The sequence below is a fragment of the Macaca thibetana genome, chromosome 5 (assembly GCF_024542745.1).
Source record: "Macaca thibetana thibetana isolate TM-01 chromosome 5, ASM2454274v1, whole genome shotgun sequence".
NCBI lineage: Eukaryota > Metazoa > Chordata > Mammalia > Primates > Cercopithecidae > Macaca > Macaca thibetana.
This window is the reverse complement of record NC_065582.1, coordinates 161,514,590-161,580,397: the sequence shown is the minus strand read 5'-3', so window position 1 is coordinate 161,580,397 and position 65,808 is coordinate 161,514,590. Positions and strand designations below refer to the sequence as shown.

Genomic DNA, 65,808 nt, shown 5'->3' with positions numbered 1-65,808 from the left:
TGCATAATGACTTTTCTCTTGTTTCCAAACAACTGCTATAAAGCAGATTTGAAGGCATCTTTGTTTGGGGTTAGCCAGAACCCTGTAAGGAAGGGTAGAGGAACTGCACTCTACCTGGTATTTAAATTCCAGGTAAGTTAGGACTGATGCCTGGTGTAGAATACTCAAGTGTGGCCCAGATCCGTGTGGCAGTGGTATACCTCAGTTGACATCAAAAGATGAGTTATACCCCTGGACTTCATAAGCATCAGAAAGCTCTTCTCCCCTTTGTTACATGGAGTGCTATGATAGGAGGGGCACATTTGGAGGTGACTGGGTGAGATATGAACTTTGTAAAACCATTGTGAGAGTTCCCCTCTCTGATTCAAGCAAGGATAGGGACATTGCCTGACTTTATGGTGTTCACCATTCCATGATAAAATCTATTGAAATCTCTGAAACTAAGACACCTGAGGGACTGTGACTACTGAAAAATTGAGTTCTGAAGGCCAAAGTTATTCTCATCACTATATTTCCTTAATTTTAAGATACCATCAGTTGTAAAATACACCATTGATTTTATCATAGCTTTTCGGGGGAGAAGAGAAATAATACTTCATTAATTAATTTTTAGATTATCTGATTTCAGAAATACTGAAATGCAAATAAAAAAGACACATCTTAGAATTGAGGAAATAGTTATAATCAGGAATAATGTACTTACTTATTTATTTTGAGACAGAGTCTTGCTCTGTCAGACAGGCTGGAATGCAATGGTGGGATCTTGGCTCACTGCAACCTCTGCCTCACGGGTTCAAGCGATTTTCGTGCCTCAGCCTCCTGAGTAGCTGGGATTACAGGTGCCCACCACCACACCTGGCTAATTTTTGTATTATTGTAGAGACTGGGTTTCTCCATGTTGGTCAGGCGAGTCTCGAACTCCTCATCTCAGGTGATCTGCCCGTCTTGGCCTCCCAAAGTCCTGAGATTACAGACGTGAGCCACTGCACTCAGCCAGGAATAGTGTACTTTAAAACTTTATTACTGTCTTAGAAAGTTAAAAATAGGAAATCTGGTGATTTTACACTTACATTCAGTTAATACTAATTTTAAGGACTTAATCTCTATTCCTTTTTCAGAGAATAAACTAATTAGTAGGCTGTAAAAATGTGTCTCTGGGAGGTAGAATGTGAAGCGGGATGAGGTCATTTATTCTTAATAGAGATCTGAACATCTGAACATTAAGATACCTTCTCAAAATAGCAATAGAAGAAAATCCCTGACATTTGACAGATAACATTTTCTAAGCTTTTTAAAAGGACACTTTTAATAAATAATTACAGCTAAATTTCATTCTTCTTCTTGTATTATGAAATTTAATCAGATACAAAGTCTTTTTGTAGGCCCGATTTCATATTTTTTTCCTACATTAGTCCAGTACCTAGACTAGTTTATTACTCCATATGCCCCATTCTTTTCATCTGATACTGTTCTTTCTGCTTGGAATATGTCCCTCCATGTGACCAGTCCGTTCTCATTTGGGAATCTTCCACGAGTCCCTGATACTGAAACCTTCTTTGGCACCTTGGCGTTCTATACTACATTTAAAGCCTTTCACATATTATTCTGTGATTATTTTTACAGATTTTATTTCCCTCAAAGATTTAGGTCTCTTAATGTCAGCATCCATTTCATCTGCTCTTGTGCATCTTGTGCCTTGTTGGTGCTCAATAAAAATTTGATGGGCCGGGCGCGGTGGCTCAAGCCTGTAATCCCAGCACTTTGGGAGGCCGAGGCGGGCGGATCACGAGGTCAGGAGATCGAGACCATCCTGGCTAACACAGTGAAACCCCGTCTCTACTAAAAATACAAAAAGAAATTAGCCGGGCGTGGTGGCGGGCGCCTGTAGTCCCAGCTACTCCGGAGGCTGAGGCAGGAGAATGGCGTGAACCCGGGAGGCGGAGCTTGCAGTGAGCCGAGATCGCGCCACTGCACTCCAGTCTGGGCGACAGAGCGAGACTCCGTCTCAAAAAAAAAAAAAAAAAAAAATTTGATGTAAGAATGGAATTTTCTAGAGTCTTTGAAGTGGTAGGCATGCCTGAAATACGGACTGGACCCACTCTAATATGCTTCTTCTAGGTACTGAAAAAGAAAACAGATTTATATAGGAGGGACTTAGAGTCAATATGAGGACCACCCTAACACTGAAGTTTTAAACGTGGGGATATGCTGTGCGAAGATGAGTAGCCTTATCTGCAAGGCCCCTTCAAAGTAAACTTCAAAATACTAGGCATCTGGGAGAAGTTTGACTAATCTTGAAATATAAAATCACAACCTACAAAGGGTCCTGGTCTGCTCCCACTGCCTTCACAGTGTCCCTGTTGGTCTCTCCACTGGAGTAGTACATCTGTTGCCAGAGAAATAAAAATGTGTATGCTTGTGTGTTGTTTTTATGCTTCTTTTATGGTACTTAAATCATGCCCTGTATAAGAATGACTTTACATACTTGTTTAGCCCTGTACAGATTAGAAGCTCATTGATGGCAGTGCCTGTGGACATCATTGTGTTTGCTTACTAGGCACGAGAACTGTGCCTCTTCTACAGTGATAGAGATTACCAGCCGCATCACCTGTGACCTCAGTTAATGGGAAGCAGGCAGCCAAGCTAACACATATCTTCCCCCTCTAGGTAGTAGGTGCTCATAAATACAACTGAGTGAATGGAAATGCCATTTAATATCCTGCTTTATGCCTCGCACCCTAACTATGCTATGTAAGAAGCAGGTACACTTCGAGCTGTCTAGGTAGGACAGCTTCCAGAAAATCTAAAGGAAAATCCAGTTTTACTTATTTGATGTGATTTTAATTGGACCATGAGGACCTGGGTTGAAATTACTTGAGGGTCAGCTAAGAAGGTCATTGCAATAAAGTAAAGATAAGATCTCTGCTATTTGATTTCAGGCAATAGTATAAATGTTAACTCAGCAAGATGAGGCAAATAGCACCAACACTGAGCAACAAGATCTCAGATCTCTGAGAGGCTGAGTTTTATCTCAATTGTCTTTGGCGGGACAGTTAGTTACAAGATCCCTGGTTTAGCTGCTTGATACCACTGGATACTAGAAGAGGTGAAACCTGGTGACCTCTAAGATGGTAGGCCTGAATAGATGGGCCACTTTCTTCATCTGCAAGTGTGGAGAGGAGGAGTGGGAGAACACTAGAGGAAGTCACCCCAAACATTCCACATGCTTAAAGAAGACAGGCCAGGTGCGGTGGCTCACGCCTGTAATCCCAGCACTTTGGGAGGCTAAGGGGGGTCCGGGGGAGTGGATCACCTGAGGTCAGTAGTTCGAGACCAGCCTGGCCAACATGGTGAAACCCGCGTCTCTACTATAAATACAAAAAAATTAGCTGGGCATGGTGGCGGGTGCCTGTAATCCCAGCCACTCGGGGCAGGAGAATCGCTTGAACCTGGGAGGCAGAGGTTGCAGTGAGCCGAGATCACGCCATTGCACTCCAGCCTGGGCGACAAGAGCAAGAGTCCGTCTCAAACAAACAAACAAAAATAGGAAAACAAAGGTTGCTGCCTGTTAACTTTACAGTTAATACATGAGCCAGGTAAATCAAGGAAAAATAGAAGCATCTCTAATCCTACCACCCAGAGGTAACCCCTCTTATAACTTCCCTGTCTACTCTTCCAAAGATAGGTTCTTGCATAAGTAGGTTTACAGACACATGCACAAATTTCCCTCAAGAAAATGGAATTTTAATTACATACTGTTTTATGTCCCATGCTTTTTCATAAGTATATTGTGAACATCGATTTATGTCTGCATAGTATTCTTCGGGATAGATACATTTTTCAAAAATCTATGATGGGACATCTAGGTGGTTTGCATTTTTTCACTTTCGTAAATAACCTCATAATGAACATACTTAAGCAAATATTTATTTCTCCTGCCCTTGCCTCCTTAAAAAGCACTGATGCCTGATCCCTGAGCCTTCTTCCCTTTTTCTCTTTATTCTGTGTCACCAATGCACAAATGAGCCAGTTTGACAAAGCAGTATTTTCCTAAGGATGGGGGAGGCAAAAAAAACAGAGGAGGTAAAGCTAAAATCTTTATGGGGCAGTGGGAAGAAGAAAAGGCTGGAAACACGATGTGTTAATATTTCTTGCCTTACGGCTACTTTGGATCATTTCCAAGAACAATTCCTGCCCCCTACTGCCTACCAACACACCTGAGGGTCTATAGCAAACTTGTCTAACTCGCAGCCTGCGGCACAGGAGGGCTTTGAATGCAGCCCAACACAAATTCATAAACTTTCCTAAAACGAGTTTTTTTGTGTTTTTTTTTTTTTAGCTCATCAGCTGTCATTAGTGTTAATGTATTTTATGTGTGGCCCAAGACAATTCTTCTAATGTGGGAAGACAAAAGATTGGACACCCCTGGTCTATAGCAGCATCAAACTCTGCTGTTTCCTGCCCACACCTGGAACTCCACAGCTATGCTGTTTCCTTAGCTGTAAGGCTTAGGAAATTCATATTCCGTGAAGACTTAATGTGCAGGTGGTTATACTCAGTCCTTTGCAGTACGGTGTTTATGCCTCTGGGAACAGTCATTTTCACGTGCTGTGTGGGTGTTTGTATTCAGGTAAATTCCAGGAAAATGGACACTCAATTTCCATTAGAATATCAAGTGCATAGATACTGGACCCCCACCAGGTGATCTATTATAACCGCCCCAAAACATTAACACCTGAAAATGCGTTTTGTGAAAAACAAAGGCAGATGCATTTTTACCTTAGAAATGTTGATTCTGGAAGAGTTGGGGGCACATGCTAAGTTGTCTGCGGCAAAGGCAAGGGTTGCAAAGCCCCTGAAAGGAAACAGGGTAGGTATAAAGTCAAAGGCTAAGAACAGTACTTGGCACAAAATAGTTACTTGATGCTGAATGAATTAGTCTCCCTTCGTCATCTACTTCCCAGGGGCTAGATCCAGACAAAGGTCTAGAAGATGGGGCCTGTTCAAAGTTAAAGGTCCTGCGGTCTCTTTCTTCTTTGAACAAGTCAAAGGTAGTGAAAAGTAGACTTTCTACCACAGGGTTTAAGAACCCTAGGATGACACTGTCACATTCTCTTAGGGAGGTCATAGCTGTGGGAACTGTGAACATGTTGACTCATTTAAATGTGTCCTACATAAAGCAACATCAGATGAATTCTGATGTACAAGTCTGCCAGGCTGACCCGTGAGCCTCTGGGCAGAGTTCCTGTCCCATGCATTCGTGTAGCCTCAGTTCCCCCACATAGTAAATGCCAAGAAGAAATCGTGTATGAGCCTACACTCTATTCGTTATGATGGGTCTGCAACTATCAATGTTTTGAGGGTTAAATGGGATGAGGTGTCACAGTATTATTTTCCTGTTAGGGAGGTTTTAGGCAGGCGCCTCTTCTCTCTTCAAACTGGAATCACCCGAAGAGTTTTAGTAAATACTGGGCCCATCCAGGGTTAATTTTCTTCTAATTGGTTTGGGGTGCTGCTTGGAGAGGGGGACTTTTAAAATTCTATACTGACCCACCAGGAATGACATGAGAACTACTTGCTTAGTAACTGTCAGAGGAGGCTCCAGCTGATCAGGACCTAAAGTTCATATTCTTTATCATCTCCCCGTTGTTGCTGAAGCCTACCCCATAAACCCCTAACGTCCCGTCGTGCACAGCAGCGAATTTCCGGGAAAACGGGAAACCTATGCAAGCATGCCCACACACGTGCACAAACGCGTTCCCAAAAGCCCCGCGTGCGGCCGCAGGGGCCCGCCCCGCCCTTCTCGGGCCCTTCTGGGTCCCCGCGCCCAGCGATCCCACCCGCACCTGGGTCTGGGGCTCCGCTCCCTCCCTCTCCGCGGCACTCGGGCTTCCCTGCCCCGCCCACGTGCCCCACCCTCCCTCGCTCCGCCCCTCGCTGCTCCCTGCCCCGCCCACGGGCCCCATCCTATCCCCACCTCGCTCCGCCCCTCGCTGCTCCCTGCCTCGCCCACAGCGCCCGGTCCCCGTCCGCCGGGTCTGGCTCTCAGCCCCGCCAAGCCCGGTGCGCGCCCCGCCCCGCCTCCTCCTCTCGCGAGGCAGTCTCGACGCCGGAAGTGCCTGGAGCGCGCGACAGCGGCGAGGCGGGGCGGTCTGGAAGCTGTGGCGCGCGGCCGGCAGAGGGAGGGGTGAGGTCGCTGGGGCTGTGTTAGTCACCGGTGGGGACTCTTGCAGGTACAGCCGCGGTCGGGGCTCCTCGTGGAGGGCCGGGAGCTTCTGCCGGCCTCTTACTGGGGTGTCGTTGCAGGGCCGTCCCCATGTTGCGTTTTCCGACCTGTTTCCCGTCCTTCCGGGTGGTGGGAGAGAAGCAGCTCCCGCAGGAGATTATTTTCCTGGTCTGGTCGCCCAAGCGGGATCTCATTGCTTTGGCCAACACAGCGGGCGAGGTGAGTGAGCCGGCGGGAGCCCGCGTGTGCTGGGTCTGCTCCCGGGGTCCCAAGAACACCGAGCCCGAGCCTGTTCTTTCGGGCCATAGGCGGCCGTAGTCTCAGTTTCCCCTTCTGCAGACATGGTGGGCCACCTGCTACCCTTGCCTCCCAGGACGGCAGCAAACTTTAAGTATGTATGCGAAAGGTGATGTCTGTGCTATTTTCGGTACTTTCATGGCTAAAGTAACATTTTTCACACAGCTTAACACCGTCACGGAATCCTGCTTCCCCAAGTCGTCTTCAGTCATTGGTTTATTAATTAAATGAACTTTTAAAAAAGCGCACGATGTGCCACTCATGAGCTAGACATAGTGGTAGATCCAGGGACCCTGCCCTAAGTTTGCTTACAGTTTTAATGGCAGAAGGAAGAGTTATTATCAAACTTCAGCTGCAGAAGTGCATGCATGTAGCTGCCACAGAGGATATATTTAAGAATCTGGCTTCTCTTGTCCACGTTTTATACTACGGGTTGGATAACCACCACTAAAAATACCTTTAAATTGGACAAGGAAGGGATGCATTGGATTCCAGAGAGAACGTGCATGAATGTTATCACCATGTCTTGTTCACATTAAATTTCATCGAGTATAAGCCAGTTGTACCCAACTTTCTGCTGAGAGTTACTACCTGCCAGCCATTTTGTAAGGAAACCTTCACCTGTGCATCTTTCCGCCTCTGGCTTGAGAGTTATCTGGCCAGGTGAGAGTTGTATAGAGTCAAATTTGGAAACTAGGTGATAAGGAAATCGTAGCACCCTGCAGACTACAGCACCATGTTATCTGCCATGATCCAGTCGCCGGGGTATTGATGTCTCATTTTTCAGGGCCCTCCATGAAATCTCGTCTCCCTCCACTGCCGGGATGCTTTGAAACTCTGTTGTGGCTCTAGAGAGCGGCAGGTGATACAGCCACAGAAGTAGGAGGGAAGGTAGACAGGAGGCACATCCGTGCAATCAGATGGGTAGGTGTGATAGAGGGCACTATTATATCCATTTTCTCAGTGAAGGAAGAAGCAAGGGTATTGTCTATGGGTGAAGATGGAGAAGAATATATTGGAAGTTTGAGAAAGAAGAGGTATGAAAAAGCTAACAAGGCAGGTGGACTTAGGAAGCCTATTAGGATTGCCTGTCAGTGTTACGAGCCACACAAGATCGGTGTTGTTATTTGAGAGACACTGGTTGAATGAGGTTGTATGTGTCTCTCTCCGTTCTGTTTGGCTGTGTGGGTGCAGGCATCGTTGGGTTTAACCAGGATTGTTGTTTTGCAAGTATGACAAAGCAAGAGAAAGATGAAAGAGAGTTGAAGTTATGTGCAAGGGGAGTGATTGTGTTTCTGAACTTTGGGTTCTAACTTGATGAAGGAGGGAAGCGAAGGCAGGGGAGAGGGACAGTAAATAGGTGGTAGAATCAATAGACTGTATCCTGGTGAGGTCAAAGAATTGGAGTTGAGTATTGTAGAGATGAGCTGTAAAGAGGGGCGGTGGATGGAAAGTGGGAAGTGTGAAATGGAGATTTTGGTGGCCCTGCAGTTGCTGGTAATGACCAGGCCAGGGGTATGACCCTGAGAGTGGCTGAGTGCAGTAGAAGATGTGATAACTGGAGGAGAGGCAATTGAGAGCTAGGGCATCATAGCTCTTGAAATCACCAAAAATGAGGATGAGTGTGTTGCTAGAAAGCATAAGGGAGCCAGGTATCCAGATTTTCGAGGAATGAGGGGAATGGCCTAGGGGTCTGTAGAGGACTGCAATTAGAGGGATAGCGGTCGTATGGTGTGATTACATGTGATTCAAAGTTAGGAGATTTTCAAGAAGAGAAGAAATGGCATCAGGCATCAAGGAAGACACCTACTTCATCTCCTGCCCAAGAGTAGCAGTACAAGGGCTGTGGGATACAAAATGGCCACCACCTAGCAAGGCTGCAGGGAAGCATTGTCCTCAGGTGAGAGGCACATTTCAGAGAAAAGTATGAAGATATTAATTTCATGATGACACCTGACCGTGAGCTATAGAAAGCACAGAGGAAGGGTTTCAGAAGTAAGGAATGGCAGGAATGGTTTCAGAAAAGAGAGGGTCAAGTCCAGGAGATGATGTAACCCGGAGTGAAGGGTGCTGTGATCTGTGAGATAAGGCAGGGTCATGGTGGTGAAGCTGAGTGTGGAGATGGGGAGGGGTCTTGGAGGAGCATGTGCATTTTGTGAAGCCTTTTCTTCCTTACTGTCAGTGGTTGTATAGAAGCTGCTACAGGGGCAGTCGTAGAGCTCTTGGGCAACATTTTGATCTTCCAAGGTGGGAATTTACTGGTGTGGAAATGGAGATTTAGAATGGTTAAGTGATTTGTCTAAGATCCATGGCTAGTGAGTGACACAGCTGAAATTAGGTGCCACGTGGACTAATTCCAAGCTTCGTATAATTTGACTATATTACAGCTAGCTACCTTTTTAGTGGTGTTTGTGTTCTTTTATTTCTGTTTTGGTTGTCACCTTGGACAGCCTTCTTTATAAAAGGTAAGTCTCCCGTTGACATAAAAGATTAGGTACAGGGCCAGGCACAGTGGCTAACATCTGTAATCCCAGCACTTTGGGAGGCCGAGGCAGGTGGATCACCTGAGGTCAGGAGTTCAAGACTAGCCTGGCCAACATAGAGAAACCCCATCTCTACTAAAAATAAAATATTAGCCGGGTGTGGTGGCATATGCATGTAATCCTAGCTACTCGGGAGGATGAGGTAGGAGAATTGCTTGAACCCAGGAGGCGGAGGTTGCGGTGAGCTCACATTACGCCACTGCACTCCAGCCTGGGCAACAGGAGCGAAACTCTGTCTCAAAAAAAAAAAAAAAAAAAAAAAAAAAAAAAAAGATTAGGTACAGGATTAAATTAGACCTTGTTTCACCCATTTGTTTTAAAAGACCTTGTGTTCATTCAGACACTGTTGTCTTTTTCTATTCTTCTGATAGCTAAGTGAGAGATGGTCATTTAAAAAAATTTTTAGTAAGGCTCTAAGTTTATTTTATTTTTGGAAATGGATTTTTAATTTCCTGCCATTCTATCTGCTTTGTCTTAGGTTTTACTTCATCGGCTGGCCAGTTTTCATCGAGTTTGGAGTTTTCCGCCAAATGAAAATACAGGAAAGGAGGTGACGTGTCTGGCATGGAGACCAGATGGCAAACGTAATGATAAATTTACAAAAAATATGTTTTTATTTTCACAAAGAGTATTCTGTAAAGCCCATTTTCAGAAAGGATTTATTGTTCTTTGTATACGTTAGAGTTATAAAGATCAGTTTGAGAATTTAAAAAAAAAATGCCTTAAAATATTTTTATAGAACTCAGAGTAATTCTGCTATCTTGTTTCTTAGCAAAGATATTTCTTAAATAAAATCTAGCTTCTCGGCAGAGAAAACTCCAAAGTGAAATCTGATGGAATATACAAAATGTTTTGGTTTTGTTCTTTCCACTGTCATCTTGTCCTGTATTATTTGGCCCAAGCACCACTTGCCACTCGCCAGTGAGTTAGTTCAAAGCCATCATGGCCTTTTTCTTTCACAATATATTTTCGCACGAAATGGGTGGCACATATTCCCTTGGTGCATGTGTGTTTGCCTCACCTGAGGCACTATCAGCTTTGGCCCCATACCTTCCATTTCTGTGTGTGATCTTTCTTCTGGCACCCTCTTATGTTATCGCCTGTTAGGGCTCTGGTGACTGAACTCTCCTTCTCCATGTAACGTTTTTACAGTGACAGTCCGTATTGGAACTGTTGTACACATACGATCAGTGCAGTAAAATGCTGTAAACTACAATTTAAAGTTCATTTATATCATTGGTACTTTAAGAGAAAAGCGAATTGTTTTTGTAAAATATGTGTTGTTCTTTGCTTAATTTTTCTGTAGATAAATATAAACTATTTAAAAATTTTATTGGTGCTTTAAGAAAAAAGTGAATTGTTTTTGTAACATGTGTGCTCCTCATTGCTTTTTTTTTTTTTTTTTTTTTTTTCCCTCCCCAGACGGTGTCTTACTCTGTCGCCCAGGCTAGAGTGCAGTGCAGTGGTGCGATCTCGGCTCACTGCAACCTTGGGCTTACTGAAATCTCCACCTCCTGGGTTCGAGCAATTCTCCTCCCTCAGCCTCCTGAGTAACTGAGACTACAGGTGTGCACTATCATCCCTGGCTAATTTTTGTGTTTTTTCGTAGAGACAAGGTTTCACTGTGTTGGCCAGGCTGGTCTTGTACTCTTGGCCTCAAGTGATTTGCCCACCTTGGCCTACCAGAGTTTGGGGATTACAGGCGTGAACCACTGCACCTGGCTCTCATTGCTTAATTTTGTCCCTAGATAAATATAAATAAGTACTTAAAAATTCCCTAGGCTGAGCGCGGTGGCTCATGCCTATAATCCCAGCACTTTGGGAGGCTGAGGCAGGTGGATTACGAAGTCAGTAGTTCAAGACCAGCCTGGCCAGTATGGTGAAACCCCATCTCTATTAATAATACAAAAATTAGCCAGGCGTGGTGGCAGGCACCTGTAATCCCAGCTTCTCAGGAGGCTGAGGCAGAGAATTGCTTGAACCCAGGAGGTGGAGTTTGCAGTGAGCCGAGATCACACCACTGCACTCCAGCGTGGGCTACAAGAGTAAGACTCCGTTTCAAAAAAAAAAAAAAAAAAAAAAAAAAATCCCTGAAAGCAGATCACTTAGAGATGACAATTGTTCTGTTTTGGTGAACATCTTTTCCAATATTTCCCGATAAAATACATACATATAGAGATCTAGATGTAGTTTTATCAAAAGACGGTTATTTGGTGCATGCCATTTTGTTGTATAGCTTTTTCTTTTTCTTTTTCCCACTCACTTTTTCCCATCAGTGTGGATAGATTTACCACATTAATGTTAATTGCATGCTAACCCACTATATTTATCTACTAAATTACTAAATTTAGTAAATTTAGTAATTTACTAAACCTGTTCCCCCTTGGTGGGTATTTAGATGGTTTTCAATTTTTGGCTTTGATAAGCAATGCTGTGTAAACATTCTGAACACTGGGAAGAACTTTGCCAGTAGCTCCTTAGATTAAGTCCCAAAATGGAATTTCCAAGAATGTCTTAAACATTCTGTGTGCATTCTGTAGTCATGTTGCTTGGAGTATAGGTAGAATATGTGTACAATTAGAGGACTTTTATAAGTAAAGTTATGAGATCTTGCTCTAAATCATTCAAAAACATGGAATGTCAAAGATAAATCATAAAAGTGTGTGTTAAAATGTATTTAAGTAGTTGTGTTATTCATTTTTTTTTAAATCTCATGTTTTTGGACAGTAAAATATGTTTTTTGTTAGATAATGATCAAGTTTGTTTTAAATTGTTTTTAAGAAAGAAGGCTGGGATTGGTTCACATCCGGCAAAGTTGCATGTGATGGTGATATGCAGTGAAACTCACTGCCCTCTTTTTGGAAATTCTTAAATTCTTAAATTGTGCATTAGGAAGAAATAATGACTTGCGTACAGAAACCATACTAGAAAATTCAGCCGCACTCAAAGAAAGATTTATGTGTGTTTAATGGCCTCGTTTCCCACCATGGTTTAGAAACATAAAAGAAGAATAAAAAGCATTCCAAGAACAAAGCAGATGGAATCACCGCTTACCTTTTAGACATGTGATAAGATATAATTGTTTATTTGTGGAAGCCTCTTTTGTATTTTCTGCTTGACAAGAGGGTTTTCAGTTTGGAGACTTTGATGTGTAAGACGTTAAGTGTGATACATGAGAAAGTAGTAGATATCCTATAAAGTTTGAGCACTTGAAAATAAGCTTAGATAGTAATGTAACTACAGCATATGCAAGTATTTCTTTTTTAGTTTTTAAAATATTGAAGGATGTTTAGGTCAAAAATTGCCATGATTAAGATGCACTCAAAAGAGTAAAACTGGGCAATAAGTGAAACATCCATTTATTTTTCTCAAATGTTACACTAATTTATTCTGATTGTTTTTTCTTATTTTAGTTTTGGCCTTTGCTCTTGCTGATACCAAGAAAATTGTTTTGTGTGATGTAGAAAAACCTGAGAGCTTACACTCTTTTTCCGTGGAGGCTCCAGTTTCCTGTATGCATTGGATGGAAGTGACAGTAGAAAGCAGGTAATTAGAAGAACGTATGTAGTCATTGGATATTCATGAGATTTTAATTTTTTTAAATGGAAACTTAGGAGTATTTGAGTATTAAGTGTATGTGTGTTGCATTTAAATTTTGGTTTCAGTTTATCAAGATGAAATTTTTTAATGCTTTCTTAGATTTTTTTTCCTTCTGATAAACATCTATAGGCATACCTCAGAGAGATTGTGGGCTTGGTTCCAGACCACTGCAATAAAGTGAACACTGCGATAAAAGCAAGTCATTTGAGTTTCTTGGTTTCTCAGTGCATATAAAAGTTATGTTTATACTATGCTATGATACATTTAAGTGTGCAATGACATCATATCTAAAAAAATTAAGTATGTACCTTAGTTAAAATATACTTTATTGCTAGAAAATGCTAACGATCATCTGAGCTTTTAGTGAGTGGTGATCTCACTGGAAGTGGAGGGTTTTGCCTTGGTGCTGACGGCTGCTGACTGATCAGGGTGGTGGCAGCCGAAGGTTAAGGTGGCTGTGGCAATTTCTTAACATCGACAACGGTGGAATTTGTCACATCAGTTGACTCTTTCAGGAAAGATTTCTGTGTAGCATGAGATGCTGTTTGATAGCATTTTACCCAAGGTAGAACTTCTTTCAAAATTAGAGTCAGCTCTCTCCAACTCTACTGCTGCTTTATCAACTAAGTTTATGGAATATTCTAAATCCTTTGTCATTTCAACATTGCTCATAGCATGTTTACCAGGACTAAATTCCATCTCAACAAAGCACTTTGTTTGCTCATCCATAAGAAGCAACTCCTTATCCGTTCAAGTTTTGTCATGAGATTGCAGCAATTCAGTCCCATCTTCAGGCTCCACTTCTAATTCTGGTTCTCTTGCTCTTTCCACCAGATCTGCAGTTACTTCCTCCAGTGAAGTCTTGAACCCCTCAAAGTCATCTATGAGTGTTGGAATCAACTTCTTCCAAACTCATGTTAATGTTGATATTTTGACTTCTTCCCATGAATTGTGAATGTTCTTAATGGCATCCAGAATGGTGAATCTTTTCTAGAAGGTTTTCAATTTGCTTTGCCCAGGTCCATCAGAGTGATCACTATCTATGTCAGCTCTAGCTTTATGAAGTGTTTTTCTGAAATAATAAGACTTGAAAGGTGACCAGGCATGGCAGCTCATGCCTGTATCCCAGCACTTTGGGAGGCCAAGATGGGCAGATCTGTTGAGCTCAGGAGTTCAAGACCAGCCTGGGCAACATGGTGAAACCCTCTTAAAAATTAGCCAGGCATGGTAGCTATGGTCCCAGCTGCTCAGGAAGCTAGGAGGGAGGATCACCTGACCCTGAGGAGGTTGAGGCTGCAGTGAGCCGTAAGTGGACCACTGCACTCCAACCTGGGTGACAGAGTGACCTGTCTCAGAAAAAAACAAAAAACAAGACTTGACAGTCTGCTTAACCCATGTGATGCAGAATGGATTTTTGTGTTAACAGGCATGAAAACAACGTTAATCTTATATCTGTCAGAGCTCTTGGGTGACCAGTCATGAATGAGCAGTAATATTTTGAAAGGAACCTTTTTTCAGAGCAGTAGGCCTCAACAGTGGATTAAAACATTTAGTGAACCATGCTGTAAACAGATACGCTGTCGTCTGGGCTTTGTTGTTCCATTTATAAAACACAGATGGGATAGATTTAGCATAATTGTTAAGCGCTGTAGGATTTTCAGAACAGTAAATGAGTTTTGGATTCAACTGAAAGTTACCAGTTGTGTTAACGCCTAGCAAAAGAATCAGCTTATACCTTTGAAGCTTTGAAGCCAGTCATTGACTCCTCTCTAGCTATGAAAGTCCCAGATGGTGCTATATTTCACTGGCTTTAAAATACGTATATATATATGCACACACACACACACAGATACACATATATGCATATACATCATATATATACATACATATATCATACATATATGATATATATATATATTTTAATAAATAAATAGAAAATCCTTGATGGCATCTTCCAATAAAAGGCTGTTCTTCACCATTGAAAATCTGTTGTTGAATGTAACCACCACCTTCAGTAATTTAGCTGGATGTTCTGGATAACTTGTTGCAGCTTCCTCTCAGCACTTTCATAGAATTGAAGAGAGTCGGGGCCTTACTCTAGATTAGGTTTTGGCTTAACAGAATGTTGTGGCTGGTTGGATCATCTGTCCAGATCACTAAAACTTTCTCCATATCAGCATTAAGGCTATTTCACGTTCTTATTTTTTTTTGGATTTACTGGAGTAGCACTTTTAATTTCCTTTAAGAACTTTTCCTTTGAATTCACAACTTGGCGGACTGGCAAAAGAGGCCTAGCTTTTGGCCTAATCTTGGCTTTCGACATGCCTTCCTCTCTAAGCCTAATCATTTCTAGCTTTTGATTTAAAGTGAGACAGTTGAACACTTAGAGATCATTGTAGGGATATTAACTGGTCTGGTATCAATATTGTGTCTCAAGGAATAGGGAGTCCTGTGCAAAGGAAGGGAGAGAGGGAACGGCCAGTCAGTAGAGCAGTCAGAACACTCACATTTCTCCATTTTAAAAAATTTATTTTTATATATTATTTATTTTTGAGACGGAGTTTCGCTCTCACTGCCCACGCTGGAGTGCAGTGGCGCCATCTCGGCTCACCATAACCTCCGCCTCCAAGGTTCAAGTGATTTTTCTGCCTCAGCCTTGCGAATATCTGGGTTTACAGGCATGTGCTAGCATGCCCAGCTAATGTTGTATTTTTAGTAGAGATGGGGTTTCTCCTTGTTGGTCAGGCTAGTCTTGAACTCCCAACCTCAGGTAATCCTCCTGCTTCGGCCTCCTAAAGTGCTGGGATTACAGGCATGAGCCTCAGCGCCTGGCCTTATTTATTTATTTTTCGAGACACAGTTATCATTCTGTCACCCAGGCCAGAGTGCAGTGGTACAATCTTGGTTCACTGCAGCCTCTGCCTGCAGGGTTCAAGTGATTCTCCTGCCTCAGCCTCCTGAGTAATTGGAATTAGAGGTATGCGCGACCACACCCAACTAATTTTTATATTTTTAGTAGAGACAGGGTTTTACCATGTTGGCCAGGCTGGTCTCGAACTCCTCTCAAGTGATTTGCCCTCCTCGGCCTTCCAAAGCTCTGGGATTACAGGTGTGAGCCACCACACCTGGCCGAAGCTCACCACTTTATATGGCCATGGTTTGTGGTACCCACCCCCAAAACAATTGCAATAGTAACATCAAAGATTACTGACCTCACATCACCGTGACAAATACTATAATAATGAAAAAAATTGCAATATTGCAAATATTTCAAAATGTGACACAGAAGCACATGTGAGCACATGACTGCTGGAGAAAGGACTCCAGTAGACTTGCTTGGCTGATAGACTTGCTTGGCTGATAGACTTGTTTGACACAGGGTTGCCACAAACTTTTAATTTGTGAAAAATGCAGTATCTGGGAAGCAGGATGAAGGGAAGCACAGTTGAAGGAGATAGGCCTGTATTTTCTTATTGGAGCAGTAAACCTGAATAGCTAAGAGTTTTCTCCTCTTTCTAGTCATTTCCTACTCCAAAAATAGTTACTGAGACAAAAAACAAAGCTCCATAAAATGGTGAAATGGAAAACAACCTCAGTTTGCCAATCAGTAATTTTAAAGTTATGTTAATTAATACATATATTAATTTCCATTTCATGATTTATATCATCTGAACTTTTTTTTTGTCTCGGTAAACTTTTTTTTTGTCTCCATATTCTTAGAATATGGAAAGTGCTAAGTTGAGCCTTCTGTTCTAATGCTGGACAGGTTTTTTTCTTTGTCCATGGTCCTGATAGTTTCCTTGTTTCATAAAAATAATTCTGCCTTAGTCTGTGTAGTCAAGTAATACACCAGGGTTACAGTGAAGAAGGCCGGAGGAATTAGTGCTTTTGGCTAATGCTGAAAACAAAAATTGTTTTTCTTGTTTGGGGCAATATGGTAATTTTCTTTGTATTAACTTTTCCTTTCTAATTAAGTTATACTAAGTTAGTATCAAATGAATTTGTAAATCCTGAATATTAATTGCCAGCTTTCCTAAGGGAAGCCTGAAAGAATTGGATAACAAGGGTTTGACCTGGGGTTTGAAATTCACTGCGGATAAACCAGAGTGACAAATCCATCATCAGATCATGAAGGATTACAAATGGTTATGTGACTCTGTAGAAGGTTAGAGGGTCAGAGCATACCATGGAAGTCCTATTCCAGCCCAGTTATCTGCTATGTGTATTCCCAACATACTTCCTACTGACAGTTTAGAAAAGTTATATGGAGATTCCAGGGTCTCTCAAGACAGCTCCTTTTTGTTAAAGTAGGAAAAAATACTTGCTAAATCACCACTTTTTTTACTTGCTCACTCATTTATTTCCAACCTTATTTGGAGTTAGAATTGGGAAGGAAAAGGGGGAAAATGAGACTATTTCAAAAGGCATGGTGTAATCTCATACACCTGTTGGAGTCTTAAATCCACAAGTGTATATAAGTCATAGATTCAATAATTAAATCATACGGTAGGCCATGCACAGTGGTTCATGCCTGTAATCCTAGCACTTTGAGAGGCTGAGGCAGGAGGATTGCCTGAGACCAGGAGTTTTAGACCAGTCTGGGCAACATAGTTAGACCCCCCATGTCTACAAAAAAATAAAAAATATTAGCTGGGTGTGGTGGTTTGCACCTGTAGTCCCAGCTACTCAGGAGGCTGGGGCAGGACGATGGCTTTAGCTCAGGAGGTGGAGGCTGCAGTGAACCATGATCACATCACTGCAGTCCAGCCTGGGTGAGACCCTGTCTCATAAATAAAAGATAGGGTAATTGCAGTGTTCTTTAAAATTACTCTTAGTAGTCATATGTTTAGTGTGAGTTCTTAAATGAGAGTTAAGAAATCATAAATTCTCAGTATCTGAGTATGTATGAATGCATTTGATATGCTAAGAAAAATGTTTATTATCATTTCTCTAAAGTGTGCAGGCTGATGTTTTTTATTCCCCTAAAATAACAAAGAAATTCCTACTTTTCAATTTCTCGTTTGGGACTGTTAAACTGACTATAACTGTATAGTATTTGTGGCATCTGTTTACTTGATAATGTTGTAAAACTGGGTATCTTTTTTAAAAATTAGCATTTTTAATGGTAAGAGAAGTAAAATCTATGGTGTTTTTATAATACTTTCATTTTTTCCTTTTTAGTGTTCTCACATCATTTTATAACGCTGAGGATGAATCAAATCTCCTCTTACCTAAACTACCTACACTGCCAAAAAAGTATGTATCACTGGTTTCTTTGAAATTAATCTTGCAGATTTCTCTTTCTTCTGCTTTTAACACCGACAATTTTCTCATGCATTTTAAAATACGTATTTTTGCTGAGAGTATTTTTTACCTTAATCTCTGTTTCCTTCTAGCTATAGCAACACCTCAAAAATATTTAGGTAAGATATGCCTTTTCTTGTTTTCAAGTAAGATAATCTGTTGTTATTTGAAAGATAGAATTGAAAGATGACCCAATTTATTTGTATATTTTAGTGAAGAAAATTCTGATGAAATTATTAAGCTCTTGGGAGACGTCAGGTAAGTCTTATGGATAAATAAGTCTAATTTCTTAAAGTTATTTCATATTTGAGGCAGTTTTCAGAAGCTTTAAGAGCAAATCCTTTATTTGCCATTTTATTTCATTGTTTTTTTGTTTTTGTTTTTGTTTGAGATGGAGTCTCTGTCACCCAGGCTGGAGTGCAGTGGCGCGATCTCGGCTTACTGCAACCTCCGCCTTCCTGGTTCAAGTGATTCTTCTGCTTCACCCTCCCGAGTAGCTGGGACTACAGGCGCCCGCCCCCAGGCCTTTCTAATTTTTATATTTTTAGTAGGGACAGGGTTTCACCATGTTGGCCAGGATGGTCTTGATCTCTCGAACTTGTGATCCACCTGTCTTGGCCTCCAAAAGTGCTGGGATTATAGGCGTGAGCCACTGTGCCCGGCCTAATTTTTGTATTGTTAGTAGAGGCGGGGTTTCACCATGTTGGCCAGGCTGGTCTCAGACTCCTGACCTCAGAAGATCCACCCACCTTGGCCTCCCAAAGCATTGGGATTACAGGCATGAGCCACAACACCTGGCCTCATTGTTGACATTAATACCTTCAAACGACATATAGACTTTAATATCTATTATTGTTTTTATTGTGTGGCCTTTCGTTTTATCAAGTTTTAATAATAATATGCACATATGTTAAATAAAAGGATATAAGTACTAGAGTTTCTAAAATTTAAGTATTCATGTTTTTTAAGCCCGTTTAATATATTTAGCATCATAACCATGATAAAACTGATGGCACTTCGTATTAGTTGGTAAAAGGATTGTTTTGTTATTGATGGTGCATAAATATAGTTGTTATTAAAATAACGTATTCTTATTTTACCGTAAGCTGATTTTTTTTAGGCTAGAGGAAATTTATGTTCTTTGAAAAAAGGAATAAACCTGATACGATTGAATATTGAGTGTTAGTGGATTTGATATTTCACTTCCCTCTGCAGGGGAGCTTTAGCATGTAGATTATATGAAAGCAGTAATAATTTATATCTTGGTTTAAGAATGTAATCATCTGTGTTGTTGATTCGTTCTCAGCTTGTTGCATTATTTTTAATTAGGCTTAATATTCTTGTCCTTGGAGGAAGCTCTGGATTTATTGAGCTTTATGCTTATGGAATGTTTAAAATTGCTCGAGTCACGGGGGTAAGATTTCTTTAAAATTTTCTCTTTCTAAATTGTTTCTCTTAGAATATACTAAGTACTTATGGAAAAAGAATAAAACACCAGGTTTTTTTTTCAGTCTCGGTTTTTAGAATTAAATGTTCAGAGAATGATTTTCTTACTAAGATAAAATAATTGTGATATGTCTATAAAGATTGGGAGCTATTTGTGGAATTAGTCAAGTTTGTTTGTTTGTTTGTTTCTTTAACAGAAAGATTAGTATGATACACTTGATTATGATTTAATGTTTTTCTAGTGTGAGATGTAAAAGAGCTTCAATTTGTGATTGGAATGTAAATCTTCAGAAGCATTCTTAAGTCCAGTACTGAATCTACTGTAGTTGCTACGTCTCAGTCTTCTCCATAGCTTTTTCATCTGACTCTTACCACTCCCAAAAGGGGTAGAAAATATGGTAGGCTCTGTGGAATATGTTGTTTCTCCAGCACCTGATTTGAGACTCCGGTAGGGGTGAGGGAACCAGGTTGGTTTTGTGGCCTTGTAACTAGAAAGGCCCATGCAGGCAGACACCTACCTTCATCTGCTCCATGTGTGTGGCTGGAGCTCGGAGTATATGTTTCTGCTTTTTAAAGCTCTGAATTTTTGCTTTCTGCATGATAATCAGATTCAACCTAGCAATGATAATATACTAAGGGGTTTGACTCTTTTACAGATTGCTGGAACTTGTCTTGCATTATGTTTATCAAGTGATTTGAAATCATTATCAGTGGTCACAGAAGTCTCTACCAGTGGTGCTTCAGAAGTTTCATACTTTCAGGTGAGTATTGGAACTTGATAACAGTAGAGAGTAAATATGTATTTAACAGGTTTTATATAGGTTTTTATCCACATCTCACTGTATTGTAATGATCCTTAAAATAATACAAAAAAATCGACTTGGAATTTCTACATCCTAATATATTGAGTGTTATTATAGTGAATACCGTATTATTCTCCCCATGCTCCAATACAGTTTTCATAAAAAGTGTTTTGATGGTCTATTAATGACCATATTAATTTGTTGCTATTCCAGTTTGACTTCGTACCAAGTGTTTGCTTAGGACTACTATCCCTGAAAATAATAAAGGCTTATATTGATTGATTGTTTAATATGTGCCATATACTGAATGCTTCAGAACAATTAATTTGAATCTTCACAGCATCGTAATAGGCAGATACTGTTGTTATCCCCATTTTATAAGTAAGTACTTGGACACACAAATACTTCAGAACTTGCTTGATGTCACAGGATGGGAAAGTGATGCTAGGCAGTCTGGCTGCATAGTCTGTACTCTTAACTAGCACATTGCATCTTGTGTAAAACGATCACTTAATATTGGGAAAACACTTTATTGTGTGCTGTCTGCATTGTAGATTGACGAAACTAATTGGGCTCCCATAGAGTATCATAGCCTTGCCAAGAAATCGTCTCAAAGTTTTCATCTTAAATATCCTAGCCACTTAAGTATGTGTGAACTCTCAAACAAAAGTAGAACAAAAAAGATGCAAGATGCAATGTGTGTGATGCCTTCCAACATTCTCTTTGTGTTCAGAGCATCAGAGAACTCTTCATTTACTATTCACTATAGTAATGGTTATTCATACTTGCTCATCATCTTAAGGTTATGTGAAACTATGACCACCAGGATTGCATTTGGGTTATAATAAAATGAGTCACTACTACTGTGAAGTTGGTAACAGATAATTTTTGATGACAAATTTATTGAGATACAATTCATATACCATTGATAGACATTTTCCCAATATTTATCAGTAGCCTTTAATTCCTTATACTTCCTTTAAGTTTTTACATATATTTGTGATTAAAAAATTTCTTTGTAATACTGTTGCAAAATAGGTTATATTACATTTATTCTATCTACACGGAAGGAGTTGATGACCCAGAGAGAGTGATTTGTGTGTGGTTGTGTGTAGGTTAGGAAATCATAAGGCTATGTGCTGTTAGTTTCCAAACCGTTCTGCTCGAAGAGGGCACAATTCTGACATAGTCTTTCTGATACATAGTTTGACCTACATTCTGTAAATTATATACTTGGCAGCAAGTGCATCTGATGATGACTCACTTTACTCTCTTGATTTTACAGCTTGAAACCAATCTGTTATACTCTTTCTTACCTGAAGTAACTCGGATGGCCAGAAAGTTTACTCATATTTCAGCTCTGTTACAGGTATTTATTTAGAGCTTGTTTTGTGTGAATGTGTATTATTGGCTTCTAAAGTTCTGTAAATAAAACACTTCAAAATTTTGTTTTGTAAAGCTGTCTGAAGTAGGGGTGTCTAGTCTGATAGGTAATCTTATAAGGTCTATTAAAGCAGGAAAGGGACATTTAATTGAGAACCTACTTCCACCCCACCCTATTTTCCACCTCCAAAAGAGTTTAAATCTTTTAAAATACTCCCATAAATAAAATACCATTTACATTATAAAGTATTGTGGGAAAAACAGTCTTCACATGAGTTTACACTTGTTCATGATAACCGCACCCCAAATTACCTCCCAATTCTGTAGGTTGGTGATTTAGGCTGAGCTCAGCCAAGATGTTTGGGTGACCTGGGGAGGGTTCAGCTGATCTTGACTAGACTTGGTCATGCCAGCTGATATGTGTCCCTTGGCTGTGATGTCTTGTCTCTACTCCACATCCTTCATACTCCAGCAAGCCAGCACAGGCTTTTCCACATGGTGGTGGTTAATGGGGCATCGAGGGTGCAAGTGGAAGCCTACAAAAGCGTTTCAGGCTCTGGAGTCAACAGCGTTATTTCTGCTGCATTCTGTTAGTCAAAGCAAGACTCAAGGGCTGAAGAAATTGACTCTACTACATCTGACTGGAGGAGCTACAAAAAATTGTGGCCATGTTTTTCATTCTACCACAGTCATTAATTTATTTGATATCAAAGGTTTCTAGAGATCCTGTTTTTTAAGGATCCTGTTTGAAAATTGAATAGTTGGCCAAACCAGTATTTTGACAGTGTAGATAAGACATATCTTATCTAAAAAGCTTTGGAGATACTTGTTTTAACAGATAAAAATTTAAGAATGTTTTATGATGAAATCCTAAGAATCAGTGGAATGTTTCTTTGTTAAGTGATGACCAAGCTATAGTCTTTTTCTTCATCTTAACTGAGTTAAAAGAGTGATTGAGGCTGGGCACAGTGGCACACACCTATAATCCCAGCACTTTGGGAGGCTGAGGCAGGCGGATCACTTGAGGCCAGGAGTTCAAGACCAGACTGGCGAACATAGGGAAGCCCCGTCTCTACTAAAAATACAAAAATTAGCTGGGCATGGTGACGCGCACATGTAATACCAGCTACTTGGGAGGCTGAGGCAGGAGAATCACTTGAACCTGGGAGGTAGAGGTTGCAGTGAGCCAAGATGGCGTCACTGCACTCCAGCCTGAACAACAGAGCAAGACTGTCTCAATAAATAAATAAATAAAAAATAAAACAGTGATTGAAAGTAAATTCTAGATTTCTTTGAAACACTTGAGCATAAGTACATATTATTTAGATAGCAAGTTGGTTTAAATATTTTTTACCATTTCAATTTTTTTTCTTTTTTGCTAATAGTATATAAATTTGTCACTAACATGTATGTGTGAAGCATGGGAAGAAATACTAATGCAGATGGATTCTCGTCTCACCAAGTTTGTGCAGGTAAAGCCGCTGAAGTTTCCCATGGAGAGAGTTAATGCATTATGTATGTATTTACTTTGAGGTACATGAGAAAAATCAGTTTGATTCATAAAAGGTTAAGATCATGATTTCTTTCAAATGGCTTCGTCTAACTTCAAACTGCTTTCTTAGATTTGAAAAAAGAGCTCTTTTCCCATTGGTACAACTTAAGTGGAGACAGAATTATGAAGTGGAGCTGGCGGGGCTTTGGCAATAAGGGCAGGTGTTAGAACAGCTGATTGGCTGTCTTCTAGTCACTGATGTTCAGATGATCACTTTATGGATTTGATGCAAGTTTAAGGCAAGGAAAGGGAGTCATGCTCCTATAATTTTGAATAAATATGCTTATAATTTAAGAAATACATATACACAATTTTTTTTTTCACTTTTTTCTAGGAAAAGAACACAACCACATCAGTGCAAGATGAGTTCATGCACTTGCTATTATGGGGGAAAGCAAGGTAGTAAACTCAGATTAGGTGCTCCTGCTTCTGCTTTTTTTTTAACAGTAACTATTTATTTGAAAAGTAGTTGATAGTCATAGCATGTGATTTTTCTATTGATACATACATAATATTTTATTTGATATATAATGTTTTACATATTTATGGGGTATATGTGATGTCACATGCATAGAAATTTTTGTTGAGCTATTTCTTTATTTTGTTTCTTGTTTGTGTTTTGACATTTAAAAGTTGTAAGTGATGCATTCAGATTTCCAGTAGAGAAGTGACTAAAAATACTTTGTTTTTCATTGTAGTGCTGAACTTCAGACTCTCTTGATGAATCAGTTAACAGTAAAGGTGCAGTTAATGTATCTATGTATTTAAATGGCTATGAACACATTCTTAATTTTTTTTTCGAGTGGCATATAATATCCTGATTTTATGCTAAATATGTTTTCTTCTTTTAATTAGGGCTTAAAAAAGCTTGGCCAGTCTATAGAGTCATCATACTCCAGTATACAAAAATTGGTCATAAGTCACTTACAGAGGTATGAAGGTGACGTAGAATTTTTTGATATTGTATCCACACGTACCTGGCATTGGCCTTCTTCTGCCGCCTTCTCTTCATCTGGCATTCTCCTTTTAAGCATCTTCTAGCTAAAATTGTTGCATGGCATTTGAGAAGAATCTTCCTGTACCCAAGATTGAAAGAGTCAATAATAATTCTGCTTTTCGAAGTAATTTTCCAACATCTTTTCACCAGGCTAGACCCTATCTGGGTTTTTTTCTTAATCAACTGAGCATGAAGTATATTTTGAAATAAGGCATGTATCCCTTTTTTGAACAGTGAGATTAACATTTTATAGTTTATCAAGAATATTGTATATTTATGTATTTAATATCTTGGCAAGGTGTTGGTGATTTTACACAAGAGGAAACAGAAGTTTAGAATCGGTTATATGGCTGGCCCAAAGTTACTAAGTGTCGGAGCCGAGACTTCATCCTAGATTTTCAAATCTCATGCTTTTTCTATCCATAGCGACTTCGTTGAAGCCGTTTACAAGTGGATGCTGAGTGTTTGATTTATTTTGTTTGATTTTTGGTTTTTTGTTTTTTCAAGATGGAGTCTTGCCCAGGCTGGAGTGCAGTGGTGTGATCACACCTCACTACAACCTCCGCTTCCTGAGTTCAAGCGATTCTCCTGCCTCAGCTTCTCAAGTAGCTGGGATTACAGGCGCGAACCACTATGCCTGGCTAATTTTTGTACTTTTAGTAGAGATGGGGTTTCACCATGTTGGCCAGACTGGTCTCGAGCTCCTGACCTCAAGTGATTCACCTGCCTCGGCCTCCCAAAGTGCTGGGATTACAGGCGTGAGCCAGCACACCAGGTGGTGGTTGGTTTAAATTTTGATAAATTCATTTATGCTGAGTGCTTGGCCATAACTACATCACCCCTCCCTTGGACCACTGTAGTACCCTCTGGACTAGTTGGGCTCTTTCAGTACACATTGCCCTTTGAATGTTTTCCCCAGTGGAGCTAAACATATTTCTCTCTTGCTTAAAAACTTCTAATGCTTTCCCCTAGAATGGAGACCTTTGCGTGGCCTTTAGCATACCTGCCTCTCTGCCTCACCAACACTGGTGGCCTTTTAGTTTCTCCAGCTTGACGTTTTGTCTCCCACCTAGGGCTTTTGTATATTCCTCTTGTCCCACCTTGTTCTTCACATGCATTCTTCAGCTCTCAGCTCCAATTCATTCCTTCAGAAAAGCCTTTCTGAATCCCAGATTATCTCAGGTTCTTCTGTTATGCCTGCACCCTGTGTGTTTCCTTCAAGGCGTTTATGGTAGTTGGAATGGTACACTGTATGACTGTGTGGTCATGACTGTCTTCCCTGTTATACTGTCAGTGCCATGAGACCCTTGATTGTGCTCACCGTTATGTCCCCAGTATCTAGCACGGTACCTGACCTAAAATGGGAACTTAAGAAATATTTATTGCATTGACTGTGTAGTAGTTGGGTGAACAAGATGGCCATACGACTATCTTAAAAGGGTCAGGACTAACTGTGGAACACAATTTGATCATCTTACAAGATTCGATCTTGTCATTTGTTTATCTCTGTAGTCACATTAACCAGATGGTTCTGCTGCACTTTTTAGGAACAGTTTTGAGAAATAATTATTTCTCATGGAAAGAAAATGAAAGTTACTTTTCAGTTTTTATTTCTGAAAATTTAGAAGTATTCAGGCAAGGTAGTCACTTGATGATCATCATGATACTAATTTATTTCTGCTGTGTTTGGATAGTGGCTCGGAGTCTTTATTATACCATTTAAGTGAATTGAAAGGAATGGCTTCATGGAAGCAAAAATATGAACCTCTTGGACTAGATGCTGCAGGAATCGAAGGTAGTGATTTAATCTCTCAGTGGAATACATTAAACACAGTTTACTTAATTTGACAAATGACGTTTATTTATTTTTTCCCTTTAGATGCTATAACTGCTGTGGGTTCTTTTATACTCAAGGCAAATGAACTTCTTCAGTAAGTATTGGCAGTACCTGGAATCATTGACCTAAGAATACGTCACTTTTGACCTAAATAAGAACCTAGTAAGCTATTACGAGTCTCTTAAAATCAGTTTTTAAATTTTTATCACAATTATGTCTTTATATGATTCCGACAAGCCAGCAGCACAGAGATTTTATAAAGTAAAGCTGTATTTTCCTGTCCTGGTCATCCTCACCTCAGGTCTTCTCCCCAGAGGGAATCATTTTAACTCTTCTATTTTTAGTTCTTCTATGGGTTACCTCCATATTTCTAAATTGTATGACTGTGTCACATTCCTTTTGTCAGTTTTTAGAAATTAACTCTGTTTGTTTTGTTTTTCTTAGACTGTTTGGCTTGCTTGTTTTCTTGCATTGTCCGTCTTTTCTGCATCCTTCCATCCTTTCCCTTCTGAAGGGTGGTATAGTACCTCTGGAATCCCCTGTTCCAGATGCCTTCTTTAGCCTCCCACCCCTCTGCCTCAGCCCACAGTTGTGCTCCAGTTCTCCTGCACGGCTACCACCTAGGCATTTTCTTTGTTATTCTCCTGGGTTAGACCCAGAACTGCTAGGATTGCCTTTGTTTCTTGGCTTATTTAATCATTTTGCTGGAAAACATCCTCTAGTAACTTTCTCAAAAAGCAGACATAGAAGGTAAACTTTATCTCCTTTTGTGTTTTTTCTCCTACCCTCACACTTAATTGACAGCTGGGTTTAGGATTCCCTGAGGGTTATTTTCACATAGAACTTCAAAAGCAGAGTTCCATAGGATTCTGTGCTTTTTGTTGCTGATGGAAGGTCTGGTGCTTCTGATTCTTAGCCCTTTATAGTTGTTTTTTTTCCTTTTGAAAAAGCTGTAAAGCATTACTGTTTATTCTTGATATGTTGAAATGTAATAACTGTTTTTAGGTGTGGGCCTTTTAATTCATTGTGCCATAAAAAGCCATTTTAACCTGAATTCTCTTGTATTATTCTTTTAATAATTTCCTCCTCCCTCTTTTATTTACTTTATTGTTATTTATTTATTTTTGTGGCAGGGTCTCTCTGTGTCGCCCGGGCTAGACTTGAGCTCCTGGGCTCGAGTGATCCTCTTGCCTCAGCCTCCCGAGTAATTGGGACTACAGGAGTATGCCATTACGCCAAGCTTTCTCTTTGTTTTGAACTAGATTTGTGTTCTAGAAATCCGTTTGGTCAGATATTAGAATTTGTGGTGGATTGATTTCTGTGTCTCTTCTTTTTCTCTTATATTTTTCATATCTTTGTCTTTTTTATTTTCTGAGTGTTTTTTGAATATTGTCAAATGTCAGTAAATATTTGTTGAGCACTTAACTATGTTCTAAATACAGTGATAAGTAATGTTGAGAAAAACCAAGCAAGAAATAAGGACCTAGAGCATGATAAGGTGTAGGGGATTCAACTTCATATAGGTGGTCAGGGAGGCCTCACTGAGAGAGAAGGAGACAGGAGGAAGCAAGCACTGTTGATGTTTGGGGGTGGAAGGGGCAGAAAGTGTGAAGGCCCTGAGTTTGGAGCGTGGCTGGCATGTTGCAGGGACAAGGGCACTATAGCTGAAGTGGATTGAATGAGAGTAAGGTAGGGAGTAGATTGACCGGTGATAGAGGGTGGCCAGGTTGCATAGAGCCTGTGGGGCAGTTGTTAGGACTTTGGCCTTTACTCTCGATGTAAAGAGAAGCCCTTGGGGAGTTAGGAGTCGTGGAAAGGATATGATTTAGGCTTCAGAAAGATCCCTCTTGCTGCTCAGAGTTGAGAAAAGCTCATAGATAGGCAAGGACAGAAGCCAAGAGAGAAATGGTGGTCAGAATCTGAAGTGGTCAGGATTGGGATGTATTTTGAGAGTATAATTAACAAGATTTTCTCAATGCTTCTTTGTAGAAGGTGGTAATAAGGGAGTCATAGATAATTATGAGTGTAGGGCCTTGGTACTTGAAAGAGTAGAATTGACATTTACTGAAAGGGGGAACAAATGTGAGGGCAGGTTTAGGGAGGGGGAGTGTGGAATAAGATCAAGAGTTTGGTTTGGACATACTGGATTCTTCTTTAGACTTAGCATTTGAAGTAATTTTACATAAAAATTACAAGAATAATAAAGACAACTCTGATGGTACTCCTTTACTTAATTCATCATTTAAAAATATTATATTTATCATATACTTCATCTTTTCTGAAACATGTGAGAATATGTTGTTTCTGTCAGGTGCCTTTTCCCTGGAATACTTTAGTGCATATTTTCTAAGGATAAAATTATTTTCTTACATAACCATAGTACAATTAACGAATTTAGGAATTTTAACGTTAATACAGTATATTAACCTACAGTTCAATTTCCCTTTAGCAATTATCCCAATATGTCCAGTATGATAAGATGCAGTTCAGGATCACGTATTTGTTTTAGTTGCTGTATCTTTTTAATTTTCAGCAGTTTCTCAAACTTTCTTGGTCTTTTATAAAAGTTGACATTTCTTTAAGAAGCACATCGTGTATGTATGTATATGTATGTCTGTATATCTTTATGTTTCTCATTTTAGTGTTATCTGATTTTTAAAAAAATGATTATATTTAGGTTATGCATCCCTGGCCAGAAATACTACATAATTGGTGTGTCCTTCTCAAGTTACCATATCCAGCAGCACACACAGTGTCCGTCATCCACCCCTCTCAGTGATGTTAATTTTGGCCACCCTGTCAGTGTGTTAGGCGTGTGGAATTTGAAATGCCCATTAGATCTGCAGGTGGAGCTGTCCGGCACGGTGTTAGTTATGTGCGACTAGCGTTCAAGGGGGAGGGGTCCAGGCTGGAAATGTGCATTTGGAAGCCATCAGCACATTGGTGTTATTTAAAGCCATGGGACTGGATGAGGTAATGAGTGTGCGTAGAGAACAGGAGCGACCTGATTTCAGAATGGGGACAATGAAGAACTAGCAAAGGAGATGGGAGAGACAGAACAACCAGAGGAGTAGGCGTCCTGCAGGCTGAGCGAAGAAGGCATTGCAAGAAGGAATGAGGGATCGGTTGACAGATGCTAAGTCAAGCAAGGGAAACACCAAGAATAGAATAGAGTCTTAGAATATTATTAGGATAGTGACCTTGATAAGAACCACCTTGAGGAGTGATGGGAACTGGTACGATACAGAATAAGCAGATGCAGAGAAGACAGCAAGTATAGCCTCTTGAGGAGTTTTGCTGTAAAGGGAGTGGCCAGTAGATGGAAGCAGAATTGTTGGGTTGTTTTCTTCTTTTTATCTTGGGAAGAACTGGAGCATGTTTATGGATGGAATGATCTAGAAGGTAAAAAATTGAGATGAGAGAGGAGAGGCTCTAAAGAGTATGAGAGAGGTGGGACCTAGTGCAGAAGGGGAAGGGTTGGAAAAGCAGAAGCAGGAGCTCATCAGTTGTGGGAGGAAAGGCTGAGAGAGGAGGGTCACAGAGGCCAGTGTATGAGCAGGTGGGAGCTGGGGGACGTTCCCTTCAAGCTGCTTTTATTATCTTAACAGGACATCTGTCATCAGCTAAGAGTAAGGATGGGGAGGCAGTGTTGGAGGTTTAAGAATACAAGGAGAGCTGTGAAGCAGCTGTCTAGTCCAGCAGGAGATCAAGGGCACTAATGGAACAGGAGGGCTCTGGGAGTGGGAAAGTGAGGCCGGCCAGCTTGACTGCAGGTCTGCTGCAGGAGTGGGGCATAGAGCAGGGGAGCAGTTAGATTTACCAGGCTTCATGAGCAAAATGAAGCAAGAGGAGCAAGGGAATTGAAGCAAGTACCAGATTAAAATGATGGCCCTTGAATCTGAACTACTTTATTCTTTTTGTTTTTGTGAGTTTCTAACACATGTACCCCTCTCCTCCCATGGCCATTTTCATGGTATTTTAGAAGGTAGAGGCTGTAGATGTGTGTGCTCAGAAGACAAAAAAACACAAGGAGAAATGGCATTGCTTTTCCTATATTTTGAAGTATTTTTTGGTTCACCATATTTGCAGAGAGCAAATATAAAATATTATGCTTTCTATGGTCACTTCTCAATATGAATGAAAGGTAGTTTAACTTATTGTTCTTTCAGGTAAGTAGAATTATTACAGGTTCCAGATGGAGAAACTGAGGCATTGAGCATTTCGATGTTGGTCTGGTGGCCTGGGATAGGGTTGAACATATTGACTGCACAAAGGAACTTTTTTTCTTTCTTTTATCATTGCTGCAAGAGGGTTTTGATTCTATTGCTTAGTAACATAAGAGATGTTTCAGTCTTTTATTCCGGGCGTTTTACTTTGTACCAAAAGGTTAATGATGCTGACCTACCTCTCCAGTGGTATTATGAAACTTAATGCTTGGAAAGGGCTTTGAGATTTGGGAATGAAAAGCACAGGTTTTTGTCTAGAGTAATTATCTTATACATGTGAGCTTAAAGAGATAGTTTAAAAAGCGATAACCCATCTCTCTATTCAGAAACAGTTTTATCAAAATGAAGATGGCTTCCATTTATATAACACTTAATTTTGGGGGGGCGTTTGTGTAAAGCCAAGGAAAATTCAACTTCTGAGATCTCAATTGTTAGAATAAAAAATCAGCTTCCAAAAATAATGGTCCATTGATATCAGAGGTAATTAATGACATAGCACAAATTTGTAATAATGGTTTTCTGTTGAAGTTGATGTTTTTTCTTCTTACTGACCAATGAGTATTTTCTTTTAAAATGAGAATAATGCTGAAAACTGTTTTTTTCTGAGTTCTTTTATTTGCAAAGTTAGAAAAGGAGTTCATGCTTTACTGAATAATAAGAAAGACTATTACACAGTTTGTGGCAAGGCTGTTGTAACCAGTTAGAATCTAAGTTATTTGCTTTATTTTTAGAATCAGTATTTTCTTTTTTGAAATTTTATTTTTAGGTATGTGTTCAATTTGTAACATCTGCTGTTCTAAAGACTTAAATGTCACCCAGATAGAATAAAATAGAACAGTAAGGATTATGATATTTCTTGATAGTTAAGCAGTGATATATGAACCCCCCACATAATAATCTTATTTCTAATTTTTTTTGTTTTTATCTCTTTAGAGTTATAGACAGTAGTATGAAAAACTTCAAAGCATTTTTTCGGTGGCTGTATGTGGGTAAGTTACATACAGTAAACTTGTATGCATTGAGTAAATGCATTTTTATTTTAACATTTTAAAAAAAGTATAGGAGTATTATCTTAGATGGTTTCAGTAAATCTAGTACAATTTCAAATACATTGAGAGAATTGTATAATGATCCCTGTTGTACCTTTCACCTAGCTTCAGCAGTTATCAACACATGGCCAGTCTTACTTTATTCATACACCCACCTCCCCACAGAAATATTTATTTATTTTTTATTAGTATATAATAAATATACATGTTTTTGGAGTACTCGTGATAATTTAATACATTCATATAATTTGTAAAGATCAAATCAGTATAATTGGAATATGTGTCACCGTAAACATTTTTCCCTGTGCTGGAAACATTCCTCACAGAACTATTAAAGCTAACTTGTAGCCTGTGTTATCCCTGTTTGCTCACTGATAGTTCACATTTTTTAACTTTTTAATGTCTCCATAGGTTAAAATAACATTTAAAAAAAAATTTGTAAGTATCAGGCACTGTTAGGTGCTAGATTTTAAAATTAAAAAAAAGAAAAAAAAATAAGAGTCCTTGGGTAGCTTATCTTCTGTTTGATTATTTAGTCTTCTGTCTTTAGATCTCTACTGTCCACTATGGTAGCCACTAGCCACATGTGGCTATTTAAGTAGATTGAAATCCTGTACAACTGTATATTTGGTTCCTCAGCCATACTGTCCGCATTTGAGGTTCTCAGCAGCCACAAATGGTTAGTGGCTGCGTGGAAGTAGAACATTTCCGTTACCACTTCTATTGTGTATTGATGTTCCAACTAAATAGAATGCAGACCACTTATAGCCTGTCTTTGTATCTTCACAATGTCTTTACATTTGGGCAGGTAGTTAATAAGTATTTATTGACTTGATATTAAATGTTTTGTATTCACTCTGCAGTATATGCATATTTTATTTAGGTCCATTTATATTGCTATTTTTGTGAACTCTCAATATCCTTAAAATAATCCAGCATGTATTTCCCTCCAACATATACAAAATTTAGTTTTAATGTAGTTTATCTCACACTTGTTGAAACTCTAAAGAGTAAAATAGAATGTAAATTACCTGTAATGTGCTGATATCCTTTAAACAAATGTCCAGATCTTCAGTTCTAATATTGTAAAAACAGACTTTATATTTTTCAACCTAACATAATTGCTTTTGTTTAAAAACTGAATGTGATCTGCATATGTTGATACTTTTTGATATTTCTGAAAACTGTACCAATACTAACCAGAATGAGGAACCAGAGTGCTTATCAGGCGGGCCTGTTTAAGATCCATGTAGTTAATTAGAATAAATTACAATACTAAAACTGAATGAGAACTTACAAGACTTTTTTTTTTGCAAAGGTAGTTTGGTTTTACTTATAATTGCTGGAGGTAATTTAGGCAGTGTCTATCCTTACTACACATTCTAACTGTAGTAAGAATCAGGATTAGAAGAGAGATGACTTACTGCTCAGTCCTTCTCATTAGAGCAGGACATTGTAGAAAGCACACTGGATTGGAGAAGTGGAGATCTACTTGTAATCCTGGCTCTGTCCCCAGTAGCTGTATAACTTTGGTTTTCTTTTTGTAAAATGTGATCTCCATGAAGGCGGGGACATCTTTTATACTGATATATCGCTAGCACCTAGGGTATGCTCCATAAGTAGTGTTTTTGGATGGAAAGAATGAGTGGAACTAGATTTTAGCTCCCCTTTCAGATAACTTAAGACGTTTAAATTAATTAAAAACAGTTATGTATTTGCAAAAGTACTTCTGACTTGCTTATTACTGACCAAATGCAATGAAGAACCATGTTCAAATACCATGCAGAAGTACATGAAACATACTTTGTCTTGACTTAGGTGGAACATAATACAAAACACATAGTACTGATGAGGACAGTCCTATGAAAGGACAAAGAGAGTCAACTACAGATACTAGATCAAAGAAAAGTACATAAATATACTGTAAGTGCGTAGCAGAAAAGACCAAGGGAAATAAACAGATGTCTTTGGTATCGTAAGACTTTGGAGGAAAGGATGGCTTGCAGATTTTAAGAGCAGAAACATCACCAGGTTAAAAGGAGGGATCCTTACACCCGTAGTCTTAGCACAGACAGCAGTTAGATTTGTCTGGAGTGGCAACAGGTTGAATTGAAGAAGAAAAAGAATAGTTTAGAATGGTTAGAACAACAATTTTGAACCTGAAAATATGAAGCAGATTAAAGTTCTGGCACCCGTTAGTTTTTGGAAGAAAAATGTTTTTGTTGGTGAAAAGCTGTGTAAAACTGAAGATTTAGTTCAGTCAAACACCTTGTCTTTGAAATGTATTTAAAATTAAAATTATGTTTGTAGTTTGCTTTTAAAGATCGTTTTTTAACTTTGTATTTCCAGCAATGTTGAGAATGACAGAAGACCATGTGCTTCCTGAGCTGAATAAGGTAGTATGTACTAGTGCATTTTCACAGTGTTCACATTGTCCTGTTTGAACTCAGCTGTGCTGGTCATCTTGGTACTCTTCCTCAGGTATTAGTTAACAGGAAGTCAGGATGTAGACATTAGATCCCTTAAGCACCACCTTTTTAAAAAAGAAATTTGCATGTTTTGTGTATTGTTTCTTCTCATAGAAATACCTTTATTATGACTATCTAAATTTATAGTTTTCATGTTTCGATAAGGTTTTATAATCCATGTAAGACAGCATCCTTGTATTCCTTACTTTGACTTCCTTAAATTTTAAATGCTTCTTATTTTCCTTGGAAATCAGGTGCTTAGATATTAGTCCCTGTGTTGAAGTCTGGTAAGCAACAGTTTCTTTCTAAAGAAAGGAAGGAAGGGTTCCTGTAAAGACTGTGACAAGCGGCGATGGAGTCTCCTTCCAGGGAAGCCTTACAGAATAGGGCGGAATTTCCACTTGATTCCTGCAGCTCACTCTTCTTCACCCCTGCTGAAACTGGTTAGATAGGTTGGGTAGTTTTGAGCCTGAAAAAATGGACAGCATTAAAATTAGCCTCGTGAACTAGATGAGAAAGGGATTCTCCACTGTCTACAACTCGTTTGCCAAGTAGATCTTTTGCACTGTGGGGGACTGGCCTTGCAAACCAGGAAAATTTCACAATAGTTGTTTTTCTGACATCACTGTTAGCTTTATTTTGGGAGGTAAAATATGTCAGTTGTTGGAAGGAATCCTAAGGTATAATTTTCTGACGGCTGAAGAACTAAATTGGGATAAATGCAGGTCATCATAAGAAGCAGGGGCCTGCACTGAAGCAGACAGCACTGTTTGCCTGCAGCCCTTAACTAAGGGTGACACACCTTATCTGGGGTCCAGTGCCCATTCCCAAAGGAGGAACCTCAGCACGTGTGGTCTTAGCACAAGGCCTGAAATAATAAATAACCTTAGGCCATAAAGAGTTTTGTAGCTATTGGATTAACTGATTGGAAGATGAGTTCACATGTTTAATTACATTCTTGGAACCCCAGGCGTTCATATTTTCACAGTCGCATAATCTATATTTCTTTGAAAGAACTTTGCCGGTTTTCCCGTGGCCTTTAGTAGATGGTGAAAATGTCACATTTACTATTATGTACCATTTATTTTATTGAGCAGCTTTCTTTTATCTTGATTTGTTTTCTTTTTGTTCCTTTTGTTGATAGATGACTCAGAAAGATATCACATTTGTTGCTGAATTTCTTACTGAACATTTCAATGAGGTAAGAAGTTGATATTTCTGTAATGCAGTTTAAAAAAAAATTGTAGTAAACCTGGGTAATGACAAGATATAATTAAATTTAACCCAATGTTATTGAAGTCCATAGCAATTACTTTTTTTAAACTGTTGAACTAATTATGTTTCTAAACATAGTCAGTAAACCAGACTTTTGTTTGTGTGTCTTATAATCTACAAAAGAAAATAATAACTGCCACTCACAGCTCTCTTGAAAAGGAAAGTTTGGGGTTTAAATTTAAGATACTTTTCTTCGTGAGTTGACTTAAGAATTAAACTATGTTTATTTTTTCCAGGCTCCAGACCTTTATAATCGAAAAGGAAAATACTTCAACGTTGAAAGAGTTGGTCAGGTATGGGCTTTGAACTCATTTTAAAACCTTAGCAGTGTTCGTCTTTGTTATCCAAAGTTTCTGGAAAGTAACACGATACCAAGTAATACAGGAGCTCTGCCCTTTTAGTAAAGTTACCAAAGAGCAGCAGTTTTTAAACATTTTGATCGGAGAACCCTTTTACATTCTTAAAAATTATTGAGGACTAAAAATACAAAAACTAACTGGGTGTGGTGGTGGACACCTGTAATCCCAGCTACTTGGGAGGCTGAGGCAGGAGAATCACTTGAACCCAGGAGGCAGAGGTTTCAGTGAGCCAAGATCAAGCCACTGCACTTCACCCTGGGCGACAGAACAAGACTGCGTCTCAAAAAAAAAAAATTATTGAGGACTAGAAAAGAGCTTTTGTTTATGCAAGTTAGCTATTGCTGATAGCATTATTAGGTATTAAAAATTAAACATAATAAAAAATTATTCCTTAATTCACTCAAAAATACAATATAATAGCCGGGCATTGAAGCTCACACTTGTAATCCCAGCTACTTGCCAGCTACTCGAGAGGCTGAGGCATGAGAATCGCTTGAACCCAGGAGGCGGAGGTTGCAGTGAGCCAAGATTGCATCACTGCACTCCAGCCTGGGCAACAGAGTGAGACTCAGTCTGAAAACAAAAGAAAAAAAAAGAATATACCCACTTACTGTTACATGTTAATATAAATACTTTTAGTGAAAAAGGATATTTTACAAAATAAAAATAATTTAGTGAAGAGTGGTAATGTTTCATATTCTTGCAAACCTCTCTGATGTCCAGCCTAATAGAAAACAGGTGGATTCTCATATCTGCTGCTACATTCAGTTTGTTTTGATATGTTTTTTTCTATAGTATCAGTGTATATGAAAAAAGTCTGGCCTCACATAGGTGTGTATATGAAAAGGGAGAAGTATTCTATTAGCTTTTTTAGATAATTGCGACTTTGCTTTATTACATCAAATCTGGACAAGTGATAATAACTTAAAGGTTCGTTTCAGCGTGGAATCTAAGATTGCATCAGTGAACATTTTTTACATTAAAATTCATTCATCTCCCTCGCACTTTGAACGGATCTTTTGCCCATGCATAATTTTGTAACATCATGCTTTGGTCATTTTGGAAATGTTGGTTCCCTGAGTCATGCAGCTGTTCTAAATGCTACCACCTTAAATAGCACCACCAATTTAATCAGAAAAGTCTTTTGTGTTGTGAAGCACACGGGCAGATGCAGGTTTTCCAAAAAAAAAAAAAAAAAAAATTTTTTTTTTTTTTTTTTTTTTTTTTTTGAGACAGGGTGCTTCTTCTGAGTACAGTGGTGCAATCATGGCTCACTGCAGCTTCCACCTCTCCCACTTGCCTCTTGTAGCTGGGCCTACAATGTAGCACATACCACCATTCCTGGCTAATTTTTGTCTTTATTTCGTAGAGACCCAACATGTTGCCCAGGCTGGTCTTGAGCTCCTGGGCTCAAGTGATACGCCTGCCATGGCCTCCTAAAGTGCAGAGATTACAGGCCTGAACCACCATGCCCAGCTTGTTTTTGCTTTTAACAGAAGTGCTTTTCCTCAAGATAACCACCATGTTTTTGTGTAGCAAAAGTGCCTATGTATAACTCTCAGTTCTGTCACACAGAATATTAAAGATTTGTACTCAAAAGTTGAAAATAAAGTTAATAATTTAATGACTTCGTTAAAGATAAATGAAAGTATGAGTATGTGACAGAAAAAGAATACAGTGACTGCTGGTATGATTTGGAACCACTACCGTGATTCTTGACTGAGACACAGTTTTCCCTACCATCAGTGCAGATGTTAGCCCAGTGTAAAGGGCAGGTGACATCTACATTTTTATAAAACTAGTATTGACTTTGTGGATCCCCAAAAGCATCTTGGGGATTCCCAGGGGCCTGTGGACCTCATTTGGAGAATAACTGCCATAGAGTATATTGACAGTATATTGACAGTTGGTAACTTATGAAACTAATTTATAATTTGCATATATAAAATTAAAATATGTTTATGAAAAACACAATTTAAGTTCGATTTGTGGTCTCTCTACATCTACAACATAGTAATCTTAATATATTGCAGTTTGTTTAGTTGCTTGACTAATTAATTCTGCCACATACACATAGCAGATTTTGGCTACCTCACTTAGAATAATAGTAATGCACTTTCAGAGGACTTGGCAGTAAAACAAAGTAGCTTGTTAAATTAAAAAGTGTTAAATATGAACAGATTTTAGACTGTAATTCTTCAATTTACTAAACTTAACTTTTTTTTTGTCTTTTACTTTTTTTCTTTTTCCATTTTCCCTTCCAGGTATGGAAGGGGAATAAGTTTATTAAAAATAAACTTAAATTTCTAATTCTGTATTTCTAGTACTTGAAAGATGAAGATGATGATCTTGTGTCACCCCCTAACACAGAAGGAAACCAGTGGTATGACTTTCTTCAAAATAGCAGCTACCTTAAAGGTATTTCATGAACCAACCAAAAATAAACATGATTTGGGCCATGTTTATTTTTATTTAAGACTAGGTCTTGAATAAACAGTTTTGCTGAAAACTTGCTGAACACTTATCTAAGTTTATTAGACTTATTTTTATTTAATTATAGGAACAGCAAAATAACCAATCGTGTATGACATCATCATGATAGATAGACACTCTGAAGTTAACTATGCTATAGCAAGATTGCTTATTCCTAAGTATTCTTATTTAAGTGTTTTGCACCCTGTAAAAAATAGGATTTTGAGGAGAAACTATAGAGCCAAATAGTGAGAAAAGTCTTTTTTGCCAATTCCAATTTATTATCTTCTAAAAGCACAGTGATGCTCAACTGTATTCTCGGGTTGTAGTTTCGTGTGTATGTGTGTGTACTGTTATGCCTTTCATTTTCTAGGATGTCAGAATGTTAATACAGTAAAGCTGTCCAGCATTATGAGGGATGCAGCACATAATAGCAGCCATTAAATATACCAGCACATCTTACTATTTTAGATGAAAATATTTTAAAGCTTGTATTTCTTTGCTGTCTGAAAGAATAATCTGACCAGATTTAGCAATTTCTTAGATCTTTAAGGTAGTAACTAACATTTATGGGTTGCTTAATCTGCCGTATATACACACAATACCTGCTTCAGTCTTCACAAGATTCTGTGGGTAGATACTTGGTATCCCCATTGACTAATGAGGAAACAGAAGGTTAGAGAAGCCTGGGATCACACAAGCTGGTTAGTGATGGAGCTAGGATTCTGTTAATGTGAAAGCCTGAGGTTTTAACTAGACTAGCAGTACAGGTTGAGCATCTTAATCCAAATGTCCAAAATCTGAAATAAATGCTCCAAAATCGAAAACTTTTTGAGCACCGACATGACACCACAAGTGGAAAATTCCCTACCTGACCTCATATGATGGGTCCCAGTCAAAGTGCAGTCAAGACTTTGTTTCAAGCACAGAATTATTAAATATATTGTATAAGATGTACATGAAGCATAAGTGAATTTCGTGTTTAGACTTGAGTTCCATCCCCAAGATACCTCATTATGTATATGCAAATATTCCAAATTCCAAAAAAATCCAGAACACTTCCGGACCTAAGCGTTTTGGATAAGTGAAACTCAACCTATAGTCATTTCTGCCACTTCTGTTTGGTTGCTGCTTCTGTGAATGAATGAATGCATGAATGAGGGAGAGAATTCTTTGATGCCCAGAACTTTACATATGGTCCAAATTCTTTTTCAAAGCAGAACCTATTTTGTATTGCCGGAGAGTCTTGAGGTCAGTAGGGAGATGCATTGGTGCAAGCTGGCTATTGAATGGAGGGAGGATATGGGTACAGGAGATGCTACTCATTTACTGTATTTAATCAGGATGCCCAGGGAGTAAGGCAGGATGTCTGTGGAGGGCCAGTGGCGGTGTGTCAAGAGTAGTGGCACCTGGACCCTGTTGCTCTTTTGGCTATTATTGATCTAGGGAACTTTGCCAGGCTGAAAATAGGTCCTACTCTCTTTTTTTCCCCCCACATCTTATGTGTCTGAATAAGAAAGGCCTGATCTTAGCTACAGACCTGATGGAACTCACTATTGAGTTCCACACTGAATTCCAGTGAGGAAATATCAGTGCAACTGTTTTCTTACACTGCAAAAATCAAGTGCTAAGTACTTGATCTGTGTAGTTTCTTTAGGGTACATGGGTCAGTATTGTGTAATGGGTAAAAGCTGGTGCTCTGGAAGCTGGATTGTCTGGGTTGGAATCTGCTCTCCTGCTTCGTAGTAATGTGGCTGAGAGCAAGTTGCCTAACCTCTCTGTGCCATAGTTTCTCATCTGTAAAAAGAAGGTGGTAATAATGCCTCCCTCAAGAAACTGGTGTGGAGATTAAATAAATTAATCTGCGTAAGCACTTAGACTAATGCCTGGCACTTAGCACAGAAGCAGTCTGTAGGTTTGCATCTGAGCGGTTTTTACTCAGTGTTTCTGACAACAAAATGAGAGAGACTTTTTTCCTCCTGACACCAACCAATTTTGACACCAACCAATTTTGACACCAACGGGGTGTCCTACAATTCAATCCCGACGCTAATTACAGACAGCGCAGACCTCACAGGATAAGGGCGCAGTCCCAAAAGACTGCCCTCGAGTCAGATGTCAGGTCTCTAGATCACCCACATCTCTTGGGTAGCCATGCTTGTTGTCAGACTTGACCATAAGGTCAAGAGTTCCCAGAACTTTCCTCCCTTTCAGGTTGGATAGTTTTGCTAGAATGACTCACAAAACTCAGGGAAACATTTAATTTTTGTTTACCAGTGTATTGTAAAGAATATGACTCAGGAATAGCCACATAGAAGTGCTATATCAGGCAGGGTATAGAGGGAAAGGAGCAGAGCTTCCATGCTCTCCCAGCACCTGGACATATTCACCACCGAGAAAGTTCTCTGAACCTCATTGTCCCAGTGTATTTATGGAGGTTTCGTTATGTAGACATGATTGATGAAGTCGTTGACCGTTGGTGATTGAACTCAACCTCCAAGCCCCTCTCTCCTCCCTGGAGGCTGGCAGGTGGAGCTGAAAGTTCCAAACTTCTAATCAAGGCTTGGTCTTTTTGGTGGCCAGCCCCTATCCTAAAGCTGTCTAGGTGCCAGCCAAGAGTTGCCTCACTAAAACAAAACATGGTAGTCATAGCACGTTGGGAGGGTGAGGTGGACAGATCACTTGAGATCAGGAGTTCCAGACCTGAGCAACATGGTGAAACCCTGTCTCTACTAAAAATTAGCTGGGTATGGTGGTATGCACTTGTAGTCCCTTTACTCGGGAGACTGAGGCAGGAGAATCGCTTGAATCCGGGAGGCAGAGGTTGCAGTGAGCTGAGATTGCACCATTGCACTCCAGCCTGGGCAACAGAATGAGACTCTGTCTTTAAAAAAAAAGAAAATGTTCCTGTCACCTTTATCACTCAGGAAATTCCAAGGGTTTTGGAAGCTCTGTTCTAGGAACTGGAAACAAAGATCAGTGTCTTTCTGTGATACCATAGCATCTGTCACTTTGAGAACTTAAAATGTTAATGTGATTATAATTCATTTTATCCAGCATGACTTTATCTAAGGGAGGGCCTACAAAGCACAGTGGAAGAGGGTGGGCATTAGAGTCAGACTTGGGTTTGATTGATAGATCTAGATACTTAGTTATTTTCACACTGGGCAGTTGCCTAAACCTGTTGAGCTTCATTTTTTTTTTTTTCATCTGTAAATTGGAGAATATGGTGTTTACTTCATATGGCTATTGTAAGCAATAAAAGAAAACAAAACTTATTTTAGAAACCTAGCACAGCAGGTGTAAGTGCTAAATTATATATTATTTTTTCCTGATAAAGTAATCTTTTAAAAAGTAAAGAGCTTATTTATATAGAGCTAGTTTCCAGTCTCTTGTTTTTGAGACTCTTAAAAAACAGTGCTGAGCAGTACTGGACTGCTGTTGTCGTTTCACTGTGGCAAAGAATAGAAGAATGAGCTGTATTTCATCATGTATTTGATGGTTCCCAAATCATTCCTTTCTTCTTAGAGCCAGCAGAGACCTACAGTTGGATTTTGGTGAGTCTAAGCTTGTAGTGAGAGAGATTGTTTTTAGTGAGCTGTCAGTGGGGGTTGATGAAAGGCAGAAGGCCATGGTCGTTTTTAATGAGGTCGTGTGAAAATCCAATGAAGTGGTCAGTGGAAATTCTACCTTGAGATAAACTGTGCAGACTGGCTCTAATGTTAGATTATTTTCTTCTAATTATAAGTTTGCTATAGCTTCTTTTATTTTTGTTTCTGTTTTTGTTTGAAACCAGAAAGTCCTTTGCTGTTTCCTTATTATCCTCGAAAATCATTGCATTTTGTGAAAAGGCGGATGGAGAATATTATTGATCAGTGTTTGCAAAAGCCAGCAGTAAGTTTAAAAGAAATGCATGTCTTTATGTAGGAGCAATAGTGTCTACAGTATGTGGCTCACTTAATGTAAACCATCTTAATTTTTAGAATGAACTATGAAAATGTTGATATTCAACTGTTTTTGGTTAAGAAAAATAACAATTTCATATGGTTCAACCTAATACTCCAACTTAAGTTTCTTACACACACACGTGTGTGTGTGTGTGTGTATAAAGATTACTAAAGGTGTTGACATCTTGAGTATTTTATTTGTTCCCAGAAGAAGTTCATTGTAAACAGTCTTGGTTACAGAGCTGATGTGTCTCTGTTTACTACTGAAGGATGTGAATGAATGGTTGTTATGAGACCAGAGGCAGGTGGTCTTAAACCTGCCATGTGCTTAGCACCAAGGTCCTTTTCAGCTCAGAATTTTCTCTCTTTTTCCTTACTGTTACAATTGTCATTAAAGTTTTTTATGTACAAGGTTTGGTGATATAGGCGATTTTTTACTACATTTGAACAGTGATGGTCAGTCACTTTCTGTAGAGTTACCTGTGTGCATAGTAATGCTCTAATTATATTTTAAAATCTTATTTTATATAGGATGTAATTGGAAAATCGATGAATCAAGCAATCTGTATTCCATTGTATAGAGATACCAGAAGGTAATTCTGTTTACCTATTGGGTGGTGTAATTCAGCATCCAATTTAAATTTTTCTCATTTCTTTTTCCTTTTTATTTTAGTGAGGATTCTACACGTAGATTGTTCAAATTTCCTTTTCTGTAAGTATGTTTCTTCTCTATCTTGAGTGAACAGTACAATTTCGTTTTATCCATCAATAGTTAAAAAATATTACAATTTTTTTTTCTTAGGTGGAATAATAAAACTTCAAATCTACATTATCTTCTTTTTACTATTCTAGAAGATTCACTTTATAAAATGTGCATCTTAAGGAGACATACGGATATTTCCCAGTAAGTATTAATCTGAAGTTTGACTCAGAGAGAGGAGTTTATTATTTTTAAGAATAAAGCATACAGCCTTCCAGCATTTCAGATTTTAAACTACCTTGTGACTTTTAGATTTGTCATGTAATTGTTAGTTTTCATGTCATTAAGAGTAACACTGAATTAGGAAGTTATATGATCTTGTTCCAGATTATTTTATTTTTATTGGCATATAGTCATCGTATGTAGGACTTTTTTTTTAGAGTTAGGAAAAATATGACAGCTCAGAATATTATATCTCATTTTTTAGAAGTTAAAAGCTTACAGAAAGTTAAAAGTTAAAGAAGTTTTAACTTTTTAGTAGTTAAAAACTTCTAAAAGTGGCTGCCTTATAGAAATGATTTTTGCCTAGGGTTTAGTATGCTTTTCATTAAACAAGAGGCCTTGCCTAACAGAGACTTACTCAGAAATTCAAAGTAGAAGTTCTGAAAAATAAATCATATTTAGAATGCCATTGGTATCTTAAAAATGATTTTAAATCCGAATTTGAAGAAAATGTTGAGACCAAGATGTAACCAAAAAGAAAGAATTTGGTTATTTCTATTCCAAATGCCAAATGTCTTTGGATAAATCTGTTTACTTTGGTGACTGTATGATTTTAAACCAAGTTGGTTTATCTGTCTAGGCGTTTAAACCAGTTCTCAGTGTTGTAGAGAAGTAAATGTACTGACCCTGACAATCGTGTTCTTTTAAGTGTTTGGATTATTGACTATCCAGGTTGTTCCACTGAGTCTTTTTTTTCCCCTCTTCTTTCTTGGAGATCCGTGAGTAATGGACTAATTGCTATTAAATTTGGGAGCTTTACATATGCCACAACGGAAAAAGTCAGAAGAAGGTAAGTCTTGAATCTTGTTTGGGTGATGTGTGTATATGTTTAGGAATCGGGCCAGATCGGTTACGGTGATAATATAGGTAAAAGGGCTTTGTCACTTCCCACATCGAGGGCAGGATTCTTTGTGTATTTATACATAGAGAATGATTTGACTTGTGATTGAATAGAACCTTACTGCCCTGCAGTTTATGTCATATGGTTTCGTATAATTACTCCCAAGCTCCCTGTTGACAAAGAAAGTAATGTGGTTCCCGTGGGCAGATGGCCTGCGGGGCTGAAGTTCTTGTTATGACCAAAAAAATTATGAGGTGATGCCATTCTCAGTGATGGGAGATTTTCTTAGGATTCAAAAGGGTAACAGTACCTAAGCCATCCCTGAGGCTTCGCAAGGGAAAGAAGTGACTAATCATAGGCTGATCTTTTTCTCACTTGTTTCCTCACATAAAAGAAGTTTTTTTAATGATAAAGTCTTTGGAGTTGCTGTGCCTATTTTTCATGTGTAGTATCTTATTTTTATTTCTCAGTCTAGTCAACTCTGTTTGCTGAACGTGTATATAAGGTGTCATTCATAGAATTTCCACAGGCTTAATTTCTATGTCATTCATAGAATTTCTTAAGGCCTAACCATCGATGGCCAGGGGTTTTCTAGAACTGAAACAACTTCACAGATTTTGGGGGGTCATGATTACCCATTTTTAAGATTTGGTTATACATGTGAATAATCAGTACAAAAAATAACTGATTTTAATACAAACCAATGGTATATTTCAAATGTTACTGTACAGAATGTCACTTAATTTTAAAATTTTTTCTGCTTGCTGCCAGTATGACATGCATACAGTATTTTCTCGGCAGTCATGATCATCTTTGATATAACGAAACTTATTTTAATTCTAGCATCTACAGTTGTTTAGACGCCCAGTTCTATGACGATGAAACTGTGACAGTGGTTCTCAAAGACACTGTAGGACGCGAAGGAAGAGACAGACTCTTGGTCCAGCTGCCATTGTCTTTAGTATATAACAGTGAAGATTCTGCAGAATATCAGTTCACTGGGACTTATTCTACAAGGTAACTGGTAAAATTGTCTTTTTGATATTACAGTTAAATATTTTTTAATGCACATTATAAATTCCAACCTTTCAGGCGTGCTAGATAATGGTTATTTCATTACTAGGGGTAACCACAGAGGTAGCTGAGCAGAAGTGCTCCAATTTTTCATTCAAAATATGCTGGCCTTAATAGCTTTTTTTATCCCTTCGCTTTACTAGTAAATCAGGAAGTATTTGCTGGAATCAAGGTGGGGAATTATTTGGAGTGGAGAATGGGACTTCTTTTAGTTACGTTTTCAAGGATTGCATTAACCCTAGTTGGTTGGAATTAGTTATTTTTGATTTGCCTTCAGTATTTTCCTTCCAGAATTAAGACCTCAGTGCCCATGTGGGAAGTATACTGTCCATTCCAAGAGATGGCTTTAACTGAGACTTAAGTAAGCAGATCTCTAATTTAAAAATGTATCCATATGCTTTCCTTGAAAGGGAGTCAGAAACCTTGCTAAAATGATATTCTGCCTATTTGGAATTGCAGTATTTTCTTTTTTTTTTTGAAACAGAACTTGTGTCTGTCACCCAGGTTGGAGTGCAGTGATGCAATCATAGCTCATTGCAGCCTTAAACTCATGGGCTCAAGTGACCCTCCTGCATCAGCCTCTCATAGCTGGGACTACAGGCATGTGCCACCTTGTCTGGCTAATTTTATTTTATTTTTTACAGAGATGGAGTCTCACTCTGTTGGCCAGGCCGGCCTTGAACTCCTGGACTCAAGCAGTCCTCCCACCTTGGCCTCGCAAAGTGCTGAGATTCCAGGCATGAGCCACTGTGCCCAGCCAGAATATAGAATATGGAATTTTTATAGAATATTATATCACAGCTCTTTTTTTAATACAACAGTTGCTAAAATTATATTGGAAGTGGAAGTATGAGTAGAAGTCAAAGCCATAATTGACCCTAATACCACCTGTAGCAAACTAGGGAGGAGAAGATCCTCTTTTCATTCCTGGGTGGGTTTTTTCCCTCTTTAGGCTAGATGAACAATGTAGTGCTATTCCCACCCGTACCATGCATTTCGAGAAGCATTGGAGATTACTGGAAAGTATGAAAGCACAGTATGTTGCTGGGAATGGTTTTCGAAAAGTATCCTGTGTGGTAAGTGTTTACAGATCGTTCAGCAACTAAGAAATTACAAGAAGTAACATTGCTTCTTTGGAACCTTCATCAAATACATGACATGTAAGGTCCTTTTGTGCAAATATTTTTGCTGTGATTTATAGCTTGTATTGATTATGGTCATGTGGACTTAGCTATTCTCTCGTTCTGATAAAGCTTACTAAGCAGTTAATAATAATTCTAGATTTTAATCTCATGAAATTGCCACTGTTGTTATGTGGAGACCTTTTTATACAAAATGAAGGCTGAGTTTATTGATTTTGTTGTAAATTGATGGGAATATGTTTCCTATAAAACCATTCTTTGATTCAGACTTCTGATTTCTAATTCCTTATATATGATATATTAGTTAAGCCATTAATTTAAAAGTGCTTTTATGGCCTTTCTTTTTTAGTTAAGCTCAAATCTTCGTCATGTGAGAGTATTTGAAATGGACATAGATGATGAATGGGAGCTCGATGAGTCTTCAGATGAAGAGGAGGAGGCTGGTAATAAGCCTGTAAAAATAAAGGAAGAAGTGTTGTCGGAGTCAGAGACAGAGAACCAACAAGCTGGTGCTGCTGCTTTCGCTCCGGAGATAGTCATTAAAGTGGAAAAACTTGACCCTGAGCTAGACTCTTAATCTAGCTTGCCATTGTTGTGTGTGTAATTATGGCCAGAAGGACATAGGAGATGGACTAAGATGTCTTGGACCACCTTTAATTTTCTTTGTGTAACAAAGAAATAAACAGTAAATTTTATTTTTTCATATTCTGCTTCATCTTCTCTTAGTGATACAGTCACTCTGATAGACTTTATTTTTTCTGAGATTTATCTTTAATGCTATGTGCAGAACTAGTGTTTAAAGAAAACAGGGCCAGGCATGGTGGCTCACACCTGTAATCTCAGCACTTTGGGAGTCTGGGTGGGTGGCTCACTTGAAGTCAGGAGTTCAAGACCAGCCTGGCCGACATGGCAAAACCCAACTCTACTAAAAATACAGAAATGAGCTGGGCGTGGTGCACACACCTGTAATTCCAGCCACTTGGTAGGCTGAGGCATGAGAATCGGTTGAACCCGGGAGCCAGAGGTTGCAGCGGGCTGAGATCATGCCATTGCACTCCATCCAGCCTGGGTGACAGAGTGAGACTGTGTCTCAAAAAAGAAAGAAAGTGAACAAATTGAATGTGAAGAAAAAGTCTAATATTTTCTGTCAGAAGGGTAGGTATCAGGAATTGTTTCTGTATCAGGAAGAAATTACATTGAAATAGTCATTCGTCACTGGAAATTTTAATGCATTTAGTATTTTAAAACTATAGACAACATTCCTGTTTTTCCAACTCCCCTTCTAGTTTATTTTGGATCTCCAGAATGATTTTAAAATTACGTTTTTAGAATAAATTATACTGATTTACTGTAATGCTAAACCAAAGGATGGATCCTGTCTTTTATAGTTTAAATAACAAACACTGCTTGACACCTACATGGTTATCTTTTCTCATTCTGTCCCTGCATTTGAGCTCTGAGTTATTTGAATCAGCAGTGCTTAGATGTGCCCTTTTACCTTTTCAGACTTGGTCAAGGACATACAGTAGCTGTCTGGTTGACTCCTTGAGAGAGTGAGAAATAATGGGGTAACTAAATGTTATCTAGCATTAGTGCAGATAAGCTACTGTGGATTTCCTAATGCCCGTTCATTCCTAAAGTACAATAGTATTCTTGTGTGGCTTTCAAAGAGATTAATTTAATGTATGAATTCCACTATCAGTTCATTGATAGTCACTTTTTAAAGCTTAGGTATCTTTAGGCAGGAGGACATACTATAACCAGGTGAATAGGTAGCTACAGGGTTGCAGTGTCATTTGTCTATTTAATAGGTAGCTGTTTCTGAGTACTCCAGGGTACCTCTGTGAATGGAAGCCACTGTTGGGTGACGCAGTATTTAGGACTGTGATCAGGAGGCTGACTATATTGGTCTGTAGCCTTGCATATGATAGGCCTTAAACTCGATTAACAAATGTACGTAAATATTTACTGATGGTTGAGCATTGTTCTTGGTGTAGTGCAGAATGTCTTGAATTAGCTTTTGTGAGCAAGAAAGGTGAACTGTCAGATGACATTACTGAAAAATTATAGGTTGTGGGTATGTAGAGCATTTTTAGAATGAATGCATTGTGCAAATTTACCACATAACATTTAAAGAGCTTTAATGGATTTTAGGAACCAATAATTGTAGCCTGATCTTAGAAAGAACGACAATTTCACAATCAGCAACGAGTTATTTATTAGTTAGTAATTTGTCCTTTGTGACCTCAGCATTAGATTTACAAAGATTTTTTGATACATACACATTTGCTTTCTGTGGTTCCAGCGTAGACATAAAATATGGGAGAATTGGTTTTTCAGTAATGGTTTTAATATGTATAGCAAATAGGAACTAGAATTGTATTAAAGTGAAAAAGTTTAAATTGACATCTGAATCTCTTTAAGTTTTAATAAGATGCATAGAGCAGAGAATTTATTGTATTTTTAGATACATGCTCTAATTCTTGACACCATTAGGCATTTTGCTTTTTTAAAAGAAATTTAATTTTTAATTTTTGTGGGTACATAGTAGGTGTGTATATTTATGGGGTACATGAGATATTTTGGTACAGCATACAATATAGATACTTTGCTTTTAATATGTAAAACAATTTGATCATTATACACTGACTACTTTTAGTATGTTTAGCTGCAGATGCTGAATTTGAGCTTTGAATTTAGTGAGCAGCAAGTGAAGGGTGGGAATGTGAGGCCCCTGGGAAGAGGAGCCTCCAGGTCCTGGCTCTTGTGGATCTTGGCACTTTGTCTCCATGAAGTGTGGTAATTGAGTGCCTCAGGGTTTAAGGACTAATGAGGGGTACTTGTAGAACACTGTGGTTAGCGCATGTGAGATACCCAATAAAGACTAGCACTTCTATTTACAATATTCTGTTTTTTGCTGACATAAATTCTGTTGATTTTTTTAGAAACTTAACTAGCCTCTTTTTTGGCCAGACTTGATAGAACTATAATAGAATTCTAATTCTCTGGCTTAGTAGGGTTTTTTTTGTTGTTGTGTTCTTGATTTTTTTCCAATGTAAAAATTGTACACTTAGCAAAATGCTAAAATATTCTGTCTTCTTAATTTGGAACATTTGAATGTAAATGTGAAGAAAACTATTATGGTACAGCCTTGAGTTTATGATGCCGTAACTAGGGGAATTTATATATATCTGAGTTGATCTAAATATTTTCCCATTCTTGAGGGAAGTCCAGCAAGCAGACATGCGCTAAACACTTCTTTCTAAAGGATGCTATAATTGAAATCATGGGTTGCATTTCACCAGGAGCAAATCAGTTTCTTTGACACCTCTTGAAGTTGCAATGTTGTGATTATCTACAGACTGTTTACATTTACTAGAACCTACAGTTGACTATCCAGCATAATATTTTGAGTCCTCACTGAGCACAAGGAGATAGTACTTAGGATTATACTAAATCAAGGTCACAAAAACCTTATAATATGAGAGCAAATAACATATTAGCATAGAAATGATCTCTTATGGGAAATATTCAGTTCAGAAACTCGATTATTAAATGGACCTGGGAAATGATTTGTTAATGTGGTTGATAGCCAATGTTTACTTTCCACTTCTTGTTCTGAGGAAATGAAAATTTCTAGAACAGGATTTCTCATGAAGCACACACTAGTACATTAGAAGTGCCAAGGCCAGTGATTTAAAATGTATGGATTTTACCCTGCGCCTACTCAATCAGAAGCTGAGGGTGAGGCCAAGACTACATTTTTAACCAACTCACTTGATCATTCTTACACCCACTAAGCTTGAGAAACATTATTTTTCTATGAAAGCTGTGTTTTAGAAATTAGATGGTTATAATTTCTTAGTTGTAGGTTCATAAGCTGTTCCCTTGGATGCAATGAAAATTGATGTATTTTTTTTCTTTAAAAATGACCCTAGCTGGTGGTTAATTACACATGCAAGTTGCTCACACTTCAATAAATCTGTTTAAATGATGGTGAGCATAATTGTACCCCAACTCCCTCTCTGCACTGCACCATTGTAATGGATCCCTTAGGGCCACATTTCAGCCCTAACAAGATTATGTTCAGCCAAGTGGGAGATAGTTGGGTATGTATGGGCTGTGCTGGTAATAAGCCATTCTAGTTAATAAATGTCACCTTTTCTCTGGTGTGTGCAGTCAGACTGAACTCACTGCTCGAGATACGAGGTGTAATGTGTAGTTACCACAGTACGGATGATAAATCTGTCCCACAACATGGCTATAAGTGAAACTTACGTTTACCAGCTTGTTATGTTTTAAGCAGTAAAACAAGACAAGTTTGTTGTTTGTGCTTCCTGCCATCAGATTTATGACTGAAAACTTTAGGGACTGTTTTTCTTCATTTCTGCATTCCTGATTCCTGTTACAGAGTGAATATTACTCTTTCAAGTGATATTTCTGTCCACTGTTCGGATAGTAAAACTGAGTGGAGCCCAAACTGGAAGAGTGGCCCGCTTGCTGTAAACGAGCCTCGTGATTGTCAACATTTTCATGATACTACAAAACTTGCTAACCTTGAGAATATGTTACTTCCCTTTTTCCTTTCCACCATTTACTCTGTCCTGCCAAATTGTTGCAGGAAGACATTCAAGCATTAAAAATATTTATGGGCCTGGCATGGTAGCTCACGCCTAAAATCCCAACAATTTGGGAAGCCAAGGCGAGTGGATTGCTTGAGCTCAGGAGTTTTGGCAGTATGGCAAATCCCGTGTCTATAAAATACAAAAATTAGCGGGGCATCGTGGCGCATGCCTACAGTCCCAGCTACCGAGGAGGCAGAGGTGCAAGTGATTGAGCCTAGGAGGTCGAGGCTGCAGTGAGCTCTGATTGTGTCACTGCACTCCACCGTGGATGACAGAGACCTTGTCTCAAAGAAATTATATGTATGATATGTATATATATATTTCCTTGTTCTCTTGGGATGGAAGGTTAAGATCTAGCGGCAGAGTGTGGATAGCAGAGGGGCTGGCTGAGACCATTGTTCAGGGGTCCTGCAAGGTGTAGGGCCTACTTTCTCCACTGAAGAAGGAGGAGACTAAATGGCCCAGGTGGCAGGAGGACACCCAAGAGACCAGTTCAACAGACATCTTGCAGGCTAGAGTAGTCAGGCATGTCAGATGCTACGGAGGAACAGTGGGATGGAAAATTGCCCGTGACCTCTGAAAAGCTGCACGTCAGTTGTGACCCTGATAGAAACTTGGAGGCATGTTGAGGACAGCAGCCCCATTGAAATGGGTGTAGAATAGATGTGAGTCAGTGGAGGCCAAGTGGAGGCAACTCTGGAGGATTTTGCTGTCGGGGGCACAGAGACGGAGTGGTGGCAGGGGAGGGAAATGGCACCAGAGAACTTTTTTTTAAAAAAGATGGATGATACTAGGCATCTTTATTCATCAGTACGAGTGAGCGACCAAAGAAGGAGAAATTGAGCATTCTAGAGTAAAAGAAGATATGTGAAAGAGATTCTTGAGAAGGCTAAAAGGGCTAGGGCCCAGTGACCAATGCAGAGATCGGGCGTCGGGTGGTGGAATATGATTTTCTTCCACCCTAATGGGAGTCTGTGGGGACAGATGCTGGTGGGTGCAGCCCTGGGTGACAGGTGTAGCATTTTTCCCTCGGGGAGAGGCGTTCAGGTCTTTATGGAGAGTGATGAGGAAAGGAGAGGTAGAAAGTAGGTGTCTCAAATTGGAAAGTGAGAGAATTGTGGAGTTTTAGAGGGATAGAAAGGAAGAGGCTATGACTAGTGAAGGAAAATTGGCAGTCTTAGAGAGGTGGTGAAGTCTCTGATGACAGATATAACCATGGCAGTTGGCAGCTGTTATTGGTGTGAAGGAGAAAGTCACGAGCCAAGTAGATTCAGAGCTGAGTGGCCGGGATTTTGTATGGCTCATCTGTGTGGCTGTTAAAGTTGCAAAAAAGATGGAGACGATAACAGTGAGTTGGGTCCTGAGGTCACCAGTGAATGAGGAGGCATCAGTGGGGGTTTGAGAGGGGAAGGAAAAACTGCTTCCAAGACTCTTGGTACCTTGAAAGACCCAGAGGAGGGTCAGGCACCTACCTAGTCAGTCAGTAGCAAGGCTGGGATCTAAGCCCAGGTGGACTGGACTGCCCTAGAGGAGCTCCTAGCAGACACCTGTGGTTAGAAAGGACATGGGAGGCCGGGCGCGGTGGCTCAAGCCTGTAATCCCAGCACTTGGGGAGGCCGAGACGGGCGGATCACGAGGTCAGGAGATCGAGACCATCCTGGCTAACACGGTGAAACTCCGTCTCTACTAAAAATACAAAAAAACTAGCCGGGCGAGGTGGCGGGCACCTGTAGTCCCAGCTACTCGGGAGGCTGAGGCAGGAGAATGGCATAAACCTGGGAGGCGGAGCTTGCAGTGAGCTGAGATCCGGCCACTGTACTCCAGCCTGGGTGACAGAGCGAGACCCCGTCTCAAAAAAAAAAAAGAAAGGACATGGGAACAGGATAAAAAGACTAAGCCAACCTGCAAGCGTGGCCACTGCGTTTGAATCCCTGTCTACTATAGGTTAGTGCTCCCCACACCTGGGAGGTAAGACTAAGGGCTCTAATGGTGGTAGACTTTTTAATTTAATTTTATTTTATTTTATTTAAATTAATTTATTTTATTTAGTTTAGTTTTTAGTTTAGTTTAGTTTAGTTTGACAGGATCTTGCTCTGTCACCCAGGCTTCAGGCTGAAGTGCAGTGGCATTAACACAGCTCACTGCAGACTTGACCTTCTGGGCTCAAGCAATCCTCCTGAATACCTCAGATTAGCAGGATGTGCCACCATGCCTGGCCTTTTTTTTTTTTTTTTTTTTTTTTTTTTTTTTTTTTTAAGTGACGGGGTCTTACCATGTTACCCAGATTGGTTTTGAAACCCTGGGCTCAAGAAGTTGTCCCACCTCAGCCTCCCAAAGTGGTTGGACTACAGGTGTGAGCCACCACACCTGGCCTTCTTTCTTCCTTTCTTTTTAACCCCAAGGCAGGGAGAAGTGGTCAGTTCTGATTATTTTAAATCTGGAACCAGTAGCAATCCCCAGGTGTTCTAGGAAGGGGGTGTTTATGGTGGCTGTCCTGCCTAATTTTGTCTTTAGTGCATTGCTGGTTACCACACAATTATGTGTGTGGCACAGGGAGGAGACAGCCCAAGATGACTATGTGGAGAATGGGCCTGCGTGAGCCGCTGCTCGTAGTCCAGGGTAGGAAGCTGGGTGAGGCAGGACGAACTGAACAATCAGTCTCCTGCTCTGTGAAGGTGCAGTCCAAGGCCTTCCCAGCTCTGCGCCGATGTGGTCCATATTGCCAAACCTTTCCTGGGAAGTCTGAAGATTTTCTTAAGAGGAACTGCCCAGTCCAGGCATCTCTGGCCATTTGGGGAATGAGGCAGGCAAGTCTCAGCTTGGCCTTGGTTCCCAGGCCCCTAGGAGTTGGCCCTGGGTTTCAGCTCACTACTTAGCAGGTCCAGGAGGGCCCAGACCCAGCTGGACCTGGGAGCCTCTGGAGCTGCCAAATTGTACATGAAATTCCTGTGCGCTTGGCCATACAAGAGGTTCATGATTGAAGGGTTACTACCTGCACCTGCCTCTGCCCCTCCCCCAAATTCTTCCTGTTTGCATTTGGCTTTTTGAGGTTCTCCTCTGCAGAGTTGGTTGTGGAAGAGAAATAGCGTGGGAGAGATTGCAAGGTGCTTTTTATATACATCCTCACAGAATTCTCTGAACAACTAACTCTGCAATAAAGGGATTGCTCATCTTATTTGACAGAAAAGTTGAGAGATTTGGTTTGACATGTCCCAAATCACGCAGCTAGTAGGCGGAACGGCCCAGATGCAAAACAGGTGGTCCGACTCCAGATAAAAATAATTGCTAACATGATTATTTAGTAAGAGTCAGAAATCATGCCAAGAACATTCCGTGGATAACTTATCTAAACCTCATCACAGTCCTACAAGGTAAGTGCTATTATTATTAGCATCATTTCACAGATGAAGAACTTGAGGCCAAGAGACGTTGACTAAGTTGTCCACAGGAGTTACACGGGCAGCAGAGTGGAAGTGGGATGGGAAACCAGGCGGTCTGGCCGCAGGACTCATGCAGGACTCATGCAGGACTCATGCAGGACTCATGCAGGACTCATGCCTTCAGCCACTGCACATGTTGCCTTTCTGGGGCCTGGATCCTTTGGCCCCCAGCTGCCTTGCCCATGGCCGCACTCGCTGAGCTCGGTCTTCCTGCAGTGGCACTACTTGAGTGTTTTTGTGGCACAGGCCAGCAGTGATGGCCAGGCTTGCATTTTTGATGAGCTTTGTTTTTCTCAGAGCTCCTTCATTCGTAGCCACCATCAGCTCTGTGGAAACAGGCCGTGAGGAGTCATGCTTTTTCCCTGCTGACATGGAAATGATGTCTGGTAGACCTTGGACCAGAACCTGGGCTTCTGACCCCATAGTTTAGTGTGCCTGCCTCCAAGACAGTGCTTGTGCAAAGCCAGTGTTACTTATGCATGCTTTTGTCACCTTAAGATTTTTTTTTTTTTTTTGACAGAGTCTCACTTTGTCACCGAGGCTGGAGTGCAGTGGCACAATCTCAGCTCACTACAACATCTGCCTTCTGGGTTCAAGCAATTCTCGTGCCTCAGCCTCCCAAGTAGCTAGGATTACAGGTGCCCGCCACCACACGCAGCTAATTTTTGTATTTTTATTAGAGATGGGATTTCACTCTGTTGACCAGGCTGGACACCTTAAGAGATCTCTTGTGTGTCTTCAGGTCTCGCGGAGACAGAACTGTACTCTCCCCAGAGAGGCTATCAGCTTTCCAGGCTAAAAGAAGGGAGAGTTCCCACTCCAGAGTGTGCTCGCATGCGTGTGTGTGTGTGTGTGTGTGTGTGTGTGTATGTGTGTATGTATTAGGGTCTTGCTCTGTCACCCAGGCATGATCACAGCATTTCACCTCAGCCTCCTGAGTAGCTGGGACTACATGTGTGTCACTATGCCTGACTCATTTTTTTTTTTTTTTAATTGTAGAGATGGCGTCTTGCTTGTTGCCTAGGATGGTCTTGAACTCATGGACTCAAGCAGTCCTCCCACCTTGGCCTCCCAAAGTGCTGGGATTGCAAGTGAGAGCCAACACACCCGGCCTCCTACTGTATTTTTGCCATGTTTTCTGTCCCCTTTCCCAATTTTTCAGGATGATTTTGCATTTTGTTGGTCTACAGACTTCTATTGGGTAAAGCTTCCAGGGGAAATGGCGCGCTTGGGAAGAGGGAGAGAAATCATCTTAAGAATGAATACATGGGTGAAAGAGATGGCAAATTTGTTGTTTGCAATAGAGAAACTATTAAAAAATCATAGAATGCTAAGCCCTGAACACTTTGAGGAATACTGTATGACTCTCTGAAATACAGACCAGCACAGCACACATTTGGTGCATTGATTGGGATCTAGGAACTACGATAATACAGTATCAAGAAAATAAGTGTTTTTATACCAAATAGGGCATCACAAGCCAAATATCCTAGTTATCCATCCAAGATATAAAAGGGACTTGATGGGGTGAGACAGTCTTGGGATGGAAGAGGAAATGTAATACTTTAGTTTCCATTTGAGAGATGGAAATTGAAGGAGCAAATTTGCAAATCAACTTAGCAATGCAGTTAAAACATGAGCCTTAGATCTTTCGAATTTCTAGTCCAGTACTTTTCACTCGAAAGTGTCCAAGTTATTGCAAGGGTCCATTTACGTTTAATTAAATGTAATGCTAATTTATAACTAGATTTACTCTGGACTAGGCAATTGGCAAGTGATACAAACTACCTAGTCCATTGCACTTCCAGAAGCCGAGGGATGGCTGATGGCTTACTGCCAGAAAGTGGTTGAGTAGATGACATTATGCAAATCTTTACAAAAGAAAAGTCTCTGGGTTGAAACAAGACAGAAGTGTATGAAATGTGTCCACCTAAACTAGAGTAAAAATTTGTTGTCATTGCCTTCCCTCTGCCCCAGAGTCCAATTCAAATGCTTTTTCACAGCCTGCCTTCACTCCTCCAAGCACCTTCCCGACTTCAGCCCCTGACTAGCTGTCATCTAGTGCCTCAGTGGAGTTTTCATGTAACTCACGTGTTCAGAGTCCTAACCATGGTAAGGTCCTCGGCTGAATACACTCCAGGTTTACTACTTGTTTAGCTGCCCCCACCCCACTACCCATGAGGAAGAAAGCATTATTGATCCTTTTATGCAGAGGACGACAAAGAGGCACAGAGAAGTTAGGTAACTTGCCCAAGGTCACACAGCTAGGGAGGAGTGGGGTCCAAATTCTCAGTCATGCTGTGTATTTCTGACATCTACTACCTGCTCCCTTTAATTGTAGGTAATGCACATTTCCCTTTTGGCAGGTGAACTCCTTAAGTTGAGGGCAGGCACCCTGAAGTGCCTGGTTATGGATCCTCACTAATATATCTGCCATATGGGCAGCCCTGCTCCTGAAATTGATGAGGTCTATACACCCTGCATCCTGTTTGGAGGCTCTAGTGCCCCCTGGTGCCTAAGAAGTCTGCCTTTATCCGTCAGCCGGCCAATGCCACAGCCTCCCCAGCCCTTAGGGACAGGTCAGCAGAGCTGAGCCACCCAAAGTAGGAGGGAGCTGCTCCCCACAGCTTTGACCGCTTGGGATTCTGAGGGTACTTTGTGGGAGAGGTTGGTGGCAGGTTTCAAAGTGGTGGAAGTGGAGAATGTCTCAATCCAGGCAGCCCAGGCGAAGCACAGGCTTCCCCAGCTGAGTCGGGGGGTTGCCGGGCATTACTCCGCCAGACCCAGGGGTTCAGGTCTGGGTGCGGAGCTAGGAAGGTGTACATCCCAAAGAGGGAGGCCGTCTGGGAGGCTCCCCATCAGGAGACTCTGGGATTCCAGAGGTCTTGGCTTGCAAGGTTGGAGGGTGGTTGGAACCCTCTGCAGAGGGCAGCATTTTGCTTGTTTGTGCTGTTCATTGCAGGGTCATCTTGGGTGGCAGATCTGTACAATCACGCAGGGCCCAGTCTTCGAGGGCCCATATCTGAGGGCCTGTATTAGTCCATACGTACCTGAGACCGGGCAATTTACAAAAGAAAGAGGTTTAATTGGACTTACAGTTCCACATGGTTGGGGAGACCTCAAAACCATGGCAGAAGGCAGGAGGAGCAAGTCACATCTTACATGGGTGGCGGCAGGCAAAAAAAAAAAGGAGCGTGTGCAGAGAAACTCTCATTTTTTAAAACCATCAGATTCTTGTGAGAACCATTCACTATCATGAGAACAGCACAGGGAAGACCCGAACCCATGATTCAGTCATCTTCCACCACGTCCCTCCCACAACACATGGGAATTATGGGAGCGACAAGATGAGATTTGGGTGGGGACGCAGAGCCAAACCATATCAGGGTCTGTGCTTGGTTAAATGCTCTTTGGAAATAAATGAAGACCAAGTGAGAACAGGCCAGGGCTCTTTATTTAGAGCTTGCGTATAGCAAGAGACAGCCACCACCACTTGCATTGGCAGAGACTCAAAGGCAGGCAGAGGAGTGGGGAAGCTTTATGGGGGAAGGGGAAAGGCTTCGGATGTGCCCTGATGGGAGGCTCTTTGCCTGTGGAAGCAGGAGGCTTCTAACTGGAAGTGGGGCATCTTATATATTGTTTCAGGATGTGTAATTGGCTTTTTTCCAAGTTGGTCTTAAGTTAGAAGCAGGGACAAAATTTAGGGATGGCTGGGTGCAGTGGCTCATACTTGTAATCCCAATCCTTTGAGAGGCTGATGCAGGAGGATCATTTGAGGCCAGGAGTTCGTGACCAGCCTGGGCAACATAGTGAGACCGCATCTCTACAAAAAATGGAAAACATTAGCCAAGTGCGGTGGCATGTACCAAAAGTCCCAGGTACTCGGTGATCACACAACTTGCACTCCAGCCTGGGCGACAGAGAGAGAGCTTGTCTCAAAAAAAAAGAAGAAGATATCAGTTTTTTCTTTTTGTGAGACAGTCTCGCTCTGTCACCCAGGCTGGAGTGCAGTGGCGGGATCTTGACTCATTGCAACCTCCACCTCCCAGGTTCAAGCGATTCTCCTGCTTCAGCCTCCCAAGTAGCTGGGATTACAGCTGCCTGCCACCACGCCCGGCTAACTTGTATTTTTAGTAGAGATGAGGTTTCACCATGTTGGCCAGGCTGGCCTTGAACTCCTGACCTCAGGTATTCCGCCCACCTTGGCCTCCCAAAGTGCTGTGATTACAGATGTGAGCCACTGCACCTGGCGAAGCTGTCAGTTATTAAAGTCATGGACATTATGGGATGATCATTACAGAAGTTGTTTAGCTTCCTAGGTTGTTACTAGAGATAACAGTCTGACTTCCTGAAGAATGATGTATAGCAGGCTGGCTTCCTGGGCTGATTACTATAGATAAAGCATTGGTTTCCTGGGCAAGTTGTGAATCAAAGCTCTGTTTTTACATAAGGTCTGACCATTGGCCCTTTGTATACTCAGTGTATACTCAGTATCACTCTGCTGTCGCCGTCTTGAAATTCTAAACAGGGGGCCCTGTATTTTCATTTTAAGCTGGGTCCTGTGAATGACAGCCATTCCTGGGCTGACCTTGACACTGAGAAACAAGGAAACTTCCCTGACACTGTGGCTTTGGGCGGACACCTGATCTGCCTGCAGTTCTCAAGCTTTTACTTAGAATGGGAGATTATTTGTCACCAAGTACTGAGGGCCTCCCAGCTGCACCCAGATGCCCCTCCAGGGCAGGCAGGGGCTGTGTTTTCTCCACCAGGGCCTTCTGGGCAGTGTGGGGACTCAGAGAGTGCAGGTTGAAGCCAACGTCTCTCTTGGGCCACATCACACTAATTCAGATCCCATTCATTTTACATAGGGAAACTTTGATCTATTTTTGAAAAAATAAAAAAAGATTTGCTAGTCAAATGTCCTGTGTGAAAAGTTTGCAGGGACGAGCAATATTTAATGTCAAGAGCAAAACTTTCCAGGACCTGCAGAGCACCATGTGACAAAGCCCATTACCTCTTAAGTATAAAAATCTAATTTCAGTGCATTCTTTGCTGTTTATGAAGTAGCTCTTCCAGCCCTCTACTTGGAGACAACCTGGTCAAGGCACCCTGAAATACTCAAAAGCAGGACAACCAAATCCTTTTATGGTGATTTGCTCATTGCGGGTCCCTGCAAAAAGCAGCAGAGCTTTACAGCCCTCAGACTGAAGTGCTTCTGTTTTTCTCGTTGCTTCCCTAGGCTTCCCAGGTCAATGTAGCACATGTGGGTGCCCAGCCTTCCCTGCAGCACTTGCTCCCTCCCTTCCCTCCTCTGGGCCAGTCCTTTGGCCAGTGCATGCCACCTCCCTGCTCTAAGGCTACTGCTCTACCCCACACCCCACCCCCAACCAAAAGCTCTGGAGACAGAGCAGGTTCTGAGGCCACTTAGCCACTGCGAGACCTTAACCAGGCTGTTTAATGTCTCCGAGTCTGGTTTTCCTCATCTGTGAGATGGTGACAGTGATCCTCCCCTGAGTAGCATCCAGGTGAGAGCTAAATGAGATGATAATGGGATAATGTTTGTGTAACGCGCTGGCCCAGATTCACATTCAGGAACTCAGCTGATGCTCTCACTTGCTTACTTTGTTAGCTCTCCATAGGCATCCTCACACCCCATTGCTTTGGTTCAATTTTTCTTTCTGGTCAAAGCAAGTTTCCCTGTTGAACTATCATCTCTGACATCAGCTCTGGCTTTGAATCCCCTCCAAACTCTCAAAGAATGAACAGTTTTCTCCACGGAGTGTATTCAAGAGAACATTCCCCAGGGGCCATTGGCAGCTGCCAAGGATGTCTTCCCGCAACTTTTGGAAAAACAGTAATATGGGCTGGAGTACGTGTGTGACCTCCCAAGGTGGCTGTTTGCAAGGGGAAGGGCTCACTGGCAGGCACAGTTTTGAAGGAGTGTTTTGGACGAAGTCCCTTTGCTGTCTAGTGGCAGCTCTAAGGCAGAGTGTTGGGACATGCCATGGGCACAATAGATGGTGCCAAGCACTAACCAGCAGCCATGTGCACCACACCTCTCTCTGCCCCCCAGTGTCTTTCCTGCCGGGAAGCCCCATGCTGCCATCAGTTTGAAGACCCTTGCATCTGTCTGGCACCCATATGGGTGACACATGGGACAACGCGGTCACGCCACTTTTGCAAACACTTGAGTTCACCTTGGTTCACAGTAGCCAGAGAAAAACAATAAGTGCTCACTAAATGCCTTTGCCTGGCATAAGTCACTGCACCCAGCCCTGGAATGTAATTTTTTAATAGTAGCTGTATTTAACAACTGAGTTGCAAAATACCTGAAAATTTAAAAAGTGACTCTGGGAGGCCAGGTGCGGTGGCTCAAGCCTGTCATCCCAGCACTTTGGGAGGCCGAGGCAGGTGGATCATATGAGGTCAGAAGTTCGAGATCAGCCTGGTCAATATGGTGAAACCCCATCTCTACTAAAAATACAAAAAATTAGCTGGGCATGGTGGTGGGTGCCTGTAATCCCAGCTACTCGGAGGCTGAGGCAGGAGAATCACTTGAACTCAGGAGGCAGAGGTTGCAGTGAGTGGAGATTGTGCCATTGTACTCCAGCCTGCGCAGCAAGAGCAAAACTCAATCTAAAAAAAAAAAAAAAAAAAAAAAGTGACTCCAGGAGCCAGAACAGGACAGCTTCACTTTCCTACTGGAACTTAAGCCTTTCCGTTCTGGAGATTTTTTATTTTTATTTTTTTCTTCTTTGTTTTCTCTGCTCTTTTTCTTTGGAATTTGTGTGAACTGATTGTCTTTTTAAATAATCTTTTCTCTCCTATTTTTGCTCTAGTTGCCTTTTCATTCTATTTTCTGAAAGATTTCCTCAACTTTTGTCTTCTAACCTTTTAATTTTCATTTTTTCTAGCATATTTTAATTTTCTAGCTTTTCCTTGTTCCTTGATTACCATTACTATTTTCCTCTTCCTTCTTGTAGATCTTTTTCTTGTTTCAAGGATATAATATCTTGTCTCATATTCCTAAAAATATGGGGGATTGGCTTGTGTGTGTGTGTGTGTGCTGTGTTTAGTTTTTATTTTCATTCATCGTCAGGCCTCTCCAAGTTGTTTTGCTTTTCATGTAAGACATTTACTTCAGATATCTGGTGATATTTGCTCATTTTTAAGAGGGAGGTACAACAAATCTGACTGGGATATTCTCTGCATGTGAAGAGGCTTGTTGTCTTTGGGCCTCACTGTAGTATAATCTGGCTGGACCATTATGTTGGGAAAGTCCTTTATCAGTTAGCTATTGCTGTGTAACAAACAGCTCCAAGCCTTAGTGGGTCCAAACAACAACTGCTTATTATTTCTCAAGTCTGTAGGTTGGTTCGGTGGCTTGTGATCTGGCCCACGCATGTCTAATTTCAGCTGTGCTCATTCATGTGTTGGCCATCAGGTGCTGGCTAGCTGGAGCCTGGGTGTTCTAGGGTGGCTTTGCCTAGGACATCTTGGCTTTGTTCTATTTGGCCTTGTGGATTTACGTACTTTAAAAAATATCCTCGTACCCTCATTTTAGTGAGATTTTACATGAGGTAGAGGTAAATACGTATGCCTAATCTGTCATTACAATTAACTAGAGGTCTTGTAATTATTTCGGTTTTTTTCTTATCATTACAAGCAGGGAGGAACTGGCTGGTTGAAGAAATTAAAAGGAGAGCTGTGTGGTTGGAAGCAAAAGTGTGGGAGGAGAGTGGTGTGTGAAGAGGTAGGCAAGGGCTAGATCATGCAGCACTTTTAAGCCAGGTTGAGGATTTTGTATTTTCCTTTTTTTTCTTTTTCTTTTTTTTTTTTGAGACAGAGTCTTGCTCTGTCACCTAAGCTAGAGTGCAGTGGCGTGATCTCAGCTCACTGCAACTTCCGCCTCCTGGACTCAAGCTATTTTCCTGCCTCAGCCTCCCAAGTAGCTGGGATTACAGGCACACGCCACCGTGACCGGCTAATTTTTGTATTTTTAGTAGAGGTGGGGTTTCACCATTTTGACCAGGCTGGTCTTAAACTCCCGACCTCAGGTGATCCGCCCGCCTTGGCCTCCCAAAGTGCTGGGATTACCTGTGTGAGCCACCGCGCCTGGACTGTATTTTCCTTTAAGGGCATTAGAAAGCTATTGAAGCAGTTTATGAGGAGCAGAGAGATGATCAGATCAGCATTCTCTAGAGACCTCTGGGCCTGCTGTGAAGACTAAATTGGGAGAGTCATGAGTGGATATGGAGACACCTGTTAGACGCTGTTATAGGAGTCTAGCCAACAGATGGTGGCTTGGACTCAGGTGAAGGAGGGAGCAGAATTGAACAGGTGATTGGGTAAGGAGGTTGGGGGAGAGAGATTTTGGTTTAAAATTTTTTATTATACTTTAAGTTCTAGGGTACACATGCACAATGTGCAGGTTTGTTACATATGTATATGTGTGCCGTGTTGGTGTGCTGCACCCATTAACTCGTTATTTACATTAGGTATATCTCCTAATGCTATCCCTCCCCCCTCCCCCCAATTTCTATGGCTCCCAGGTTGGAAGAGGTTGGCAGGATAGTGGACAGAGATTTGTTTTGTTTAGTAGTGGGGATGGGGACAGAAAAATATCCAGCTTGAATGTGGACACATTGAATTGGAGGTGCCTTTGATATATCCAAGGGTAGGCGCCTGCTCTCTGGGGGCACTCAGAAGACGGATCTAAATTGGAATCTAAATTTGGAAATCAGCCGGAGTGTGATGAGGTCTCCTGACAAGAGAGCAGAGAGTAGAAAGAGAACATAGGGTCTTTGTAGACCTGACCGTAGACCCCCTAGATGCAGGACTCTGGAAAAGGAATGAGCCCTGGAGAGAAAACCCAGAAGGGGCAGCGGGGGAAGGAGGAGGAAGCCTGGAGCATGGGTGTCAGAGAAGCCGGACACAGGGTTTTCAAGGAGACCCTGAGAGGCCCAGCAAGATGGGAGAGAAAACTCCCCAGTGAGTGATCCCATCAGGCAGGTTGTGGCTCATCATTTAAACCCAAGTCTCTGCCTCTAGCCATGACATGACTGTCAAGCTTGCCCTCCTCAAGTGGCAGTATTTCTATGCCGGCGTGCGCCTCGCTTTCATGTGCCTCAGGCTCTTCTGGGTCATCAGACTTACTAGCACCAACCGCGTGCAGACACTACAGCCCTCCTTATGCCATCATTGTGCTGCTGCTGACACTATTTCTGGACTGTGTCTCCGGTGACAGTCGCAGGGCCAGGCACTTTGCGAACACCATCTTGATGCCTTGCTACAATACTACAATCACCATTTCACAGCTGAGTAAACTGAGGCTGAGTGGAAAACTGACTTGCCTGACATCGCACGACTGGTGAGAGGTTCTGCAGGATCATATCCCCAGATATCCGAACAACCTGAGTGTCCTTTTTAATACCACATTGTCATTAGTGATGACAACGGAGTCTCACTCCAGCGGAGTATCTCAGTGTGGCTTCTTTGAATCACAGTGCCTGATATTTTCTGTCCAGCTTTTAGAGGAAATGTCTCATGCTTTGCATTCTCAGGCCTGCTGGAACTCTGCAGGGGTTTGTCACAAGGCTAAAGAGTCACGGATCTTTGGGTTGGAGGCTGAGCTAAAGAGAACCTTCGATTCTCCCTTTCCTTTCACTTCCTTTCCCAGCTATAGTCACAAGATTCTCATTGTCCATTCCCCTCCCACCCCTCAAAAAATTGAATAAAAACAGTAGGCCTCAGGGCCGGGTGCAGTGGCTCATGCCTATAATCCCAGCACTTTGGGAGACCAAAGTGAGTGGATCACCTGAGGCCAGGAGTTAAAGACCAGCCTGGCCAACATGCTGAAACCCCGTTTCTACTAAAAATACAAAAATTAGCTGGGTGTGGTGGCAGGTGTCTGTAGTCCCAGCTACTTGGGAGGATGAGACACAAGAATCACTTGAACCCGGGAGCAGTGAGCCCAGATCGTGCCACTGCCCTCCAGCCCAGGGGACAGAGCAAGACTGTGTCTCAAAACAAACACACACACACACACACACACACACACACACACACACACACACACACAGAGTAGGCCTCAGGCTTGCTTTTGAAATCCCACTGCCTGTGAGGCTGTGGTGCCACGGCTGCTGCGGACCTTGACAGCCCAGATGTGAGGCCTGGCCTCTCCTACTTCCTGTGAGATCTTGGGCACATCGCGAAGCCTCTGCTGCTCCAGCTGTGAACGGGGAAGACCAATGGACAGAATCTCATGGGTTTTTGGAGAATTACATGACATAGTGGATGTAAAAGCTTTACATAATAGATGTGAAGCTTTTAGAAGACTCCTTGCATTCACAGAGAGGGCGCTTGGCAGTGTCAACAGCCCCTGCTCCCACTTTGGGCAAGTGAACGGGCCGAGAACCCTGGCTCTGGACTGCCGTGGATTGACTCTCCTCTATCACACAATGCCTGGGGCCTAGAGCAAGTTACTTGATTGTTCCATGCCTCAGTTTCCCAGTATGTTCACTAAGGATTATAATGCTACCTGCTGCAGAAGTTTGTTGTGAATATTGAATGAGTTAAGAGATGTGATGTGCTTGTAACAGTGATGGCATTTGCAAGACACCCCTGCATTCGCCGTTGCTTCTATGACAATGACATGGTTATTCTGTGCACAGGGCTTTCCTGTTGGTAGCACTCCTCTGAGTGCTGTAGAGAATTAGTGGTCCTTACCTTCCGTCTCCCAGAAACTGAGCAGCTAAGATCAGATCAAGATAGAAAAGCTGTGATAGAGATGAAATCAAGGCACATGGCTAAGTCTTGTTTTTATTACTTCTGTGAGGGCATAAGTACATTTAGCCGGGAGCTGTGTGATTTTTATACACCTCCAAGGTAGAATTGGGTCTTCTTCCTTTCATAATTAACATTTAATTTTTTTCCTAATTTTCAAAGTGATAAATATTTGTGGTAGAAAATGTGAAAAATACAGAAAAGCGAAGAACAAAATCTCTCACAATCCCATTAGTTCGAGAGAACACATTTGGCTGTGTATCCGTCCAGTTTTTGTCACATACTTATAAATATTTTGGCAACATTGAGATTATACAATACATATCATTTTGTAAGTTGCTCTTCTACTTAACAGTACGCTGAAGGCTGGGCATGGTGGCTCATGCCTGTAATCCCAGCACTTTGGGAGGCTGAGGTGGGAGGATCACTTGAGGTCAGGAATTTGAGACCCGCCTGGCCAAAATGGTGAAACCCCATCTCTACTAAAAATACAAAAATGTGGCAGGTGCCTGTAGTCCCAGCTACTCAGAAGGTAGAGGCTGGAGAATCACTTGAACCCAGGAGATGGAGGTTGCAGTGAGCCAGGATAGCACCACTGCACTCCAGCCTGGGCGACAGAGCGAGACTCCATCGCAAAAAAACAAACAAACAAAAAAACATGAAACAAGACAAGCAAACAAACAAAAACCCAGTATATGGTGATGTGATTTTCAGGGGATTCTTAGATACCTTTGTATCTCTTGCTGATTTTTAGAGCAAAGTTTTGCCCTCTTGTTCAAGGTTTCTCAATCTTCAGTTATTATTATAATGTTTTTACTGTTAAACTTCTTTTTCAAATAAAAGTTATTTCATTTTGGCTTCAGGAGGAACCTGTGAAGGATTGTTACTTGGGTATATTGTGTGCTGGTGGGGATTGGACTCCTAGTGTACCCTTCAATCAAATAGCGAACATTGTACCCTTGAACTTTGCAAACTTCGCTCCCTCCCACTCCTCTCTTTTGGAGACCCCAGTGTCTGTTATTTCCACCCTTGTGTCCGTGCACACTGTTTAGGTCCCACTTGTAAGTGAGAACATTTGGTATTTGATTTTCTGTTTCTGAGTTATTTCACTTAGGATAATGGCCTCCAGCTCCAA

At 40.7% G+C, this 65,808-nt stretch overlaps 1 protein-coding gene across 2 annotated transcripts; it reads left to right on the top strand.

The window, feature by feature from the left end:
• Positions 1-6,113: 6,113 nt before the first annotated feature.
• Positions 6,114-46,526, top strand: ANAPC4 (anaphase promoting complex subunit 4). 2 transcript variants are annotated; one of them, XM_050790678.1, is made up of 29 exons: positions 6,114-6,233; positions 6,307-6,445; positions 9,545-9,650; positions 12,480-12,612; positions 17,848-17,922; positions 18,063-18,089; positions 18,184-18,228; positions 19,300-19,384; positions 20,073-20,177; positions 21,505-21,588; positions 22,988-23,074; positions 23,489-23,553; positions 23,853-23,895; positions 24,010-24,086; positions 25,846-25,946; positions 26,031-26,082; positions 31,148-31,203; positions 33,613-33,659; positions 34,876-34,932; positions 35,243-35,299; positions 37,690-37,783; positions 41,634-41,731; positions 42,316-42,377; positions 42,458-42,496; positions 42,587-42,688; positions 43,482-43,556; positions 44,451-44,624; positions 45,634-45,757; positions 46,173-46,526. In XM_050790678.1, the coding sequence occupies exons 2-29, from the start codon at positions 6,317-6,319 to the stop codon at positions 46,398-46,400; spliced, it is 2,427 nt and encodes an 808-aa protein (XP_050646635.1). In that variant the 5' UTR covers positions 6,114-6,233; positions 6,307-6,316; the 3' UTR covers positions 46,401-46,526. The 2 variants fall into 2 exon arrangements, with proteins under 2 accessions (XP_050646635.1, XP_050646634.1); XM_050790677.1 differs by having other exon boundaries at positions 33,613-33,662.
• The last annotated feature ends 19,282 nt before the right edge of the window (positions 46,527-65,808 follow it).

Bases quoted from the DNA above. Each gene is read 5' to 3' on its own strand.
- ANAPC4 (XM_050790677.1), top strand. From the start codon at position 6,317: ATGTTGCGTTTTCCGACCTGTTTCCCGTCCTTCCGGGTGGTGGGAGAG. The intron at 18,090-18,183 runs GTAAGATATGCC...TGTATATTTTAG, and splicing joins AACACCTCAAAAATATTTAG to TGAAGAAAATTCTGATGAAA. The intron at 42,689-43,481 runs GTAAGTATTAAT...TCTTTCTTGGAG, and splicing joins AGACATACGGATATTTCCCA to ATCCGTGAGTAATGGACTAA.